This window comes from Notolabrus celidotus, chromosome 21 (assembly GCF_009762535.1).
Source record: "Notolabrus celidotus isolate fNotCel1 chromosome 21, fNotCel1.pri, whole genome shotgun sequence".
Classification (NCBI taxonomy): Eukaryota; Metazoa; Chordata; class Actinopteri; order Labriformes; family Labridae; genus Notolabrus; species Notolabrus celidotus.
In genome coordinates, this window is record NC_048292.1 from 4,963,350 (window position 1) to 5,035,438 (window position 72,089).

At 40.9% G+C, this 72,089-nt stretch overlaps 2 protein-coding genes across 2 annotated transcripts; both read right to left on the minus strand.

Annotated features, from left to right (window-relative positions):
* Positions 1-1,579: 1,579 nt before the first annotated feature.
* On the minus strand, positions 1,580-6,952 carry lum (lumican). Its single transcript, XM_034672989.1, has 4 exons — positions 6,919-6,952; positions 6,573-6,652; positions 4,700-5,578; positions 1,580-3,580 (listed from the first exon to the last, which is right to left on the minus strand). Exons 3-4 carry the CDS (start codon positions 5,571-5,573, stop codon positions 3,426-3,428), a joined length of 1,029 nt encoding a protein of 342 aa, XP_034528880.1. The 5' UTR covers positions 5,574-5,578; positions 6,573-6,652; positions 6,919-6,952; the 3' UTR covers positions 1,580-3,425.
* A 20,480-nt stretch (positions 6,953-27,432) lies between these two features.
* Positions 27,433-59,504, minus strand: dcn (decorin). The gene is made up of 8 exons (XM_034673950.1): positions 59,240-59,504; positions 49,371-49,594; positions 39,062-39,174; positions 36,587-36,800; positions 32,667-32,780; positions 32,231-32,324; positions 30,079-30,217; positions 27,433-28,524 (listed from the first exon to the last, which is right to left on the minus strand). The coding sequence occupies exons 2-8, from the start codon at positions 49,573-49,575 to the stop codon at positions 28,324-28,326; spliced, it is 1,080 nt and encodes a 359-aa protein (XP_034529841.1). The 5' UTR covers positions 49,576-49,594; positions 59,240-59,504; the 3' UTR covers positions 27,433-28,323.
* Between the last annotated feature and the right edge of the window lie 12,585 nt (positions 59,505-72,089).

Below are 72,089 nucleotides of genomic sequence, written 5' to 3' on the forward strand. Positions count from 1 at the left end.
TTGCAGCAGTTTGGTGTTCTGTTTTACAAATAAAGTCCTTCTGAATGCTTTAAATTGTGTTTATGCTTGAAATATATTTAAAGGGCTATTTAGGTAGTCAATAAAGAAACATAAAGTACTTGACACATAAACCTGGGTAACAATCAGTTTCTGGAGGTTTAAATTGCTGGGGTCCACCTGACTCCAAGGATAAAAGATGTTAGTGAATTTGAGGGTAACAGGAGGGATAAAAACTTCTCTGAAATACACATTAATGGTATTTTAAACAGGTGATAAAGTAAGGGATAATGTGTGGTTAGCAGATAGTTATGGGAAATAGGACGCCTTCAGGGTGGACGAGACCCACAGCAGTTAACGCTCCATGGTGATGGATGCTTATCTGCCTCTTGCAATCTTCTCTGAGCTCTGCGGTTCACACACTTTTAAAAATAAACAAGGCTAATGTCACAACTTATAACCCTGCTGCTATCATCACCACCGCTCATGGTTTAAGTTTCTTTGTAGAGATCGTTAACCTAAAATTTCTCTCACCTGCTCTGCTCTTTGCTAATATTGCTGACAGGATCCAATATGAAAATGACCGTACCCTTACAAATTTTCATGCTAACAAAACTAGTGCTTTAGCCACATTATTTTGATGCTAACATAAGCTAATGGTTTAACCTCACCTTACAGTCTATGGTGTCAACAAGCAGAAGCAAAATGTGCCTGAATTCTTTTCCCTCAGTTTGCCTCTGGTGTTGCTCATGTTAGGGAAAGTTAATAACCATTGTCAAGGGGTATTGGCCAATCAGAATCAAGCATCTTACACAGCTGGAAGATGAGTAAGAAAGCCGGGTAATAAGCAAGATTAATTGCAATTAACTACTGAAATTCTGTGATTATTCGTGACGAAAAAAGTTAGAATAACAAAATATTCTGATTCCAAGAGTGTATTATTTGTGTGGATACCAGTGGCGGTTCTGGGGAGGGGCCAACAGGGGCCAGTGCCCCTGTAAAACTGAACCTGGACCCCCCTGTGCCCCCCCCCCCTCCACACCAAACAAATATTATACATTAAATAAAAGCTTTGGTATCGCGCCAATGTTACAGGCGGAACACATGCATGTGGCACTTGGTTCCAGTCCCTTAGAGCGCTAAGGGACTCATGTTGAGTGTAAACAGCCAAACAGCTGCTGTCAGTCTGCATGTTGATCTAGCACACAGTAGTATATATGTCTAGTATATAGGGATGCACTGATGTTTTGCCAGTTTGTTCTCAGCCGGTCCTCGCCCTTCTCAGTCTCTTTTGTCAGGGTTGAATGTGTCCCTCTGACAACACCCTTGGCCCCAGCCTGGCTCCCCCAGTAAAACTGGTCTAGAACTGCCACTGGCTCATTGGTACAATGTGTCTTGTTTTTCCTTTTAAAGAATATCACAGAGTTGTTTTTTTTTTTACTTATACTCACTTATTTAATTGGACGGATTAAAGACCAGTAATGTTCTTCATAAGGATACTCTAAGAAGTTTTCTTCAATTACAGTGTGCCATGAAATTAACGATTAGTAAATCTATAAGATTGAACACACCAGCCAAATGCTTCCAGGTTTAATACCCATCTTTTTTAACATTTAATAAAGAATAAGCGTCACAAATTTAACTCCTTACAAAGAATGTCTTGTGATAGATGGTACATAAGACAGTGAGGTTAATCCTTCAGATGAATCAGCGTATTACTTTGTGTCATTACACCCCAGACATTAACTCCAGCAGGTTTAAAAAGCAATATCATACAAATATGTTGTAAATAGAGTTTATTCAACTGTGTTTGTTCTCCTCACAGTAAAACCAGAGCAGTTACTGAGTCAAAATGCCACAAAAGAAATCACCATGAAACCAAAAAAATGACCTAAACAAAAAAAAAGTGATATTCTATTAACACAACCTGACCTGCTGCCAAGTAGACTTCGTATCGCTAAAAACATGTGTCAAACATGGTAAACAACAACAACGTAACAATGAAAGCACCTTAACTGCAAAAGCTGTAGTTTATTATCAAAGAATGGTACCATTGGTTGCATGCAGGTAATGCAGATGTTGTATACAAATCGCGAAAGCGCATGACAGTGGACAGCTAGGAGTTACATAAAGACACAATTTGACTCATGAAAATGTGATCCTTTCAGCTGGAGGTTCCTGATACCAATGACTTTTAACCATGTGTGATTTATTTCACTCTTCAACATCAAGAATTTCGACTCCAACTCATGAAACTTGAACGATATGTACGAGACACATCAGGGATGTTGGGGATGAAATGCACACATGGATAATTAGCATTGCTATTTTCATTAATACCTCTTTGATTCAGTCAAGATGTAAAAAACACGACTCCTCTGTAACTGGTTTTTTTTTTGTACATTTGTGAAAAATGTCTTACATAATTTATTTCACACTGAACTCTGGGTATGCAAGTCAGTATATGCTGGTCCCTTGCACAGCAATGGATTAATAATTGTTCCCACATTATTCGCAAAACACTGGAACATACAAGACAGACAACAAAACAACACCACGAGTGGATTAAGACATTGAAGCGGTTGTTTTACTCCATTGTGGGTGCACTCAACGTCAGGATATACAAGTTTGGAATGTATTAGTGTGTGTTTTCAATCAACGTGTATGGATTAATTTGAATCCATATCACATTTAATTGGTAATTTTTAAAGCTCCTGTGAGGAACTTTCTGTTTGTGTTGACTTTGGCGCCCCCCTGTGGACTAAGTGATCTTGCTTATTTTGTCCTGTACATGTGTAAATTATGTTATCTCCTCCTGCTTTCAACTAACAGTCAACTATTTCACTCATTAAGAATATTTACTGCAGAAGAAGGGTTTTTATTTGATGCACTGTCAATCACCTCATCTGACACCTACCCCCTCACAGCGATTTCAGGCTTCAAAATAACAAAACAGAAATGATAAATTCCTTTTCTAACAATCTTGTTTGCTTTTCCAGGTCATAAAAAGCCATCACTGTTAATTTCAGTCCATTTCATGACCACTTAAAAACTCCTCACAGGAGTTTTGAGGTTTTTTCATCATTTTATATATTTTTTCTTAATGTTTCTTCAAGCAATTACATTTGTTGCTTCATAAATCACTCTGATTTCATGTTGTGCAAAGTACACCTGCAAAAATATCACCAGCTTGTTTTCTGGCGTCTCTAAAATTTCCTCAGCTCTATCTTTATTTTTAACATTTAAGCAATTAATGAAGGTGCCAATGTAGTACCCCAGATTATTATTTTTTTATGTGCGCGAAAATGTGAGTACCGTGAAAGGAGGGATACTACGACACTAAAGTCCAGAAGGCATTGCGATGAGCTGTGCCATGGTAGCAGACAAAGAGGGGGTTACTGAAAGGCTGCAGGATGGAGGGGAGTTTCTTATTCGAACATGACATCTGAGGCTTGGCGTAGGCAGTTGGATGTATCATGAGGCATGCTGCTTTGTGTGATGTTGTTGGCGTCCAGACGCAGATGCTTCAGATGGGAGTAGTTGATGGGTCCGACGAACTTGCAGAAACTTGCCAGGTCAAACTCTGCAAAGAATGAAAAACAGAGACAGAGTTATGGAAGTTTGAAGAGAAATAAACAGCACATTTTTTTTCCATTGTTTAAATAGAACTGAAGATCAAGGGCCTGTGTCCACTAACAGCATTTTTGCACTGGGAGGTAAAGTTACTGTTGATGGGTTACCAAAGTGCCTCACAGCACTTCCTCTCCCCTCAGTAGTGACCTTTGAGTCTCTTATGAATTGCTCTGTTTCCTTAAATCCATGAATACTACAAAGAAAATGGGTAAAGAATAATCTCTTGGCAATAGCAGCAGCTCCCGCCTCTCCTTGATTCTGATTGGTCAGTTAGTGAGATGTGACATTAATGAGAGCGGTGGTTGAACATTAAACAGCTGATGTCTTTTTGTGTAGAGGATGCTGAGTGCTCAAAATGCTGAATTGAATTTCAGTGATTGCGTTGCATATAAAAATTGGAAAACAATGCTATGAGTGGACACAGGCCCTAAACCAGACCATTTGACCACTAGAGTGCTACAGAGAAGGTTTTTTTTGGGGCACTCTTTTGCAAGTTATCTATCCTGCTAAGTGGTAGCGGATAGCGATGAGCCTGCAAAGGCACTAGGAAGGAGACTGCAAGCTAGTTAGCATTACCAAGACCTAATTTCAAATATATAGAAAGAAAGAAGTGCAAATATTCTTTCAGAAAGTAAACACATTCAATTGTTTTGTTACAACTAAGAAAGATACACATTTTGTTTTGGCATGATGTGCTAAATCCATGCTTATGTACCCGAACTAGACCCATATAGGACCCCCAATTGGACGCCTGCTTATTTTTTCATAGGCCCTCACAAGACTGAGCCCTGATTGGATGTTGAAGGGTCCTCATTGGCGCCATGTGTCTAGAACTGAACTCTAGACCCATCTCTAGCTCATGTTTGTGCCTACCTAGGTCCCAACACCAACCCATGTAAAGTCTAGTCTGAGTCTGTGTCCAGTTGAAGCCAGTTAAACTTGTGTAAGCCCAACTTGAATCTCTTGGTTTGGGTACATACATCCCTTAAAGAAACCTAAGATGTAGGACTGATCAGTGCTTTTACAGCAGTGTCATTAAGGACTAAAATGACTGCTAGTTGTAACTCACTGTTGATCTCGTTGGCCTGGAGGTAGAGTTGCTCCAGCTGCTCATTGATCTCAGGGATGGACTGCAGTTTGTTGAAAGACAGGTCCAGTTCCACCAGTGACGTCACATTGAACACCCCAGCAGGGAGTCCAGAGTCAACCAGCTTGTTGTTGGAGACCCTGAGGTACTTCAAAGCGGGCAGCTTGTTCAGGTACCCTGCTCCGACGCTGTCGATTTCGTTGTAATCAGCATAGAGGATTTCCAGTGAACTCGGGACTCCGGCTGGAAGCTTCTTCAGCTTGTTGTTGCTCACGTCCAGGGACAGCAGCTTCTTCGGCCCTTTGAAGGCCCCAGCAATGGCGTCGGATGTTAGCTGATTGTGCTGCAGGTTGATGGAGGTCAGATTCTCCTTGTCAGACAGGAGTCCTGAGGGGAACTTGGACATCTTGTTCTGCATGATCTTCAGCTCTTCAAGGGCCTTTGAGGGAGGTATGACTGGCTCCGTCAGCTCGTTCTTGCTGAAGAAGAGCTTCTCCAGGGCTGTGAGTTTGTCAATTGTGCCCTTTTCTATCTTATCATTGGTGATCTTGTTATTGTCTAGGATCAGCCAGCGAAGTGTGTCAGTTACATTGTCGAACACGCCCGCTTTGATCCCTTCTAGTTGGTTGTTGTGGAGGTACAAGTACTTGATCCCAGTTGGGACAAAAGGAACAGTCTTAAGCTTGCGGCTGTCGCAGTACATGGCACTGGGGAAGTTTATTGGGCAGTCACATTCTTGATCACAGTTGGGCCCAGAGGGTCCTAGCATGGATGCAGGCTGGTAGTCGTAGTCATCATACTGGCACAGCGCCACACTGACCAATGTGGCCAGGAGGGGTAGACGGAGAGGAAACATGGCTTCTGGAAACCCAAGAAATAAAGAAGGAGAAAAAGAAGGAAGGAATTAGAACAAGTTGAAAATGACAGATGAGTAGATTTGTTTAATTCAAACTGTTGTCAGTGTTGGGATTCAGATCTGACTAACCAAGCACCAAAGAGATTAAAAAATAAACTATATTACCAAACTAGAAGCTTCAAACTTCTTTGTACTGAAGCTTTTATAAAGTTCCCTCCCCCGCTACAGACACCAAGTCACCACACCCATCCCCTCAGACCGATACAGAGTGTTATATAATCGGTCAAGAGTTCACGTCAGCTGATTGGGAACCAGCTGGTTTCCTTGATTCAATTATCTCTGGCGTCCTGCCGTAACAGCTGCAGCCTGGACCAAAACTGTCTTTCTCTGAGCTCCACTTCATCTCCAAACTTGATAAAACTCCTGCAGCAGAGTTAACTATGATTCAACACAGATGTTCTCAAAGTGCACAATAAATGCACAAGAGACAATCTACAACATATACAAAACAAAATGACCCACAAAACACTTGAAAATGTCATTCTTGCTTTTTGTGCTCCTGAGTGAACACGTCTAAAAAGGATCTGAATGCAGATATGTAATTAGTTGGGATCATGACTGTGCAAAATCAACCCTGCACACAATGCAAAACCAGAGTGATTGATTCCAGAGCCATAAAAAAATGCAGACAGAAACTGGATCCAAGAGTAACAGATTGCCTTCCAAAGACCAAAGTCAAAGGAAGGAGTCTAAAACTGGTCTTAAAGACGCTACACATGTAAGATCTCAGCTAATAAAGCTGCTGGATATCCTAAACCAGTATGCAAACAATCAAACTTCCAACATTTTTTTGCTTCATGCATTGTTCTCCTTCTCTTCTATGTTGCAACACTAGCTGCTGCACAAAAGCCATGCAGAGACAGCTCATAATCCCATCCGGAAAACAGAAATAAAGAAGAATAACCAAACACAAATCCATGCCTCCATGTGCAAGCTTACCTGAGCTTCTCTCTCTTTGTGTGCGTGGGGTGGAAGGCCAGTAGGTAAGAACAGTGTGGTGTTCAAAAACTGGGAAGTCTCTGGAGAGAAACACAGAAGGAAAGAAGGAGAGAGGGGGAGGAGAGAGAAAAGGGTAGATGGAGAATCAGAGAGGGAAAAAAGGAGGAAGGAGGAGGGGAAGCTTCTTCAGCAGACCGGAGTCAGGTTGTCATAAAAACTTAAAGGTGTCATCATCGTAATGTTTGTGGGAGCATCCTCCAAAATATTGACTTAACTGACGGAGAGCAGGTGCAAAACATGCAGGAGAGTCAACCATGAAAAGAGTGATACTGTAAAATTAACCTACCTGAGTATCACCTCTACAGAGCAGCTGGATGCTGATAATAGTCCTCTTAAAACACCAATGCAAAGTGTGTGCAAGCAACAACTCAAGTACAAGTTAAGTAGGCTGTTGGTGGAAAATTTTTCAGGAGCTATGTGTGGAAAAATGTGAAAATGATCTCTGGCAGCGTTTTAACCCAGACGCCGGTTCTGAAGACGAATAAATGCACCTCTGGAGCCGCGAATAAAGCTTTGGAAAATCTGACAGAAAGGTTATGAGACGACCAGAAGAGACTTGCATAACAGTTGACGCAAACATTTCTTCTACTCTGTTTTTCAGCAGAGGAATGGCACTGCGACTATAGGTGAGCGCAGATCCAATTGAAGCCAGATGTCTGTTCTATAAATTATACTACATCTCATTCTTTTCCTCCTCTCCTCAGTAACCCTCTGTGTGCAAACTTGGCAGGTAAAACAGAGGCTAATGTACAAAATGAAGCAAAGATGGTGTTCCACTTATTGATAGGTGCAGCTGAGGTAGGGACTGGGGGGTGGTGGGTGTGGGGGTGGAGTGGGTGGTAGAGGGGCCAAATGTTTCTCCATTTGGTGGTGGACGTCCATCACAACAAGTCAGCGTGCCGGGAATTGACGTCTGGATTCAATCGGTCGCGGTGCGGTCTGTTCCTCCACTCACATACCGCTCTAAAAGGCGATCTCTGAGGTTTGTCTCATGCAAGGAAAACTTTCAGACGTGATCAGAGGATATTTTAAAAGCAAGTTTCTTATAATGACAATTAATGAAGCATAAAAACAGAGTTATGTGTTGCTTTTTTCACTTTAAAAGAGCTCCACTGACCCCCTGAAAAACACTCACAGTTGCATTCACAGAGTTTTTAGATACTGTCCATCTTTACAAATTTAATTCTGGCCCTTATTTGTATTTAATTTTTTTATTTAACCTTTATTTTACCAGGAATATTCCCATTATAACTAATAATATATACACAGTTGTGCTCAAAAGTTTACATACACTGGCAGAATTTGGGATTTTTTGGGCCATTTTTCAGAGAATATGAATGATAAGATAAAAAAACTTTTTTTCACTCATGGTAAGTGGTTGAATGAAGCTACATTTTTTATGAAACAACTGTGTTTACTCTTTTTATATCATAATGACAACAGAAACTACCCAAGAAACCATACATTCTGCCAGGGTATGTATACTTATGAGCACAACTGTATATGTTGTAAGATATGCTTATTTTTTACCTCTTTAATTTCATTTTTTTATTTTTATTGCTAATAACTTTTTAATAATTGATATTTTATAGGCTCTTGTTTGCTTTATAGTGTTTTGCACTGTCTGCTTTGCTGATGTGACACTTGAATTTCCCCGTTGTGGGACGAGTAAAGGACTATCTTATCTCATCTCATCTCATCATCTTATCTCATCTCATCTCATCATCGTATCTCATCTCATCATCTTATCTCATCTCATCATCTTATCTCATCTCATCTCATCTCAGCTCATCATCTTATCTCATCTCATCTCATCTCATCATCTTATCTTATCTCATCTCATCTCATCATCTTATCTTATCTCATCTCATCTCATCTTCTTATCTTATCTTATCTTATCTCATCTCATCTCATCATCTTATCTCATCTCATCTCATCATCTTATCTTATCTCATCATCTTATCTTATCTCATCTCATCTCATCTTCTTATCTTATCTTATCTTATCTAATCTCATCTCATCATCTTATCTCATCTCATCTCATCATCTTATCTCATCTCATCTCATCATCTTATCTTATCTCATCTCATCATCTTATCTTATCTCATCTTATCTCATCATCTTATCTTATCTTATCTCATCATCTCATCTTATCTCATCTCATCATATCTCATCTCATCTCATCATCTTATCTTATCTCATCTCATCTCATCATCTCATCTTATCTCATCTCATCTCATCTCATCATCATATCTCATCTCATCTCATCATCTTATCTTATCTTATCTCATCTCATCTCATCTCATCTCATCTCATCTCATCTCATCTTATTTCATCTCATCTCATCTTATTAAGATACAAAGTCTCTTACAATGGAGTCCTGGCCAAGACAGCAGCATAAAGAGTTTCACAAATAGAACAAGACAAAACTTTAAGTGACAAGTAAGTATTACATTCATTTATAAATTAGCAGTGTTAAGCTCTAAAACTTGTTCACAAGCTGACAAGCTTTTTTTTTTCAATATATTTTTATTGTTTGATCATTTTCAGAACAAAACAACAAAATTCAAAGCTCATTTTTAGTACAAAGCAGATTTTCAGACAAAGATATGTACTGTCACCCCTTCCCCAAAGCACAGAAAAAAACAACAAAAGACCCCCCAAATAAATAAAATAATAATAACAGACCTTTGACTCAAAAAAACATGACACATCATAAAAAGTAAGACAAAGAATCAAACAAACAAACAGACAAAAAGCAGAGAGAGAATAACAAAAACAAAAAAAACAACAACAACAACAACAACACAAGTTTTAGCACATAATAAGTCGTCCAGCTCCCATCGATGAAGAATGCATGAAAAGTGATGTTGGATGCATCATCTCTTAGTCCTGAAGTCCTGAAAACTGTCTGCAAATGGTGATGATTTTTAATTGCATTGCAAAAAACAGCAAGTAATTTCTTTGTCTTTACCTCTAAGGTTTATTTAAATGTGTGCACACGGCCAGAATGCATAAAATTGAAGGAAATGGGTCAAAAACTGGGTGGAAAATCTGAGGTTGTGTCTGAAGGAATGCTTCTTTCATGTAAATGCTGCAAAAATTGGTAAATAGGTTGATACCAGAAGACTGTTTGTCCCTTAAGTAAACACAGCATCTGAAAAAGCTCCACCGTGAGAAGACAAGTAGTAATTTAAAGCAGTCAGTCGTCTAATTGACTTTAATGGATCCCAGATTTTTTGTTGTGAAACAGGAAAAAAAAAGTTGTTTTCCTGTAACACTCACTGAAGCTTGATAACTCTTTGTCCCTTGTTTTTTTTTCTCTCCTTTCCTGCAGAACACAAATGTTCATGTTTTCCTCCTTGTCTCCTCTGACGTTCAGAGACAGATGACTTTAGTGTCAAAGAGGATTCCTCGAGGGCCGTGTGAGCAACTCATTATCAAGGCTGGGTCAGCAGTTCAGTACCTTTAAAGGTCACTCAACGTAATTAAACACTCCACAGAGAGATCAGTTTGAATACACTACCAGTCAAAAGTTTGGACACACCTTCTCATTCAATGTTTTTTATTTATTTGAACTATTTTCAACATTGTAGATTAATACTGAAGACATCAACACTATGAAATAATCTGGTTTTACTATAATCTGGATTACAACAGTTTTCTACCTCTACCTCTGAACAACACAACTGATGGTCTCAAACACATTAAGAAGGGAAGTCATTCTACAAATGAACTCTTGACAAGGCTCATGTTCATTAGAAACCATTCCAGGAGACCACTTCATGAAGCAGACTGAGAGAATACCAAGAGTGTGCAAAGCTGTCATGAAGGAAAAAGGGGGCTACTTTACAGAATCTAAAATATTAAACATATTCTGCTTTATTTAACACTTTATAGTGAATTAGATAATTCCATATATGTTCCTCCATAATTTGGATGTCTTCAGTATTAATCTACAGTGTTTCAAATAATTCAAATAAATACAAACCCTTGAATGAGAAGGTGTTTACAAACTTTTGACTGGTAGTGTGGATAACAAAAGGTAAATAATCTCAGCAAATGTTTAAATAAGGCTGTCAAACAAGATTATTTCTAAATCTTGATTAATCACAATTTTAATCGCAAGTTTAAAATTGTATATTTTTGTGTTTCAAAACATTAAGGGCATTTTCTTTCTTTTTTAAAAAGATTTTTATTGATTTTTCACATTTTAACAAAAGAAACAAATCAATAACAGTACTCTTTACAGTACAAAGATTATCAGAAACAATTGTTGGCCAAACATTCAGATTAAGACAGAAATAAATAGAAATATATATATATATATATAAATAAATATTCCACCATACAAGCTAGGGTATCTTCAAAAACAGATACGAGAATAATAAGTAATATTGATAATAGTTATTATATCAGTAACAGAATAATGATAGTAACTATGAATATATATATGACAGCAATAGCCACACTATTTAGAGCATTTCTTACCAGTGTTTGGATTTGGAAATCAAATGAATGCACTTTTCAGGAGTTCCAGTTTGGTTGCTTTCTCTGCTTTGTACACATCCTGTTTGCATGAAACTACTGTCCCCCAGAGAGGTAAGACATACCTGGTCCCAACTTACCAACCTGAGGACGTCCTCAGTGTTGACTGACCTGCAGTCAGTTTCTACCATTTTAGCAGTTCTTTAGTTAACTTCTTTGATTTTTAGAGTTACATTTTTGGGGCTTTCACACCTTTATTTAGATCAAGCGTGCAACCTCCGGTCTCAAACTATGAAGCCCATATGGAAGTGTTATAAACTGCAATTCATTGAGAATCCACTTAAGGCTGGCTGCAGAAACACTGGAAACAACATACACACCCATTCAATAAAGACGATCTTTGCAGCATTAATAAACATGTTTACAGCCAGGTTCAAAAAAAGGCTTCAGTCTACGTAGCTCATTTCACTATCTGCACACACTGTACAGGGGGTGAATTTTTTTCTAACGCAACGGTTCAGAAGATATTAAGATTACGAGTTTTTGCCCAAATAAGGACATGACTGACTTGACTCCCGGTCAGGGACACACAGCTGTTGGCTAGGAGGCTCAAACTCCGCCCCTTTAAGTCACACTCTGCCTGGTTGAGTTCTGCCGCCGTTGATTGGCTTCAAAACAGTGCTCAGGAACAAGTGGGTGAAGTCACTGATACTACGTCCATTATTTAATACAGCCTATGATTTAGATAGGTGAGGACAGTGGATAGAGCAGGAAACTGGGTGAGGGAGTGGGGGAATCACATGTGGGCGAGCGACTTAACCACTAGGCCAAGCCAGCGCCCAACTTCTTTGATTTAGTTTAATCAGTGGCGTTGTTGTTTTCCATCCTGGCAGCAGCAGGAAGCAAGAAGATGCTTCAGCTGCTTCCCTACAGGGTGCTTAAAGGGACCAAAAAAACACAGGGTTAAAAACTAAAAACAAAAAATGCAACCATGTCCCTTCATGGGTTAATTCACCAAAGGGAAACATGGGTGACTTCTACATCCTTGTTTGTTAAACTCTGGAGAAGCAAGCTCAACTCTAAAATCTCAGATCCCATGTGAGTTGTTGATACAATAATGAAAACATGGTCTCTATAATGAAGAATAACTCATGAATCATGTAGTTCTGTTTTTCATATCTCAGAGGCCATTAGCCCAGTCTGCAGTTTTCAGCTCATTCGGTTTAAATTTAGGAACCAAATTAGAGCTGAGTAATGAAACCACACTATAATAAATCCATCCCCAAAACTAGCCTGTGATGATTTGTTTTTTCCACTTTACTGTCTGGACCCAAAACCAGTCTCACAGCGACAAAGGAACAGTTATGAGTTCTGTTCATCGGCTGTTTTCATGGGTATCAATCATGTGACTTTTTCGTGTTGTGGTCGCCATCTTTTCACCAATAAAAAATCACACCAGAATTCCCAAACAATGACAGTCGCCATATTGGAAATGCTGACTCAAAGTGTCTTTTAGTAGCATGAGAAATGGGAAGGAAGGGTGGGTCCTTTGTCTCTCAGCAAACAGCTACCATGTGCCCACATGTCAGTCATGTACCAATATGACAAATCATGCAAAATGTGACTTTAATGTCTTCAAAATGGACGGATTATAAAAGATATCCACCCCACGTCATCATAACCTGATCTGTAAGTATGTTTAACTCTTGTTTTTGGGAGCCAACCTCAAGTGGACACTGGAGGAACTGCAGGTTTTAGCACTTAATAATAATAATAGTAATACATTTTATTTAAAAGCGCCTTTCTTAACACTCAAGGCTACTTGAGCACGATACAAACACGGTAAAATAAATAAAAACAACAAGCAAAGTAACACCAAGTTAAAAATGGAGCAGTGGAAATTTGATGGGTTTTGAGTTTTGATTTGAAGAGGGGTAGACAGTCAATATTTCTGATGTCTGGTGGGAGTGAGTTCCAGAGTTGGGGAGCAGAGCGACTGAAAGCCCCATGGTGCTGAGACGGGCAGTGGGCACAGAGAGGTGGAGGGAGGAGGAAGACCTGAGGGAGCGAGAGGGGGTGGCAATGTGGAGGAGATCGGACAGATACAGGGGGGCGAGGTTGTGTAGAATGGGAGGTAGAACCTTCAGTGATCAGGCCCCTCTCCTTTGGAATCATCAACCAGTCAGGGTCTGGGAGGCAGACACCCTCTCCACTTTTAAGAGTAGGCTTAAAACTTTCCTTTTTGATAAAGCTTATAGTTAGAGCTGGATCAGGCTTGGACCAGCTTTTGCTATGCTGCTATAGGCCTAGACTGCCGGGAGAACTGGTGCACTGACACACTGGGATCCTAGCTCACCCCCTTCCCCCCAACCCCTTCATCACTTACTTTAACTCTGCCTGTCCCATTGAAAGTTACCATAGACCTTTCTGGAGTCCCTGAGCTCCCTTGTCTTGTAGGTTCCTCTGAGCTGCCGTAGACGTCCTCCTGCTGCGGACGTGCTGGACTCCAGCGGCAACAGCTTGTACTTCTCGTCTCATCACTATCACCTCTCTCTCTTACTCCCCTCTATCCCTCTTTCAAGACCCAACTCGGTCTCAGCAGATGTCTGTCTAACATGAGTCTGGTTCTGCCTGAGGTTTCTGCCTGTTAAAAGGAAGTTTTTCCTCACCACTGTAACTAGCTAAATACTGCGATGTGCAATGCTCATGGTGGATTAAGGTGGGGTCAGACTGAGTCTTACCCTGTCTTGGTGTTTGGTCTCTGTTCATAATTTGACATAGAGTGGTCTAGACCTCCTATGTTTGTAAAAGCGTCTTAAGATAACGTTTGTTGTGATTTGGCGCTATACAAATAACCGGGAGCCAGTGAAGCTGCTGGAGGACGGGGGTGATGTGGTGAAAGGAGGGGGTTCTAGTGATGATGCAGGCAGCAGAGTTCTGAAGTAGTTGAAGCTTATGGAGGGATTTGTGAGGGACACTGCTTTTCCCTTGTCAACATCAGAGTTGGCTACTCGTCCTTCTCTTCATTTTATGTCCTTCCTGCAGATTTTCTGCCAAACCAGTCAGAGATAATTCTGCAGCAACTTCAGTCACAGGCTGAAGGAATGACCATATTGTGAAGTCAAAGAAGAGATCATTTGACATCTAAATAGCTGATCTTGCAAGTGGTTCAAATGTCTTAATGAGAATTGTAAGTTTGTGGACAATTCCATTGAAATCTTAATTTTGCAGGGCACTATAAATGTTCCTGAAAAGATGAGCTCAGGCTCTTTCTTTGCTCCATCTGAGCTCAACTTGAGACACAAAAACTGAGTCTGACAAAAACAAATGGATGAGGTTAGATTGAGACAATTAAGAGAGCTCCATGATTTCTCCACCTGAGCTCAAAAGGAGTCACAACACTTGAGAAATACCTGAGAATCATTTCAGGTTTTGACCAGATCTCCTTTAGAACTGAAAGGGAGACTAAGCTGAGACTTTTTGCAACTTTTTTTCTGAAGGCAAGAATGAGAAACAGGAGACATGAGCTATAATCTCATTTTGCTTTCAAACAGATCTCATTGTTGTCTAGGAGACATGAAAGAAACAAAATGGAAATATCTTAAAGGCATCAAATTTAAAGTTTGTGAAATATCATCTTCATGTTGTGTTTTTCTTTCTTTCCTTCCACATTAGGGATGATTTGATTGGCTGTATCATCCTGTGTTTTGGTTCATTGGTTGCAGGCTTGTCTTGTTGACGATCCCAGCCTGGCGTTGGAGGTTGATTACCTTGATCCCCTGCACATGTGTGACATACATCAGATCTGTGCCTGTGTCTCAGTATGTGATCACCTTAAAGAAAAGACCAGGCAGCCGAAATGTCATCGAATTAAAGCCAAAAGCATATTGAACCAGAGTGTGCAACACTTTCTGAACTTTGGTAAACACGTTTGGTAGCATGGGAAAAGAGAGCTTGGCGTAAACACTGCTCTGCTGCAGGATCACCTCGTAAAGTCCTTTTGGCAGACATACCAACAAAACCAGTCATGTGTTTGAGAACAGGATGCCCTGTAAATCCTCCTATAGCTGTAAAGTTGCTAAACGCTCCACAACATACACTAATGAACCCTCATTTATTAGTGCTTTAGTGCGCGTATGCAGATAGATCGTAGCTGTTTGTTATAAAGTTGTTTACGGCTGCAGGAGCACCAACATGGAGCCAAGACAGTAAAACTGTCCACCATAAAACCACAACAATGGACTCACTGATGCTGGAATGATCCACAGAGCTGACCGGTACCACGGCGCTCTCTGTGGACTTCACGCCTCTGATGTATTGTTGCTGGGACATTGATTCAAGTAAAGGTGAGGCACTAAACGGCACCAATAACAGGAACATGACCTGATACTTGCTGCCCATGAAAATGAAAGACTGGAAAACCTCTCAGATGTTGATTGAAACAGGTTTCCATTGGTCCAGACAGAGCTCTCATTTGTGCCCTTCTTCAGGAAAACTCCACAAAGTATTTATTTCTATGAGGTGGACGTGTTTTCACCTCCGTTACTGGAAGTCTTCTTGTGTGGACGTAGATTTCCAGACTGTTTGTAGAGAGGAGGCTGGAAATCAGACGTCTTGTCATTATGCTTAGTCACTGTGCTGCTTCTTGATGTCTGCCACATGCTCTCATGTCCTTTCCATCGGGCCAGATGGCAGACACTTGCTCTTAACACTGTTTTCCTAATACTGTGTTTGTACTCTTGTGTTACTTAACCCGCTTAGAGTGAAGCCAGGAGTTGAATTATGTGGGAACATTAATCCATGGATGGTAAACATGAAGTCTGGATTTCTTCATGATGCCCATTACAGGACATATAATGGAGAATGGATGGAAAACATACAGTGAATTAAACTTAATAAGACTCATGTTTTTGTCCAAAGAGCATAGTCATATGCAACAAAGTCAGTTTCAGTCGAGTGCTGGTGAAAGTTGAGAAACAGGGTTAGGGTTAGGCACCAAGACCATTAAACCATTATTATTATTATTATTATTATATCCTTTATTTAACCAGAAATTGCTCATTGAGATTAAAAATCTCTTTTCCAAGAGAGTCCTGGCCAAGATAGGCAGCAGCACAGTTACAGAGTTACATTTTACAATAGACATGAACACAAATATCAGACGCATACAACAGCTACACAACATATACCTCCAGAAAAACAGCCTGACTTACATTTAAACAAAACATCTACAGACAGATGCTTCAGCCTCCAAGTAGTTTAAGGACTGCTTAAAAACATTCAAAGATGTCATGTCAGACAGTTTTAGATCCTTTTGTAAGGCATTCTAGGTCGAGGAAGCAGAAAACCTGAAGGTCTTTTTCCCAAGTTCAGTCCTGACCCTTGGAACAGATAGTAATAAAAGCTCCTGAGATTGAAGATTATGACTTCCTACGTTTTTTTGTGCAATAATTAAGGTTAGCTTTAGGACAAAAGGAACCCTTAAAGACCTAGACCATTTTTGGGGGCGCCAGACTCTCCTGAATTTCTTTTGAATATGCTGACAAATGTGGTATCAATGGAAAGCTGAGAATGTCTGCTGTAACTGAGTTTTTAAAGCTTGTTGATAGGATTAGCAGTTCAAAAGTTATCAAACATTTAGGACCAATTACCCGGCTGTCTAGGTCTTTAAGGGCTACAGCTCTGGTTGCCTTGGTTGAATAAATTGACCATTTTTTATTTATATATTTTACCCAAAACCCATCCATCGACTCTTCTGTAACCCCACACTGACTTTATTTCTCTTCATACTTCATCACCTGACCTTGTTGTTTTCATCCTGCCATGCTTCCAATGCCCACTAGAGGCTTCCCCCTGACTGTAGGTGTAAATATAAAGCTGCAACCTCCAATGCTGAAATAAGAAGCTAATGCAGGAGTGCAAAAACTGCAGTTCCTCCAGTGACCACTTGGGGCTGGCTGCAAAAGCCAAGGAATCCCCATTAGATCTCTTGTTAAAATATCCATACATACTGATTAACCATGATAACTGTCTGGTATGTGGTATGAAGTTCATTCATATATTTGTATAAACTGCGCAGAGGATGACATTATACATTTTTTTTATTTTGAAGTTATGTTTTTGAGCATTTTTGCCTTTTTATTGGATAGGAAAGCTTGAGAGAGCCAGGAAATGTTGGAAGTAGAGAGAGGGGGAAGACATGCAGCAAATGAGAGTGGCCGGTAGTTGAGCCTGCAACCGCTGCGACGAGGGCTATAGCCTCTGAATATGGGGTGCACACTTACACCGCTAGCCCAACGGCGCCCCGTCAATTTTTTGTAATATATCCATGATAGGTAAGAGTTTGCATAATGGGGCGGCGTTGGACTAGTGGTTTAAGTGTGTGCCCCATGTACAGAGACTTTGGCAGTGGTCTGTCTTCTCCCTATCTCTGCTTCCCACATTTCCTGTCACTATTCAGCTGTCATATCCAATAAAGCCAAAAAGATCTCAAAAAATAACCTAAAACAGGATCGTTTCTATAATTAGCAGCACGGCTGAGTCAGCTGACAGGTAGGTGTGATGTTGCTGTTTGCAAAGAGGCTTAAAGCTGGCCTCAACTTCACCTTTAAACCCTTTGCTCTGTTGGTTTAAAGTTAGTTTGACTCATCATTTCCACGACGTTGAGCTTCAAATATGTCTCTCCAGAAACCATTAAGTGACGTAAAAGAGAATAAATCCATGTTTTGGACCTTTTATTTTAAATCAAGAACAGTCTGTTGAAGAAAGGTCTTCACCTCCATAAGCAAAACCACCATTCCATCTATGTGATTTAATACAGAAGCCTATAAATTCTCACATGTAATGACGTTATTTCGGCGGTGAATTGGTTATTGATCCTGAAACTGCGACTTAACATTTCATCCTGCAGCTCCTTGCAGAATCCTTCCCTCTCTCTCTCTCTGCTCTACTAACCTAAACAATACAGTTCATAAGAAGTCATACTTTTCCGTATTAGAGACACAATCCCTGCTGCGCCCTTCATCTGTGACTGGATTGTTTGTTTCTTTGAGGGATCGCTGCATCAAAGTGTGACCGCAGTGTTTTTATGACCAACAGAGAAGCTGTCTGAAGCTGGTTTCATTGTGGAGGTCTAAATTCTGCCTTGTCAGCATGCTTCCCTCCAACAAATGTGTTGTTGCTGGCTTTAGTTTCATAATTTGCATGCACTATTAAAGCAGATATGTTGGATTAGTGGCGATAATGCCAAGTGATGGACGACATCCTTCTCAAACAATACCACATTTGATTCCTGAACTGAAACAGACCCATCGTCATGTTTGAGTATGACCATTCTCTCTGCAGGAAAATGAACAAAGCTTTTCTGTTAAACTCTGAAATACATGTTTGTTGATCACCTGATGACAGCTGGAACTAGTCCTCCAACCCGCTCTACATCAACAGTAGTTTGTTTATGCTTTTTATAATGACACATGGGGGGTTTACTGGATTAGCTCTCATTCTGACTGCAAGCAAAATCCCCCCATACCTCCTTCTTTGTATGAGGAGAAAAACACTGGATGTGATTTTTGAGACAGTTACTGTGTGGTTTGTTATCTGCAGAAAGACTACATAGAAAGGGTTTAAGCTCCAATTCAAAGTAAGTTTGGTTAGAAATTAGTTCAAATATGATGTGTGTAATCTGTTAGCTTCTAACATTAGTAACAAACTACTTCCTGGTTAACAATAAAGTTTAGTAGTGGTTCACAACATGTCAGAATTGATGTAAATTCCTTGTGAATGGTAAAGCTAGCTCACTAATGAGAGTGTTAGTTAAGCTTGATTAATACTTGTGCATTGCTGTAGGATCACGAACATATCTTTAACAGCCTCAACAAAGCTGTAAATATAGCATGTGTATTTACCATAGACTGTATAAATAACGACGTAGTATCCGTGACGTCACCCATCTGTTTCTGAAGCGCTGTTTTGAGGCCGTTCGGCGGCGGCAGCCATATTGGAAATGTTGAACTTAACATAACTTCTGTCGAGTGAGTGTGACGTAAAGAGGCGGGCTTTGAGCCTCCTCGCCAACAGCTACAGTGTTCCTGCCTATCAATCAAGTCAGCTGTGCCTCTCATTGGAAGACTTGTAATCTTAAAATCTTCTGAATTACCATGTTATGAAAAAATTCACCCCCCGTACAGTGTGTGCCGATTGAGAAATGAGCTATCCAGACTACCTCCGGCCACGAGAATTGAAGCCAATGCTGAAGTGTTAAAAACTGCAGTTCATCAAGTGTCCACTTGAGGCTGGCCCCAGAAGTACCTGAAACCACATACACACCAATTAAAAAAAGACAATCTTTACAGCAGAAATAAACATGTTTACAGCCTGGTACAAAAAACGAGTGTAGTCTGGATAGCTCATTTCTTGATCGGCACACACTGTACGGGGGGTGAATTTTTTTCATAACACTGCAATTTCAAAGATATTAAGATTACAAGTTTTCCATTATGAGAGGTACAGCTGACTTGATTGACAGGCAGGAGCACTGTAGCTGTTGGCGAGGAGGCTCAAAGCCCGCCTCTTTACGTCACACTTCACAAGTTCAACATTTCCAATATGGCCGCCGCCGATTAACCTCAATACAGCGCTTCAGAAACAGATGGGTGACGTCACGGATACTACGTCCATTATTTATACAGTCTATGGTAAATACACATGCTATATTTGCAGCTCTGTTTAGGATGTTAAAGATATGTTCAAAGCCCAAACTGATAATACACAGTGTTTATGTTTTGAAACTCTATCTCATTTGGTCATCTGGTCCTGTTAAGAAGTGGTTTAAAGGTTCAAAGAGTTTGTGTTTTGAGTAAATGTTGTCGCTATTCTGATAAAGAAGGGGTCTTCATGTTAAAAATTGCAGCAGATGGATGTTTGGAGACAAATATGACTCCGCTCGAGAGCTCTGCCTTTAGTGCAGCACAGTATAAGCTCATAGGTAGATGATTTAGGTCCCTCTGTCTACACAGATCCAAACCTGTCCTGTATGTTCTGCATCAGGGGTCAGCTTTATTTTGAAACCTGGGGATGTAAAATGAGATTGATTGGTTCTTGGGGCGAGTGAATCTGGACATGAATCAGCCACAATCTATAAAACATGATAAATAAAACCTGGCATGTCTGGAATTAAAGCCCACACCATCTTTACAAGAGATCTCCTCCCTGTTGACACTACACACACACACACACACACACACACACACACACACACACACACACACACACACACACACACACACACACACACACACACGTCTACAGATGCACATGAGTGCAGAAAAAAAACTTTACAACTCAGGTAAACATGCACATGCTCTGTACACAGGCATACTCAGACAGACATCCAAGCAAGCATATTAGCAAACAGGGCTATTCTTGGACCTCTCAGCACATGCACACACACACAGACACACACAAACACACACACACACACACACACACACACACACACACACACACACACACACAGAGGCTTCTAATAAAATCTCAGACAGCACCCAGACACCACCTTCTGTTCCTACCATGTGGCCATGTGTTATAAGCACTGCGCTTAACACAGAGAGCCTCTCCCCCCCCGCCCCTGGCAGGCTGGTTGAGTCTCTCACCTTGTCCCTCATGTGCTCTCAACACATGTGCAGGACAGGAGGAGAGCAGAAGAAGGTCTGCTCATCAAAACAAACCTTTGTCCTCTTTGTTTGAATCACTTACCTGTAGCAGAAAAAAAACATCTTAGAGTTTCCTCTCAGCCTCAGAACTGTTGTTTACGATGTCTGTGTAATTACAGGGCTCCACATGTTGATAGGGTGATCTAGATGTAGAGTAATGATTGAGATAGCTCAACAGATGTACATAAACTCGAGTCTAGAGGCGACATTTTCTCCTGTTTTTGCAGATTAAAATAACCATCTTCATAAATGTGCAACACATCTGCTTTTTGGTCTTTTCCTTGGCCGTGGGTGAAGCAGCTCAGGTTCCTCCTGTTGCATAAGTCCCACACTAGACACTTCACCTATACACACTGACATGTGCATGGGAAAACACATTAAGCAATGAATGCACATGCAGATACACTTGTAAAGATAGCTGCACACATTGCCTTTTTCACAAGCTTTATTTATTCTCATTCCTTGCAGACAAACAGACCCTCAATGCACATGCAGCAACACACATAAATCCTGGCAGCAGGCCTAAAGCAATAAGTCTAAGTGCTTATGTTCTTTAGGACAGACGTATGTTCAGGAGATCAAGTTGCACCAGGCTCATGCATGTGTGTCTTCGGTGGGGAAGAGAAAATGCTGTTCTAATATGCACCACATGGGGGCAACAGATTGAAGAGCATTCATTGCTGCTGTGCTTGAATCGACTCAGGGCGTTGGGATGAGTGCCAGCTCTCAAACACTGATGCTTTTCAGTCTGTCCTCGTCCGAAAAAAAAAGAAGAAAAACCAACACCCGAATCATATCAGAGGTGGATGATTCTGAGCCAGTCATAACTCTCAGACGTGGTGTTTTTTTTTTAAAGCTGCTTTTTTGGGAAGAAGGTTTGTATTCTTTGTCATTTGACTTCACATAGTTAACTTTTCAAATAAGGAAAGATGTGTTTCTATAGAGTCCTAGATGTGGAACGTTCACAGTTTATTTCAACAGCTTAGCCAGTAACATAAATACAATCTCAATAATCCTTTTTTCAAACCCAATTTTTAACTATTTTGACTCACACTACCAGTCAAAAGTTTGGACACACCTTCTCATTCAAGGGTTTGTATTTATTCTAATTATTTGAAACACTGTAGATTAATACTGAAGATGTCCTCAGGTTGGTATGTTGGGACCAGGCATGTCTTACCTCTCTGGGGGACAGTAGTTTCATGCAAACAGGACGAAAGCAACTGTATGAAACAGAGAAAGCAACCAAACTGGAACTCCTTACAAGTGCATTAATGTTATTCCTAAATTACAACACTGGAAAGAAATACTCTAAATGTTTTGAAACACAAAAATATCCCATTTTTAAACTTGTGATTAATCACGATTTAGAAATAATCTTCTTTGACAGCCTTATTTAAAGGTTTGCTGAGATTATTATCAGTTTTTTTAATGTACACTACCAGTCAAAAGTTTGGACACACCTTCTCATTCAAAGGTTTGTATGTATTTGAATTATTTGAAACACTGTAGATTAATACCAAAGACATCAAAACTATGAAAGAACATATATGGAATTATTGAATTCTCAAAAAAGTGTTAAACAAATCAGAATATGTTTTATATTTTAGATTCTGTAAAGTAGCCCCCTTTTTCCTTCATGACAGCTTTGCACACTCTTGGTATTCTCTCAGTCTGCTTCATGAAGTGGTCTCCTGGAAGGGTTTCTAACTAACATGAGCCTTGTCAAGAGTTCATTTGTAGAATGACTTGCCTTCTTAATGTGTTTGAGACCATCAGTTGTGTTGTTCAGAGGTAGAGGTACACTACTGTAAGCTTTAATAGGAAAGACAGTTTGGAATTTGAGTTAAGATTAAAATATGTTTATTATCTATATGGTAACTATTTACATACAAGTTTATGTAAGTTATTATTTGTGTATGTATGTTGTTATAATTGCTTCTACAGTGTCATCTAGTTGGGACCAAACGTGTTGAATGTACTTCTGTGGTTCTAATTACATTTACCTGGAGCTCGGTCATCCTGGCCTCTCATTGGTTGGTTCTAAAACATGTGATAGAGTGACAAGGAGTTGTGTTGTTATGCCGATCGAGTGTGCTAAAAGTAAAGTGCTTCAAGAAAGTTATCCGTCTCCATCCTGCTGTTTCTTATTAATAGAGTGATCCAACTATCACCCATCGAAACCTCACGTTACACTACTGTTGTAATCCAGATTATGGCAAAACCAGATTATTTCATAGTTTTGATGTCTTCAGTATTAATCTACAATGTTGAAAATAATTAAATAAAAACCATTGAATGAGAAGGTGTGTCCAAACTTTTGGATGTATTTGATGTATTTTTACACTTCTGCAAAGTTTTTGAAACGTGCATGTGCTCAAAACCTTGTCTTGTATTTTACCCAGGGTTTCTGGCTGTAAATATAAAAGTAAAATAGATATAAAAATAAATAAATATACAAATAAATTAAGTTATTCTCTTGTTTTGTTTCATCAGGATGCATGTTGTTATTTTCCCCTGCAGTATGTGGAATAATTAAGTGAAAAATGTTGTTATTGATGCCTTAATAAAGCAAGCTTGACTCTTATTGGTGTTGAGTATTAGACTCTGATCAACCTGCGTCTGAGCAGCAGGAGTCTTAACCACTACATCTCTCAAAGGAGATCCATTTCTTCTCTTTAACCTAAATATTCCTTTTTCAGCGTCCTAAAAGTTTAAGAAATCATAAATCAGCAGCGGCTGAGAGGCCAGAAATGGTCCTTGTGCAAATATTTCTTTAAACCTCAGCCCACAAAACCCATCAATAAAGTGAGAGGCTGCAGGGGTAGCTGGGAGTAAATCCATCCACCATACATTGAACTGTAACCGTCCTCAAACCCTCTCCTGGATGTGTCCTCGTGACGGCTCGGCGGCTCTCATTGTCTCACAACAGAGAAAATGACCCTGAACAAATCAGCCGACCTCTGTGAAGTTTACATGCTCTCCTTGTGTCAGTTTTATTTTCTCAGGAAGCTCAGGTTCTATCCCACAAACCATAGTCACGGTGACCTGGAGGCACTAAACTGAATGTGTTGTCTGTCTATTTGTGTACATAGCGGCGTATACGTCCTGTAAATGTATACAGTACCGCCAGTTATGGAGCGTGCTCTGCCTCTTGGCCAATGCATGCTGGGAATAACTCTCTGCACAGAAAAAGGATAAACAAAACAGAATGGAAACTTCACTTTGGACACACACTGTTAATAATATAAATGATTCTCATAAGTAAGGTAGCTCTACAAGGATAAATGTTGTAAAATAAACTATAAAATGTATTTTTTCAGTGCAATTTGCAACATGTTATATAATGTTCATTGCAAGCCAAGTAGCCAGACTCATGTATTCTTGCAACACTGATAAAAGTTGCTCCATGAAGTCGTGACCTGAGCATTTGACCCTGTTGAATGGTGCCAACTTTGTCTTCTTTCTTCACATTGGTCTAAATCTAAAAAGAAATGAGCCTATATCTACTTTTCACAGGAGTTAAAGGTGACATATCACGCTTTTTTCATCAATATATATTGGTCTAAGAGGTCCCCAAAACATGTCTTTAAAGTTTATGCTCAAAAAAACACTTTGAAATCAGATTTTGGTCTGCCTGAAAAACCCTCTTCTTCAGTCCTCCTCAGAACACTCTGTTTTCTCTCTGACCACGCCCCCTCAGGAAGTGGATGTGCCTCGGCTGTCCAGCACGTTGATCTAATGTTTACATGTTGGCTGAATATACATGGCTGCTCAGAGATCACGTTACTTCAACCCTCTGAATCTGATCCAGAATCTGATCCTGACGGAGCGGTGCCTGTAGCAGGACCTTTCTGAAGGATTGGTCACAGATTTAGTGTTTCTTGTTGTTTTATTTATCAGCATGTCGACGTGTGTCTTGGTACACAGCTACAAACATGTAGCTATGTGGCTATGCTAACTAGCGCTAGCACTTATCCATGACAAATAAAAATCATCCACTAGTTCTCAAATTTGCAGACGTGGGGAGTAAAACCGACCTCTGCCAGAAAGGCAGCGGGACCTTTTCTGAAGGATTGGTCACAGATTCTGTGTTACTTGTTGTTTTATTTGTCAGTATGTCGACGTGTGTCTTGGTACACAGCTACAGCTACAGCTACGACATGTAGCTATGCTAACTAGCGCTAGCACTTATCCATGATAAATAAAAATCATCCACTAGATCTTCAAATCTGCAGACGTGGGGAGTAAAACCGACCTTTGTGTTTATTAAGACAGCCTACAACTAGCATGCCTCCCTCCTAAGCTCCTTGTTAGCACACATGTGTGCAGGTAATGAAAAACGGAGGAGGGGTTCAGTATTATTTTATACAGTCTATGGGCTGAACAAGCTCCGAGCTCTGACTCCGTGACAGACCGGATATTGTTGTTACGTAACAAAAACACGGAAGTCTGAAACGGCTCGTTTCACACACATTTACAGAAAGGTGGAGAAATCAGAACAGGGGCAGAATGGATTTTTTTCATTCTCGGGGGGTTTGTAGACAGAGCAAACTAGTACTTTGTTAAAATCAACAGGTAAAATATTTGATTATTGAGAGGGATGAAGTGTGTTTGAAGCTGGTTTGTTTACAAGGGTATTTGTATTTAAGGAAGCAGCTGTAAGCTGACAGTAACCTTCATAGAAAGCTTTCTGAACTTTACTCTTTATGTTGATGACGTTTGAGTATTTTCTAATAATCTTAAAAACTTCACCCCATACGCTGACGATGTTTGAGTTTAAGTTCCTTAAAACTGTCCCTCTTTACAATGATGTTTACATTTAGATATCTAAATGACTTCGATCAATATGCTGATGATGTTTGAGTATTTCTCAAAAACTTCTCTCTAAAAGGAGATGATTTTTTAGTACTAAGTATCTTACATCCATCACTTTTTATGTTAGTATGTTTTAAGAACTCACAGTATGTTATGTTTGTCATTCATGCTATGATGATCCTGGAGATAGATAATTGAATCTCTGTTTGCATGTCTCTTTTGCTCTCTATTTACCTCCATTTATCTCTTCTGACATTAGCAATGGACTTTAAATTTACACTTTCCCTCTCTTCTGTACTATTGTTGTTGTTGTGTAACCTTAATTTTGGTTTTTCTTTGTTGTGAATACAAATAATTAAAATTAGATCACAAAGAAACACAAAACTTGTTTGTTATTTCTTTTTCATATTTGAAAAACTGCAATCTTTATGCTGATGATGTGTAAGTATATCTTCATCATAAAGACTTTCCCCATATATTTTAACTTCCTTATACATTACTCTCCCTGCTGATGTTGTTTACTCTTGAATGTCTAAATACCTTTAATCGATATGTTCATAATGTTTGAGTATCTGTTGAATATCTAAAAAATGAAAACACATGCAAATGATGTTTCAGAATTTTTTCAAACAGACTTCAATCCATACGCTGATGATATCTGAGTAATTTTTAATCTCTTAAAACTCTAATCTTTTCACTGATTATGTTTGAAAATGTTTCAAATTTGATATAACATCGCTCTTCAGACTCAAGTTTTTGATCTTAAGTCTATACGGTCTAGATGCTGTTGAGTTCTTTAAATACGAAACACTTCATCTTTATGCTGATGATGTGATGAGTGTTCTTTAAGAATCTTAAAACCATCACTCTGTACCCCAATGATGTCGAATATTCTTTAAATACCACTTAACTATTACTCTATAAACTCATGATGTTTGAACATCACCCTGTATGCTGATGACTGAGAATTTTAAACACCTCATCATTATTTTTCTTACCTTATTGTCTTTTTAAATGTGCAATATAAATAAAGTGGATTGGATCTTATCAATAGCATGATAATATAAAGTGTTATTGCTTTTCCAACAGTCATTCTCCTTATATATATTTATTTGAATCTAACAAGATGGTCTTTTGTTAAATTCAAGATTTTATAAATGTACTGCTTTAATAAAAGGTGCCTAAAACTCACTAATTTGTGGTTGATGTGTATAAACATGTTAAATATGTCTCACCTGTTACTCAGTACCTTTTACCTGTGCCTCCTCTTGACCTTGTTCGCCAGGAAGTTGCTTCCCTCTTTAAACCTGTGCTGTAGTTATTACAGCGCCACCCGGTGACCAGGAGGACTCAGAGCAACAGTTCTGCTCATTTACATTCATTAAAAAACTGCTTCTTTTTCCATTAGTATTTTTATTTTGTTTAGGACACCTTAGCTGGAGCCCCTGCTCCGGAAAAAAAGAGGAACACCTTTGTTGCTGATATATTAAGTCTGAGCTATGGTAAGTGCTTGTGCCTTTAAGCAATGAGAGTTTTTTTTATACAGCATTTATATACAGCGTCTATACATACAACATTCACACCAACATGGTTGCAGTGGGCATGCCAGTCCACATGCACCCTCCAATTTTTCTTGACTCTTTAAAAAAAAAGGAAAAATAAAAGGCAGAGAAACAGAGAGAGAGAAATACGTACAGGCATTAACAAGAGGTTCCAGAAAGCACCAGGTTCAAGTCCAAGCAAAAAAAAAAAAAAGAGCATGCATATAAATCTTTGGGAATGGCTTATGTTTAAAACATATATGGTTTATTCTACATTTTTTTAGAAGCTATTTTCACCTTGTGTCCTTTATTGAACAACACACACTGGGAGAGGAACAAGGGATGAAACGTGATGAAGACAAACACCCAGAACTTAATGACACTAAAGAAGTAAGCACGAGAAATGACACTGTGATAGAAGTCACTGTTGCTTTTATCTCTACTTGGATTGAGTACAATACAAATAGAAACTCAGAGTTCTCTCAGGGAGTGCAGCGTGGCAAAAGTTACACTCTGAATGCTAATCCTAGTACACAGGTAATATCTAGTACATTCTAGTATACCAGCTGTTAAAGGTATTTTAAAACACAAGTTCACCCCCTGGCTGCCTGCTCTACAGGCCAGCTCTCTTCAGATTCATACAATGGAAAGTTCAAACTTGAATTTGGAACATTTTAAAATTGATTTCATTTTTAAGGGGGGGGTCTGGGGAATCTCCTCTGAATTTCAGTTATGTATTTCCAGTATGTATGTGTGCAGTGTGAACGCTTGCTTCACTGCGTCTATGGCTGATGTGCTGTGTGTGTGTGTGTGTGTGTGAGAGAGCATCACCGGAGTATGCTGGTGTTTGCTAATACTGTTGCACTAACCTTAAAGCTAAATATTGAATATGATATGTGGCGTTCCCGGGTCCATGTCCACGAATGAAATGTGGATTCATGACGTCGTCGTTTGTGGGGAGGCAGTGTTGGTGTTGGTGGTGGGGCTGGGGGGGGGGGCGACGGGGTCAGTGTTTTGGGGGCTGCGGTCAAACACGCACACTTACAAAACTTTCACACACTCATTTACAATCACACACTTCCTCGCTGATGCGCGCAGGACGCTCCTCTTCCTCTTCTTCTTCGTCTTCTTCTTCTACTTCTTCCTGTAGTTGCCGAGCTGGATGGCGGAGCGGTCAAAGACGCAGCGGAAGGTGACCGGCTGGATTTCCCAGTAAGGAACGGGGTTGCTGAAGAGGCTGATGCCGGAGTACATTGCCTTCTTGCTGTTGAGGCCAGGAGGACAGAAGTCGCCTGTTCCCACAGCGTTGATCTTGTTGGCGTGGAGGTAGACCACCTAGAGAGGGGATTTGAATAATGACATCCTTTGGTCACTGAGTGGGACGTGCATGGCAATGAAATACAGCAGATAGAGGAGATAATAATAAGTCACAGGATGAATAATGACAGCGTAAGAGAGCCAGAAACTTTGTTTTGTCTTCAGGATGTTTAACTAGAAGCAGTGGGTCAAAGCACTTCCTGCATGATCGTAGTCCAGAATAAGAGGTTTGCTGCTCAGGGAGAAGAACAGCTTCACGGCTGTGTCAAAACTCAGTAGCTGAAAACAATGATAGAGCTACAGCTAAGCAGTTTGTTTAGATCGAGGTAGTCTTTGAATTCAGCAGAGAGGAGAAGGAACAAAAGAAAAAGAGAGCAAAACTCACTGAGAGAGATTACATGATGCTAATTACAGACTCTGAAGCATTAAAATATACATGGAGGTGAAGGCTTTGTTCATTGTATTTGTAAGAATATACGACAGAAAACACAAGCGCTAAAAATACAGAATAAAAAACACAATGCAGAAACACTTAGCAGCCCATTAAATCCCTCTGAGTAAAATTAAAAACATAAACTCTCCTCTCAGTAAAATGAAACCACCTTTTACTGCTTTAAAGTGACACAACTTCACTTTCTCTCCTCAAAAACATCTTCAATTTAGACGTGTTGATTGTTGAATCGAAAGGAAAATCACAAAGAACGAGATAAATGATCCCTTTATCACCAGTGACGGTTCTGGGGAGGGACCAACAGGGTCCAGTGCCCCTGTAAAACTGAACCTGGACCCCCCCTGGCTCAATACTATTCTCATCTTCCTTTAAGAATAAAAAACACAATGCAGAAACACTTAGCAGCCCATTAAGTCCCTCTGAGTAAAATGGAAAACATAAACTCTCCTCTCAGTGAAATGAAACCACCTTTTACTGCTTTACTGTGACACAACTTCACTTTCTCTCCTCAAAAACATCTTAAATTTAGACGTGTTAACTGAATCCAATAACCCCACATTGGAGTTTGATCCTATTGTCTGTAGTGTGTTTAGTGCCGCTGCAGTCCTCCAGTCTGCGCTGGGAGAAACCTCAAGTTAGCACAAACTGTGCTGGCAGCGGCTTCCCGTCACTAATAAAGAAAGAGCAAAAAAGATGTCTGGCAGGTGTTCAAGCTGTGGTTCATTAGGAGAGAATATAATCCAAGTGAATTACAGGAAATTACCTCAAAGACGGTTTTACTGGGATGGGATTGATGCAACAGTCTGTTAACACTCCCACTTACTCCTAAAGTCTGAGCGCCTCTCTACCAACACTTTACCCAATAAACAAGCTAAATGGATCCATGTGACTTTGTTATGCTGCCCACCTGTAATCAGGCAGAGCGAACCCAAACATACCAAACGCAGAAACACAGGAAAGTAAACCAGTGAGTGAACGCACAACCATCACGCTCAATAAGAGCTCAACTGCTGGAACATGGCTGCAGAAACACTCCTCCTTTGATCACGTCGTGTGTTCAAACCTGCTGTAATAACTCTGAGGTCATGCATAGCGGTGATGTTAATAAGAACAGTGTGTACCTGGATGTACTTGTGTTCAGACAGGCCAGGAGGAACGCTGGTCAGAGCGTTGTTGTCCAGGTGGAGCTCTCGCAGGTGAGGGACGTTAGTCAGCGTGGCGTTTTCTACAGAGCTGATCTCGTTGTAGCTCAGACCCAGCCTGCAGGAGAGAACAGTACATGGTGAGAGAGTGCTTTGCTTTTCTGCACATGCCAAACTGATGCATCCTGATTTCTGTCATGCAAAGTTAGTTTTTTAGGTATAAGACAAAATGAGGCTACTGAAAGGAATCTAAAGCTGTCAATACTTTGTCAGTAAAAAGAAAATGTGCTGTCTGACATACTCTACTGATTCAAAGCTCTCTTTACCCAAGTTTGGTATGGCATCATTTTTTGGAGCAAATCACATATTTTAATAACCCCAAAAAACACTTTCAGGTCTCATGTTTTGCTCACAGTGGATATTACGGCCACATATCCAAGAGAAGCCAATGCAACGGGCTTAAAATGCAAGGAGGTAAGAAAACCTGTGGATTCTAAAGTGAGGCAACATGATGTCTTTCAACTGAGAGATTAATGCACATTAATGCAAAATCCATGAAACACTTTATGCTAGACTTCTGGCTGCTCATTGGGTTAGGTGGTGGAATCATGCCAGAGCAGAGTCAGGTGTGTGTGTGTGTGTGTGTGTGTGTGTGTGTGTGTGTGTGACTGGCCCTGATTGAGATCAGGTGGGAGGAGCTTATATCTACACCTGAGTTTCAAAGCTCTGTGCTGACTCATTGTCTCACCTTCAGAGATACTGAGCAGTTCCCTGTTTGTATGTGCATATATGATCAAAGTGTGTTTGTAGAAACTGAAATATATGAAAGCCCTAAAAGGACATCAATAAATACATTAAATATATTTGAGTTTCTCTGTTTTCTCAAAATCACAAGACGAGAAAACAGAGAAAATAAGATGTATTTAATCATGTTCTTTTAGGGCTTCCGTACTAAAAATAAAAGAACACATTTATACACATGGTAAGAAGTAACTTCAGGTGATATGAAAGGCCTGTTATCAGTTTCTTTAATTATTTTGTTTTTTGTTCAGAAATTTTGCCTTAGTAAAGAATAAAAAGACATTTTGTTACCAGACATTATCTTACAGGTTGAGGATCAAAAATAGAAAAAAAATGAGCTTCATTCTCTGGATGCAATGAGATAAATGATCCCATTATCACGAGAAAATTGTATTTTTTTAAATGTATTTTTCATTTAAAAGGACCATGCATATTAATTAACACTTCTGTAAATATGCTAGAATTAGCCAAAAGGCTAGTTTACATCCTTAGTCCCTTGTCAGATGTTAAAAAGACTCCCTAAAAAGATCAAGATTGAACAAAAAAATTAAATAAAGTCAAATTAAAATAAAATAAACAAAAAAATTAAAGAAAAAATAGCTCCATTATCTCAAGAAAACTGAGAAAATAAAATGTATTTATCTATTTAATGTCCTTTGAGAGCTTCAGTGGAAATTATAAAGCTCCTTAGATCGTCATTGTGTTTCCTAAAGGAGCGTCTCCCTGAGTTAACTTTCTGGTGCTTTAGTTCTCTTGCCTTAACTTTGTCTTGTTAGTTTTTTCTTAATACTATTCTCACCTCTTTCCTTCTCTTCCTTTCAATCACTATGAGACATCACTGATTATTCCTTTGGGGTAACTTTTAGATCCCCCTCCCAGTCTGCATTTGTGTCCCACTTCCCTGCAGCCTCATTTTAAAGCTTCAGTTAGCGATGTTTGTCTGATACAACTTACAAGATAATGCTGGAAAACTTTGGATTTAATCATACGTATTGATATTTGGTATGACTGACATACTTGAGTTGAAATAATTTGACTATTATTCCTTGGCAAATAAAAATAACTGAACTTTTAAGCATGAGGGAGCATGCTAAATTCAACACTTGGACTGTATCAGTTGCAGACACCAGAGCTCTGGGTTAATGAAACGATCCATGTGTGCAGCATTCAGATAAACATGGTTATGTGATGTAGAACAAGTAAACACCAGAGCAATTAAAGGAAATTATACATCTGCACTGTAATTCCCATTTCAGCCACAGAGGGTGCTGTTTAGTTACAGTCTCGCTTCCTGCAGTGATCATTTTTAAAAGTATCATGTTCTCATTACTTAGCCAGGTTCTTCAGGCCTTGGAGGTTGCCACCCGTCACTTTGCTGATCTTGTTTCCATCCAGGTGGAGCTCAGAGAGAGAGCTGGGCAGACCTTAAAAAAACCCACAAAACATCATAATCGACCTAAATGTCTGAAATTAGGAATCTGCTTTTACTAAGAAATGGACAGTTGGCAATTTGCAACATGAAATTTCAGCTCGATTACATCCAAAAGAATCCTTTATTACACGTCTCATTTTTTGCCAGACGTGTTCCCACCCTGAAATTGGCCGGAATCACTATGCAGGGCTGCGTCTGTGTTCTTTGAGACTCTAATCCGAGCATGCATCCTTTAGATAGAAAACTACTGTTTTTGGTCTGACTGGATGAAACTTGGATTAGTCTTAATCCCCTTATTCAAGACTCGTTAGTGAAAGCAGGTTTTAAAGTTTACCTTTAGGGATCTCTGTGATGCTCGTATCTGCAATACGAATGTAAGAGACTCTCTTCAGGTCAGCGAAAGCTCCGCCTTCAACGCCCGCGCTCTTCAGAGGGTTGGACCCGAGCTCTGAGAAATGAAATGAATAAACAAGTGAGTGCGCAGGAGGAGCGGGAGAACAGCAGTAATGAATCTTGGGTTAATTCCTGTCCTGGTGTTTTACTGGAACATCGAGCTGACTCATCAGTAAACAAAGTCTTGGGCAAGAGAACAGCTTATGTTTGCAATGCAGCCTTTGTCCACGCCAGATTCCCTGATTTGTCACGGATTAGAACTGTAACTCTGATATATTTTAAGTGATTGAATCCACACTTTGAGCTTCGTGTTGAGCAACGACAGACGACATGTTTTGGGTTTAACAAGTCTGAGATGAGTTCTCAAAGTTGCAAGGGTAGCAAGACGAGGGGGAAAGGAGGAGAAAGGACAAATAATCTGTGATTCTTCTGTGGGAAACTGAACGAAACATATGCTGTGTAATCATGCATTCACAGGCCGCCGCCGCAGCCCGTAGCAAACTGATCACTTCCAGACGGCGGCCTGTGTATGAATCGTGTCTCAGTGAAATTCCATGAAGGAAATTTTCCCCTCTGGTGTCTTTTTCTTTCTAAACAAAATCAATGAAGTTCAGCATTCCCACACGATTAACTACCGACTAAGTAACAATAAATAAAACGACCTGGACAGATCCACTGTTTGCAAACACACAACCTGCCTCAGGTCTCACTGTAAACACTTTCACCACTGGGTTGGATGCATCGGTTGCCTCTCACATTGGCAGACATGAAGGAAATACAGTTGAGGTCAAAATTATTAGCCCCCCTTGTAAAATCAGATAAAACCCTTGATTTCTCCATGAAAATGACCATTAAAAACAAGTGTTTATAGTTTATGTGTTTCCAAAATAACAAAGACAAATATTCACTATGTTTGATTTGGATATTTTATTGATGCAATGAATTGAAACAAGAAAAGGTAAAAATGGTATGTCCAAAATTATTAGCCCCCCTGGCCATTAGTAGTCAATAGTGCGCCCGTTCTGAGCCACGCCTGACAACAACCTCTTCAAATAGTTCTTTACAAGGTTGGCACATGTCTCTGGAGGGATTTTGGCCCATTTTTCCAATGCAAATTGTTCCAGCTGGTCCAAAATACATGGTTTCTGAGCATGGACATTCACTTTGAGCACCCGCCACAGATTCTTCACAGGATTTAGATCTGGGCTCTGTACGGGCCACTCCAGGAACTTGGTTTTGGTGTCCTTTTAAAGGTGACATATCATGCTTTTTTCATCAATATATATTGATCTAAGAGGTCCCCCACAACGTCTTTAAAGTTTATGTTCAAAAAAACACTTTGAAATCAGATTTTGGCATGCCTGAAAAGCCCTCTTCTTCAGTCCTCCTCAGAACACTCTGTTTTCCCTCTGACCACGCCCCCTCAGGAAGTGGATGTGCCTCGGCTGTCCAGCACGTTGATCTAATGTTTACATGTTGGCTGAATATACACGGCTGCTCAGAGATCACGTTACTTCAACCCTCTGAATCTGATCCAGAATCTGATCCTGACGGAGAGGCGCCTGCAGCAGGACCTTTCTGAAGGATTGGTCACAGATTTAGTGTTTCTTGTTGTTTTATTTATCAGTATGTCGACGTGTGTCTTGGTACACAGCTACGAACATGTAGCTATGTGGCTATGCTAACTAGCACTAGCACTTATCCATGACAAATAAAAATCATCCACTAGATCTTCAAATCTGCAGACGTGGGGAGTAAAACCGACCTTTGTGTTTATTAAGACAGCCTACAACTAGCATGCCTCCCTCCTAAGCTCCTTGTTAGCACACGTGTGTGCAGGGAATGAAAAACGGAGGAGGGGTTGAGTTGTATTTTATACAGTCTATGGGCTGAACAAGCTCCGAGCTCTGACTCCGTGACAGACCGGATATTGTTGTGACGTAACAAAAACACGGAAGTCTGAAACGGCTCGTTTCAGCACACATTTACAGAAAGGTGGAGAAATCAGAACAGGAGCAGAATGGATTTTTTTCATTCTCGGGGGGTTTGTAGACATGCCAGGGAAACATATTTCAGGTAGAGAACCATTAAAAAGTCGATTTTGCATGATATGTCACCTTTAAGAACTGTTTGACCAATTTTGACGTAAGCTTTGGATCATTGTCTTGCTGGAAGACCCAGCGCCGACCAAAGCCTAGACTAAGAGCAGAGTTCTTCACATTATCCCTTAAAATGTCAACATAACTTTCTTTTTTCACCAGAACAAGGCTCCCTGTGCCTGAGGCTGCAAAACAGCCCCACAGTAAGATGCTCCCTCCACCATGTTTAATTCTGAGGACTGTGTTCTAAGGGTTGAAGGACTCTCCCTTTCTTGGCCAAACATGAACAACATCCATATGCCCAAAAAGTTCCATCAGACCAAAGGATGGACTTCCAAAACTCATCTTTACCTTCTAAATGTTTACGGGCGAACCTGTGCCGCTCTTTGAGTAAAGGGGTTCTTCTGGGACGATGGTCCTGAAGCCCACTACGATGAAGATCCCTCACAACTGTGCTCCTTCAAACATCAACTCCAATGGAGGTCAGGTCAGCAACAATCACCTTGGCAGATGTCCGGGGCTTCTTGCTGACATCTTCGACTACTTACCTCTCCTAAGTTCTTGAAATCTTGTGGTTTTCTATCACGCCTAGGTTTGTTTCCAAGAGTTTGTCTCCTTGTACTTTGCAATGATGCAACGTACAGCTACTCCAGACACTGTAAAACGCCTGGACATGACCGTATAGCCTTCCCCCTTATTATGAGCCTCCATTATCTTCTTTCTGAGCTCAAGACTGATTTCCATTGTCTTTGGCATGGTGAGTAAGAGTAGTCTCTCTCAATAACGTGTTCAAGTGCCCTGTTTGGAGTCCCTGAAGTAAATCTCAATGCTGTTTGGATGCTCAGGTGTTGTTAGGAAACAAACTGTTATGGTCCTGATTTGTTGTGTGATTTGCCCTAACCCTCTCTCTCTCTGCCTGCAGGTTGCATGGGTAGGGGCGGGGCCGGTCTCCTCAGCAGTGAGGCTCATCAGGCACACCTGTCCCTGATCTGCTCATCAGCACTGGCTTCTTAAGCCACCACCAAACACTCCTCTAGTGCCAGATTATTCCTCTAGCTGCATGCTCCATGTCCCGTTGTAGCCGTGCTCCTGAGGAGATTCAAGCCACGCTTTTCTGTTTACTTATCTCGAGTTGTTTCCAGAGGATTGATTCCTAGTTTTTGTTTGTGAGTTTTTGATAGAACCTTTTTCCCCTTTTGGGTGATTTTGTGTTACTCCTAGTTTTGTACTTTTTCTCAGTTGTTTTTACCCGCAAGGTGCTTTTTGTTGAACCTTGGTTTTTGCTTAATAAATACTGTTTCCCTGTACTCTGCATTTGGGTCCTAGTCCTTTGCTCAAGCCGTAACACAAACTGACTGCTCAGGTGTGTTTTAAAAGTAAAAATTCACAGGGGGGCTAATAATTTTAACCACCCCATTTTTCACTATATTTGATATAAAGTTATCCTAAAAATGTATTTTACATTCCAAAATGTACCAAAGCTACTAAAGAACACTGGTGAATGATTGCTTATATCAAGTTTTATCAATGATTCAAACATTGGGCAAAATTTAAGGAAAATGTTTCAGAATTCCTGGGGGGCTAATAATTTTGACCTCATGTGCACATAAATCAATCTTAGGACTGTTACTCTAAGAAAATAAAAGTACAGTTTTTAAATGTGGTGTTTAAATGATTTCACCATTGCTGCTGAATCAGAACCTTTCTCCACATCTAAACATAAAGCGCCACTCAGCGTCAAGCTGTTAAACTCTCCTCTTACCCATGACGATCATGTGGGACATGCCCTGGAAGGACGCCTTCTTGATCTTGGTGATCTCGTTCTCGTGGATGCGGAGCTCCTGCAGGCTCTTGGGCATGTTGGCGGGCACGTCTTTAAGCATGTTCTTGGACAGGTAGAGGCGCTGCAGCTTGGTCAGGGGGCTGAGGGCCTTGGCATGGATGATGGTGATTTTGTTGTTCACCAAGATGAGAGCCTGGAGGATGAGACGCAAGTGTTTAGACTTCACTTTTAATTCACACATCAGAGCTGTTATCACATTTCATGATTGTTAATGAGGTCAAAATCTGAACCGACATGACGTCACCCGCTTGTTTGTTGGTCTGGCGACTTCCCTTTCAAAGCCGCCATGTTGGTTTCTGGAGCCAACATTGAAACAGTCCTGATGATGTTAGACTTTAAAGCCTCTGGTAACCCAAATCAACAAACTTTCTAACTATAATACTTATAGTCACATGAACATCCACCGATGAAGATGACAGCTTGTTGTCATTCGTCTGTTTCCCAACTGCAGTGGATTTGGGGAAACATTGGGGTGCAGTTTAGCTGAGCCGCAGCCGAGTGGCTAAAGCATTCCTGCATATGCTCTGCTCATTTCCCTAGGACTGGTTCACTAACTGTAAGAGCCAGAATGTGTAACTTTAACTTGTTTGAAAATATATTGTTATATTCATGTTTTGTGCAGAAGGGGTTAATGTGATTGGATAGCTCCCTTGGTAGTTAATGATTGACTCACTTGTCACATGCAGTGTGTGAGTGAGACAGAGAGCTGTGCCAGGTGTGAGAGCATACCGTTTTTCTACCATTTGACTTTGACATTGTTATACCATCTTTAATTGTCATTTGTGTTGGAAATCAAGTTGACGTGTCCGCAGCTTTTTCGTGGCTTTGGTATCCGGAGGAAACGCCACTACACTAACTTTCCCCAAACAGCTAAAAGCGTGGTCTTGGACCCCTGGTACCGCCGTGCTCTGCCTTCCTGCACGTCTGCCTCCTCTGCTCTGGGCATCACATGTTCCTAATGCCCCAAACGTGGAGACTAAGTAGTGATAAAAGTGATAAACTATATATGTATTGTAAGTCAGCACTCAGAGACCATTTCAAATAAATAATATTCAGATTCTGGAGTTTTTTGTCTTAAGATTTGGGGTCAAACGGCTCAAACATGCAGGCTGTGAACCCACTTGACATGTCAATCCAGATGCTAGCTGCTAAGCCCACACAGTCCTGAGAAATGTTGTAATTAGAGTAGAGTATTTATTCTTAACAGTTTTATTTGTTCATTTATTTATTGATTGATTTATTATCTAGTTCAAAATTTTGTCACTTTTATTCTATTTTCTTTATTTGTGTATTTATTTTAAGTGTAGCATCTTATTTTCTTTTAATGGTTTAATATTTTTGTGTTTTATTATCTTAGAAATGGATTTTATTTTGGTGAGTTTAATTTCCTGTGTTGAGTTTTAACATATATTTCCTCCAGTGTTTCCTCATCAAGATATGTATATATATAAGTAGCACAAAAACACTGTTGACCAAAGGCTGTAAATATTTTCATTGTTCAGTAAAGTTGGCATTTAAACACGGGGCCTCTATGGACCCTGACTCTGTGTTGGAACTGAACTTTCTGGCTTCACATTTTCAGCCCTGGGTTTAATGTTTTCTTTAAAGTTGAGCAAAACAGTTTCTTTTTTGTTCAAGTCACATCACTGTTTTGATTTTTCTATTATTATGGAATCTGAACCTCATCTGACACACCTTCTCTTTTTTTCTTCCACCCACACCCACATGGCATCCACGCCACAAAAACCCCACCTGACATAAATAATCTGTACTTTCCAGATGAGAATCTACAAAAACAAGACATTTTAGGTTGGGCAGATGTTGGCTGCGGAGCCAAGTTTAAGGCCACACTGGTGCATTTTTAGAGGAATCTCACTCCTGCTGTTCCACCCTTATGGAAGCAGACGGACGGCAATGTGAGGTATGTGGATCGCTCCCTGGAGAGGTCAGATACCTTACAGTGGAAACCGCTCCGGCTGTCAGACTAAGGTATTTATTGCAAGTGAAAAAAGGGTAGTTTGCAGGCGTGAGGGTGTTCAGGCCTTGAGGTGAATAGTTTCCATGCACCTGGTGAGTGCAGATTGATTGTTAAGGTTGAAGGAAGAGGCGATTATAGGTGAATATATGGTGCAGGATGTTGTTTATGTTTGAGGTGAGGAGAGGTTCATGTTTTAAAATGTCCTTTTTGGCATCTGTTGCATGTCTGTGGAGTTTTCCTCGACTATATCTGTTAATAATGAAGTTCTTAGTGATTCGTTCCTCAGCAACCGCTTAAAGTTTGGTGCACATTTGTGTCTGAAAGCTCATGTTGCAGGAGAGTTGGAATTACAGTTACATAACACACATTGCATAACATTAATAATAACACACAGATGGAGGGAAAATGACTCTTACATGAAGTCCCTTCAGGTTCTTGAAGTCGTTCTCCTTGATCTCAGTGATCTTGTTGTTCTGCAGGTCCAGCAGAGTGGTGTCGTCTGGGATGTCCCCAGGAACTGCCTTCAGACCTTTTGTGAAGGAGACAGGGTTTAATCAGGAGGGTTGGAGGCAGGCGCATGCAGGGAATCCATCAGGATGACAGGTCATGGGAACTTGAGTTTGAGGTGAGGTGGTGAGGAGAGGTTAACCACACTCCAACCTCAACAGGAAATGGATACAGAATGGAAACCTATTCATCTTCGTGAGGTTTTTTTTTCTGTGACACATTCCATCAAAAGTTCTGCAAACAGAGGATCCAAAGACCCGAGGAGCTGTCAGAGAGCCTGGAAATATTTACTCATATGACTCAGCTGTGTTAAATACTTGATTCAGATTGGTCACAACTCAAGAGCAACTGTGATTGATGGCAGGAACAACCTGATCACACACGTCATATCAAATCAATCCACATCCATCACATTCTGCCTCTGCCTGTTGACACTGTGGTAAAACCAACAGAATGGAACAGATCCAAGAGAATACAATGGAATTTTTGGATTTGAACAAAGCCAAATAGAACACTGATTAATTGGAGCACTGGTGGCCTAGCGGTCTAAGCGTCCCACGTATAGAGGCTATAGTCCTCATCGCAGAAGTCGCCGGTTCGACTCCCGGCTGGTCGACCATTTAATGCATGTCTTCCCCCACTCTCTACTCCCCACATTTCCTGTCTCTCTTCAACTGTCCTATCAATAAAGGCGAAAAAAGCTCAAAAATATACCTTAAAGAAAAAAAAGAACACTGATAAATCCTAGACAGCAAAAGAGACACCAAGAACTACCTGATTACAGGTCATATCAAATCAATCCACAGACTTACCACTGTTGACACTGTGGTAAGACCAGAAATAAACTTTATTATTAGTATTATTATTAGAACAGTGTGGAAAGGAACAAATCAAAGCAGAATAGAATGGGATGCTTCTGATTGATCAAAGCTGAATAGCAGAATAGAATTCTCAACAACACCAGGAACAGCCTGATCACACGCAAATTAGTTCAATCCACAGAAAGTAGTCTGTCACATTCCCCCTCAGCCTGTTGACACTGTGGTGATAAACACTACTGTGGTCTCAGGCTGAAATTGAGAGTGGGGGAATAATAACAGTTAGTGGGCACAGATGTGAGAGCAGCCTGAGGAGCTACTGCTGACAGCATCTCTAAGCTGCTGAGCTCTACAAAGGTACTGAAACCAGAAGAGGTAGAGATAACAGCAACAATGTTCAAAGTTGAGACATCTGTCTCATTTATGTTTTAAAGGAACGTCCAAGTTCTGAGAAGGAGAGCTGAATGAGGACAAAAATGACAACATCAATATTCCTGCAGAAGTCCTGCTCACCTCGTCTAAGAAAGAAGAAAAATACTATATTAATCCCCAGGGGGGAATTCAATTTTTCCACTCGTGTTATATATATTTTTTGTCATGCTACACACACAGTTTGGTGTATATACATGCAATTTTATGCACAAACATGCAGTGGACATGCACTTAGGGAGAGATGTCAGAGTGAGGATGCTGCCATCAACCAGCGCACCCCAAGCAGTTGGGGGTTTGGTGCCTTGCTCAAGGCAAGTGAACCAGCACCTCTCCAGCCACCAGTTCACTTGCCAGACTTCGTCCATGCTGGGACTCGGAACCGACGACCCTCCAGTTGCCAAGTCAAGACCTTATTGACTGAGCTACTGCCGCCCCAACCTTAATGTTACCTTCAATGGAAATGTTACTTTAATGTGAGTTTCCTGATTTTCAAATCAATAAAATCATCTTTAAATTGATATTTTGAGTCAACTTGTTAATGTCTTGGTAGCTGCTGGTTAATGTATGGTAAACAGATGCAACTAGCCCCCTTCATAAATACCCCTTCTCTTCATTCTAAGGCATAACCACCTGTTCACCATACATTATCTTATTTATTTGTTACTGAAATCCCAAGTTTTTCCATCTAAGGTGATTGTTTTGGTGTTTTCACTTCAGGATATTTCTGTATTTCTGTTTTTGTCCATGGTTTGTTTCATCAGCTTCAAGAAGTCCACTGGATAAAGTTGGCCACATGTTCCTGTGTATCGATGAATGTTCAGGAACTCAATCACTAAACTTCAATGAAATTTGTGGGTTTCTTTGGTTTTGTAGCTAAAGCTCAGAGCCTGTAAAAGTCACCAAAACAAACCTAACTCGGCACATCAACTGAGTTTTTTGGTGTCAAACCTTTTGGTGAAATAAAAGAAAGGAGGGAATTCAAGCTTTCCAGAACAGACTGAGGATCAAACCTGGTTGAGGAGAAGAAGGAACAGATTATACAGCGGCTTCCCTCACAGTAACAAAGTCTCAATGATAGGGTGCAGAGCGATTTTCATGGTGGCATTCCAAAGGGACCGAATAACTCTCTCTGATGTGCGACCAAGCACACGTGGTGGAAATGGACCTTAAAACAAATTTCCTTTGGAGACTGTGAGCGGCTGCATACCTGGACACTGAGCTAACGCTGAGTCCTTGTGCTCGGACTTTATCGCACCACCACGTCAGCTGGAGGGACTGAAAATGTCTCCTGTAGCCAAAGACCAGCTGGAAGCGACCGCTTGGATGATCACAATCTGACGTTTACATCCAGAGGGAGAGGTGTGGAGTAAACTGTTTAAGACAGAAGCATCCGCTCGGGGTCCTGCGTGTACGTTTAGTCCTGAGCGTTAGTGACGACTTCTGTTCAGCTCACCCAAACATTACTTCGAGCTCTGTTTGCTTTCCTGTCAGCTTTTTCCAACTCGGCAGTGGATGACCCACAAACCATCACAGCTGTTTGTGGTCGCCTCCATCATTACAGCACCGCGCTGGATGTCTCCATACTAACACACACATTCTTTGGTAATTGTTTGACACCAAGAGTCAGACTCTCTGGACCTTTGATGTCTGAGTGGGGAGCGGGCTTTTTCAACCTGGTGGAACCCTGACTTTAGGGAAGCTGCCATTTTTAAAGGTGTGCAAAGAGTACATAAAACCCCAGAGACATTAAAGGAAAAAGTGCATAATGGGTGCCTTTCTATATCGATATATAAGGCTTATTCATTTAATTTTATGGAGTTATGCAAATTAAACTTCCTCTGATTTCCCTGCAGCAAGAAGATAATCAACATATCAATAAATATAACCCCATGTTGCTAAAGAAATTGATATTTTGGGCATTTTATGGTGATTTGTTTAGTTTTTACAGTGAAGATTTGCAGCTGGTTTGCTGAAATCTAAAACAGCACCGATCATTTCTCCAGTTTTGACTCAGGAAACTGATAAAACTGAGTGAAAAACTTGCATAAAACCATTTTTCTGACACATTAGGTGAAATATATCTGCAAATTTCACCACAGCACGACAACTCCCCCAGAAAACAACCCATCATACGAAGCCAACATCTCACTTTCTAGCTAGTAGCCACTTGGCACGTAATGAAAAGACCTTTAAAATATCAGGAGTGTGATTACTTTGAGTCGGACTTATTATCAGCATTTACAAACATTGATTACAGTGTTTATATAAAACCTCTCCAGATGAACGGCGAGGGCCTGATTGCATCATGGCAACATTTTGTGTTGGTTCGTGTTTTCAGGGGTCATTCAGGAGTTGTTGTTGGTTGCACGCGAACCAGGCACAAATCAATCACTGTTTAGAGGAGGAAACATGTGAGTGAGAAAAGCTGCTGAGTTTGACGTGAGGTAGATTTTAAACACAGGCTGTTGTGTAACTGAAGGAGTGAGTTAGGGCCTATGTCCACTGATGGCGTATACTAATGAAGGTCAGTGCACGAAAACATCCTCAACATCAGATGTTTATGGTCTTTGTGTTTTTTGAAATAGTTAAACTTTAGGAACACTGCTGCACTTGTCAACGTCACTTTTCCCTCAACGACCAATCAAAATCAAGGAGGGCGGGACTTTAAGTGTTTAACTTTGTTGAAAACAATGGCAAGGGACAGCATTAAGGAGAAACTTACTGCTTTTTTTTATTTTAGGGTGCTATTTTTTGGTCTATAGTTGCGGCTAATGATAGGACAGAATTTATATTCATTGTTTTTTTTGCAAAACTGCATTAAAAAAAGCAAACAGCATACAATGCATACAGAGTATTTTAACCCTCCTGTTATGTTCGTTTCTTAGGGACAGCAATAATGTTCCTGGGTCAATTTGACCCGGGGCACGTTTAATGATCCAAAAGTGTCCGAACCCCCAAAAAATCCCAATAAACAAATCTCATTATTAACTCCATTACTAACCATTTAAATCAATATTTAGTGCAATGGTGTTCTTTAATTCTCACAGATCATGGTTCAATGAGGATAACTCTTAAATTCTTGTGAAAACTATTTTAAATGTACATTTGAAAGACCTAAATATAAATACAATAGTTTCACATGACATAGATTTTGTTTTGAATTTTGAATTATTATTTTTTATGAAGTGATGATAAATTAACATGAGACCTCTTCTGTCACATGCTGCCCAGGTTTTAATGCTGTCTTAAGCTGGTTTGGAAGGCATATATTGCCTAAAATGTGAAATGAACCATTTTGATTTTATATGTCGATTTCACCTATTAATCCAAGCAAAGATGTTTCATAACGAAAAAAAAAAAAAAAAAAATTTTTTGTAGATTCTTAAACTTTAAAAAGGGACAATTTGACCCACAACATAAAGGCCGCTACTCACAGGAGCAGAGGTGCCGCTGGACAACTTTTGCAACCCAGCAGAAGTGAGTTGCTGGTTAGAAGTGCTCTAAAATCAAGCCTTAAGGCTGATTTATACTTCTGCGTCTCCCCTACGCAGCAGGGGCTGACGCGGACTTGAGCCCCACGTATTTGTGCGTCGGTGTGTCCGTGTCGCGCAGCAATTCTCCGCCGAAACACTAGAGGGCAGTGCGGTCTCTCTGATAGCCGGTCGCCTGCTTCCTGCCCCGCTACGATCTCTGTTTACTTTTCCACAGCGATTCAGAGCGTGTTCTGTTAATCTACAGCTGATACATGTTGCTGTTTATCATACAGACATGATTACATGAAGAATAGAGAGAAGGAGATGAATGTGCGGCCGATGTCCGAGATCCCGGAAGTGTTGTAAATGCGGGAAATACAAAGCCGCCGAGCGGACCAATCACAGAGCTTGAGGTCCGCGTCGGCTCTAAGGGGAGTTACATTTTGGAGGAGGTGCACGTCAGCTACGTGTGCAGGCCTCGGCGTAGGTACGAGAGCTACGCGGACCCCTGGCGTAGGGTACGCCGTTGATTCAACGCAGAAGTATAAATCAGCCTTTAGTGCTGCTAGTGCAAATACTGCTGTTAGTGGACACAGGCCCTTACCCATCCTTCATCTTGGTATATGTTATTCTAATCTATTTGTATGTCAGGTTAAACTTTTGCTCCTTAAAGTCACTCTGTGAGCAGAAAGAGGAGTTGTAAAAACCTACAAATCTTAGTCGTGCTTTTGGACGGTTAGCAGACTATCCTTTCTTGCGCAGATGTGTGTGTAAAAGTTTGAACCCGTGTGTCCTAATATGTGAGTGTGTGTTTGTACGTATTCCAGCAGGTCTGGAGAACAGATGGAGGCTGGAGGCCAACACTTCTGCTTCAGCCACGGAGCTGCTCCCCCTTTGGTGAAGCCCCGGCTGGAGGGACTGAGTGATGTAATGGAACCATCCTTTCCCCTGAACATCACTCTCTCCAGCAGGCCTTCACTCTCACCGTCGAGCCACCTGCCTATCTGGGTCTGTAAACCTCTTTTCCATTTCACCGTCACAGCCCTGGCCCTCCTTTTAACTTACAAAACCAAAAATTGGTTTGACCCCGTTATGTCTGCCCGCTCCACTTTTTATTTCATTCCCCTTCATGTGTCTCCGTGAAGTTTGTTCTTTCCAAACAACGGCCGAGCCAAGAAGCTATCAAACCAAAGTGCGCAGTGAAGCACTTTTATGTAATAAACAAGAATAAATGAGGTCGGGGGATTTTCTGCAGTGAATTGAGCGAGATGACTCAAGCTGTTGTGTATGCTATACATCAGATTAGACAAACAGAGTGGATACGCTCCAAACAACAAGGATGACAACTGAGTAAACTGTTGTGACTGTGCTGAATTAAAAAACCAACGCAGTGATTGTTTTCAGTCTTGTTTCTTTACACTGAGAGACGAGCTCTGGAGCATGTCGGATTGTTTAAACTGGAACATGTTCAGGACTTTCTTATAGGCAGGGTAACAATTTAACCAGATTGTAATTGTTACAGGAAGTGAGACAGGACTCACAACATCTGTAAGCCTTTAAGATATCAGCAGTGCTGTCATGTTCTCAAGAGGATTTCACAACACGCTGCACTCTGTGACTGACCCTGTGGGTTTGGGTGGACGATGGAGACAGCTGAGCTTGTAAAGTTGGTGACTGTGTCTGCTTTAAAAACCAGTCCTGTCATTCAGACAATAAAAGGAGATTAAACCGGCTGCAGACAGACACCCGGCTGACCTCAGCTCCTGATCCTTTATAGTGAGCTCGGTTTTAAGACGATGAAGGAAGAAGATGGATGAGAACAGGAAGCTTGGTCCATCTAGCTTGAATCTCTTAATTTAAATCATGCATATTTGAATAAAATGATGAATAGATGACTGATTATTTTTTTTTACAGCTTTCCAAAGATGTATTCGCTGCCTCTCTTGGTTTTCTGTCTTTGTGAAATTGACTCTTCATGCTTGTTGTGTCTGACTCGTCCAAAACACAAAGTTTGGGCCCTCATAAGTGGGACATACATCTTTATTCCATTCCTCAGGCAAAGTAATAAATCAAGAAAACAACCAGCTGAGCTCCAGCTCTCATTATTCTGATGAAAAATACTAAAAAAAAACACAAGCCAGACAGGACGACGTTGTTCTTTTATCCTGTTCATAAATATTAATAAAGGGAAGTGAGTTTAAAACATTCAAAGCCACAACGTCTTAGTTGATTTGTTACCTTTTACTAAATTTAAATGCATCACCATGATTTGGACTTAAAGGGATATTTCAGTTTTTTTGAAATGGGGTCGTATGAGTTACATTACACTATTGCTCCTGCTAGCCACAATGAGTGCCAGTGAGCTCTTCCCCTTTAAGGAGAAAATTCCAGGATGACCGGCAGGTAAGCTAGGCTACAATTCTCTGCAGACGGGGACACCTATTTTGCGTGATTTCACTGAAGTTAAGAAAATATGGTCAAGGCACTCATCACGGTGCAAATGCATGCACCAGTAGAAAAAATTGGAGCTATTCAGTTTGCCATCAGAAACCCCCTTTTGTTTTGGCACTATTTTAGGATGCACCTCGCAGACCGGTGTTCTTGCGCTGCTTGAGCATGGATACACGCTGCGTCCGAAAGCTTTACCTTTAAGCTTTACCTTTAAGCTTCTCCATTGAGAAACTTACTTTTTTTAAAGCATTGTATGTATTTGTTGTCTAAAATGAAAGGCACTGTCAGGAGTTTTCATGTAATGTTGATTCTGGCGCCCCCCTCTGGATGAAATTAGAAGTGTTTTAAATTTCAATGAAAAGAAAACAGAAGTGATGGTGTTTGGTCCCAGTGGCCCATGTGAACCTCCTGTTGACCTGGACCCTTTGGCAGATTATTTGAGGCCAACAGTCTCAAACTTGGGTTTTAAGATGGACAGTGATTTTAAATTGGATCGTCAAATTAGCTCTGTAGTGAAGTCCAGCTTTTTTCAGCTTAGGCAGCCGGCAAAGGTGAAGCCTTTTCTTGCACAGCAGCACTTTGAGACAGTAATCCATGCTTTTATTACTTCTCGGCTGGATTACTGTAACGCACTTTATATTGGAGTTAGTCAGTCCTCCCTTGCACGTCTCCAGTTGGTGCAAAATGCAGCCGCTCGCCTCTTAACTGGAGTACGTAAGAGGGAGCACATTACTCCGATCCTGGCCTCCCTCCACTGGCTACCTGTGCACTTCAGAGTCCATTTTAAGATTATTTTATTTGTATTTAAATCTTCAAATGGTCTGGCCCTGCCTTACCTCTCTGAGCTCCTTCACCCCTACGCTCCTGCTCGGTGCCTCAGGTCGGCTGATCAGCTGCTCCTGGAGGTACCGAGGGCAAAACGGAAGCTCAGAGGGGAGAGAGCTTTCTCTGTTGCTGCTCCAAAATTATGGAATGAGCTTCCCCTCCACATTAGACTCCTCACTGTCCATTTTTAAAACTCATCTTAAAACCCATTTTTATTCCTTGGCTTTCAACCCTGCATGAGACTCTGCTCCTGTTTTAGTGTTTTATGGCTTGTTTTTATTTATTGTTTTATTATCCTGTGTTTTAATTGTTTTTATGCCTGCATTGTTTGTCTATTTATGTACAGCACTTTGTTCCGGCTGTGGTCGTTTTAAAGGTGACATATCACACTTTTTTCATCAATATATATTGGTCTAAGAGGTCCCCAAAACATGTCTTTAAAGTTTATGTTCAAAAAAACACTTTGAAATCAGATTTTGGCATGCCTGAAAAGCCCTCTTCTTCAGTCCTCCTCAGAACACTCTGTTTTCTCTCTGACCACGCCCCCTCAGGAAGTGGATGTGGCCTCAGCTCTCCAGCACGTTGATCTAATGTTTACATGTTGGCTGAATATACACGGCTGCTAGCAGACCACGCTACTTCAACCCTCTGAATCTGATCCTGACGGAGAGGTGCCTGTAGCAGGACCTTTCTGAAGGATTGGTCACAGATTTAGTGTTTCTTGTTGTTTTATTTATCAGTATGTAGACGTGTGTCTTGGTACAAAGCTATGAACATGTAGCTATGTGGCTATGCTAACTAGCGCTAGCACTTATCCATGAAAAATAAAAATCATCCACTAGATCTTCAAATCTGCAGACGTGGGGAGTAAAACCGACCTCTGCCAGAAAGGCAGCAGGACCTTTTCTGAAGGATTGGTCACAGATTTAGTGTTTCTTGTTGTTTTATTTGTCAGTATGTCGACGTGTGTCTTGGTACACAGCTACAGCTACGACATGTAGCTATGTAGCTATGCTAACTAGCGCTAGCACTTATCCATGGTAAATAAAAATCATCCACTAGATCTTCAAATCTGCAGACGTGGGGAGTAAAACCGACCTTTGTGTTTATTAAGACAGCCTACAACTAGCATGCCTCCCTCCTAAGCTCCTTGTTAGCACACATTTGTGCAGGTAATGAAAAACAGAGGAGGGATTCAGTATTATTTTATACAGTCTATGGGCTGAACAAGCTCTGAGCTCTGACTCCGTGACGGACCGGATATTGTTGTTACGTAACAAAAACACGGAAGTCTGAAACGGCTCGTTTCACACACATTTACAGAAAGGTGGAGAAATCAGAACAGGGGCAGAATGGATTTTTTTCATTCTCGGGGGGTTTTTAGACAGGGACACATATTTCAGGTAGAGAACCATTAAAAAGTCGATTTTGCATGATATGTCACCTTTAAAGTGCTTTATAAATAAAGTTGAGTTGAGTGTTTTTTCAGAGATAAAGACTTCATGAATACAGACCTTGTTTTTAATCCTACATTTATTTGTCTGGACACTTATCAGGATGCAGAGTTTTATGGTCATTGTAGAAGACATTTTAACTTAAGTTGAGAATTTTTACCTGCTGAATTTTGGTTTATGGGTGGGGCCAGCAATTATATAAGGCAGGAGCCTTTTTTTTTGTATGGGTTAGTTGGAGCGTCATGATGAATGTTTTTTGACCGTGACCTAATTTAAGCCTGTTTTGAGTTGTTTTTTGTGAAAGAACATGGAAATCTAAAAGGACTGTTGGAAGTTTCGACTCATGGAATAAACTGAGAATGAACTGCAGACCTGTGAGTGGACTGATTCTTCTTTATGAATGATGGTGGGCTAAAGAGCAGCTCCAACTAGCCAAGGGACATTTCTAAAGTGAATCAAGAAATCTGCCACTGCAGTGTTAGATTTGGAACTACCTTGAATTATTAACTGTTATGTAACAATGACTAAACTCTGGTTTATTACCGTTAGCTTGATAACAGCAGAAATTCAGTGTAGGGAAAGGAGCCCTGATAATCTGATTTCACTCTGTAGGCCATAAAGAGGCATCAGAATAAGAGGGAGGCTGTTTCAACATCAGGTAAAAACTTCTCACTGTGCCTTTAAGAAAAAGTCCCATTAACTTTGAGAAAGTGAACAGGATGTGTCCACAATCCTGATCTTCCACTGGGACGTGTGTTTACTCACCGAGGTCAGAGCACTGGATCACACGCAGGTGGCACTGGCATCTGAAGGGACACTTGGGTCCCTCAGGCATGGGAGGGAGGGCTAACTCTGTAGTCTCGTCGCCCGATCCCGCCTCGTCCATCATGAAGTCTAGGAAGCCGGACTGGCGGAAGGGCAGAGCCCAGCAGGCGGTGACCAGGAGCAGAGAGAGACAGGCTGACCTCATGGTGCCGCTAGCAGGGAGCCTGGAGAGGACACAGATCAAAGGCTTTCAGAACAAGTCTGTGATTACTTTCAAACTGCTGTCCTCTGTTTTTCAGCTCGTATATAATCAGAGTCAGAGAGAGAGCATGCAGAGAGAGAGAACTAGAACAGGAGACACTGATGGATGCCCGGAGAGGTAGAGGTCAAAGGTGAGAGGCTGAAGACTGGGGTTAAAGGGTTAAACACTTGGGTGGGACGTTTTCATGAGGTTTGTCAATTAAGCTTTTTAAACTGACAGTTTGAGGCAGAAGGTGAACATCAACATCACTTTCTGAGAAGGGACAAACCCTGAGGGGGAAGTAGTTTAAAAACAGAGATCAAACAAAACACTGGTTTCTAAAAGTAGTCGGGCTCAGGTATGAAGGTTTGAGTTTATGCAGATGATGTACTGATTTAACAAGCGGTTTAAAAGACTGTAAGAAACACCACAGACGCCCACACAGATGAACTCCAGACCCTTAAGGATTTGAAACTGGTATGTGAGTCTATAAACAATATTAGAGCCCATATTGATAGAATATAGATTACATGTTACAGCATATAGCTCACCTTGAAATATCTAGCTTATACCACTCAGGGTTATCATAACGCCCCTATTTTATCAATCTAATGTTAAGTTCTCATCTAGCTTTGATACCTTTAACTATATATATTCATCACTTTTAAATGAAGTGACTTTAAGTACTCTTAACCTGTTTAACATTTCCTTATTTCTAACATTTATCTATCCCTTTAATTTTACTGTTTCAAAAGTTGAAGCTACCCATCAAGTTTCAACAAATTAGCAGTCATTTTCTAGCGAGCTAACATATTACAGACATGTTTTTAAACATTTTTCTGTCCCTGTCAGCTGACTATAACAAAAAATTTCTCAGCTGAAAATTTTAGAGAAATTTTGTAAATATTTTTTTTTTCTTAAACTACCTATTTTAACTTTTTGTTTGATTCTTACAGCTAACCATCATTTTTAGCTATCTTACATATTGCAGCAATTATTTCAACATTTTTTGCTGCTCGAAGCAAACTATATCAAAATGTATATTTACAACATTTTTCAAACATTTAAGCTAACTAATTTAACATTTTGTTTCAGTAAGCAAAACATCGGGTCTCAACAATTAACCATATAATTTAGCTAATTAACATTGCAGCAATATTTTAACCCTTTTATTTTGCTGTAAGCTAACATTTGCTGTTGCTGTAAGCTAACAAGATCAAAATTAATATTTACAACATTTTTCAAACATTTACGCTAACTAATTTAACATTTTGTTTCAGTAAGCTAACCATCGGGTCTCAACAATTAGCCATATAATTTAGCTAAATAACATTGCAGCAATATTTTAACCCTTTTATTTTGCTGTAAGCTAACATTTGCTGTTGCTGTAAGCTAACAAGATCAAAATGTATATTTACAACATTTTTCAAACATTTAAACTAACTAATTTAACATTTTGTTTCAGTCAGCTAACCATCGGGTCTCAAGAACTAACCATTGTATTTAGCTATCTAACATATTGCAGCAATGTTTTAACTATTTTCTGTTAGCCTAAGCTAACAGTCTGAAAAGTGAATCAATGTATTCCAGCAGTTACAAATGTATGCATCCCAAATTAGTCCAGAGTTTTAAGCTAACTGTTTAACATTTGGATATTGTTTTTTAGCTATCTAACATTTTAGCTTGTTTATAATTGGCTTACCATTTCAACACTTTCTAGATTAGCCTTCATGTATCTTTCAAACATTGCTTTAATTGCAGATGTTGTTGTTGTTATATTAAAATTATCACTATTTCCCTTTTTTTAAGCTTTTAGCTAACTGTTTTAACAGCTCATCTTTTAGCTTTCAAAATGTAACCATCACTTGTATCAAACTATTTAAATTTCTGTATTCAAACTAACCAATAATTTATTTCCAAATGTTTCTATGAGGCTTTCTCTCTTAGCCATTTTTGCACCGTTAGCTTAGCATTTGAGCAGCATTGTCTCTCTCGCCTTGCTAGTGGTTTTCGTTAGCTGAAACCAGATGAATATATTTGGTTATTTTTATTAAAATAGCTTCTTAAGTTTATTAAATAACTCTAATGCTGTTGGCTCATTAAACGGCACCATGCTACAACAAACACCACCTGCGGGTGCTCATGCAACATCTGCATTTACTTTTACACAAACACACATGAGAGAGGACGTCATGGCTGCCACTGTATACAACTGCAGGCTACGACTGTTTTCTGTTTAACAGTAATGAATCACAGAGGTCTGTTTGTTTGCCTCTTAAGGACGTCTCTGTATGTTTGATGCATGCTGAGGATGCTTGTGCAGAAGCTTTAACTGTAGGGAGAGAGGAGATGAGAATCCTGCCTCATGCTGTTGTCTATTTCTTAACACTCACACACTTTCTCATGAATTGAAACAGTATGGTGATCCACAAAAACTCTCTGACCCTTTACACAGTGACACACACGCACACGCACACACACACACACGCGCGCGCACAGACAGTCTGGAGGAACCAGCAATCTGCGTGTCATGTTTTTAGCCAGAAAAATTGCTCTCTCCCTCGTGGTGCCACAATAATTGAAGGGCAGATTTGAGCCACAGCTGCTAACAAATGATTGGGGAGAAGTTGGTCTACAGCGGACCTTGACCTGAACGTTATGACCGGGATCGTGAAACTGACCCAAAACCATCCTCTGGTTAGACTCCGTGCTGGTTTCTAAGATACTCTGTGCTTCTTTTTAGATGTAAACACACACACTTTGGAGTTTTCAGGGGAATTACAGCAGGTGGGTTGAATCTTCAACCAATGAAACGTGATGTTTTTGAGTGTTTTGTATCTGTGAGAACGACAGCATGTGCTGATGCAGTGTAATCCAGGTTACGTCAGGTCACAGGGATCACGGCTCAGAGGGACTCTCATCGCAAGGCAGTAATTACAGTGCCTGTCCACAAAACAGCCGCCACTTTGACACACTGTACAGCTCTGGTCCAGTGGTTACAGTGCTCGCATACAGTAAGACTGAGCTTGAAATCCCTGCTGGATGGGATTACTCTGCTCTTAAACATTTTCCTTTCTTCTCTTGTTCTAAAAAACCTGAGCCTCAAAAGAAGTGATCTCATGAGCCTGGGTGTCACATAATGTTCAATGTCTACACGCAGTTTTCCGTGCTACGCTGTTTCAACTGGAAACATGGAGTACATACTGTACAGGCGTGTTCACATTGTTCCAGTCTTCTCCACCGAATGAGTAATCTTGGCCGTGTCAGACTCTCTTATCTGAGCTCCGCTGAAAGCTCCCTCCAACAAAAACCTTGTCTGCAGACTTGGCTGCAGAGTAATGTCGTCATTTTTGGATTTAGGGATGCAAAGAACTCCTCGGTCAAGACATGCATGTAGATATCTTTTAATGGTTTTGTGCTTCTCTTGTTGTGTGATGCACATCTTGCCAACAGTTGGAATGATCTCAAAGTACGTTCATCACTTCTCACAGACTTTCTGGTGCGTGAACCTTTCACATCTGGCTCTTCCTGCAGACTGGGACATTCAGAGTTATCTACAGAACAACAGAGTTCTCCCCGCTGATAACTGAACCTTATCTCCCCGCGCTGACCCGTGGCCACAAGCACATTAACAGATATACATCCACATGTGCACTGGTGCAGGGTTTCAGTCTGCCCTCCATGTGCCCCGCCATCAATCCGTCAACCTTTTGCCTGTAAATGTTTCGGCAGCTTTTTAATGCGAGCCAGACGGGCACGGAGTAAAAGACGAGAGAGTGATCTAAAGCTAAGCTCTGTCTGAATTTAATGGCTTCAGTTTTAGTGCAAGTCAAGAATTACTGCACTTTGTGAGTCATAATGAGGCCCATGAGCTGAGGATGAAGATGAGATGAAAACAAGATCCTGGAAAAGGGGATAGAAGATATTCTGAGGGATTATCGTTTGGGACGTTAGCTGACAATCTGTGGCAGAACGAGCTACGATAAGTAGTATTAGTTTAATGACATTAGGGGCTTTTGGATTTGGAGAAGCGGGTTGTAGGAATGTGTTTTTATGCTCCAACATTTATAGTAGTAAAGTAATGGCGATGTTGTTTTGAAGATCAGTCTGAGAACACAAAGGTCGTGCTGCAGTCAGATCAGACTTGTGCTCTGAAGAAATCTGTCTTCAGAAGTTAATAAACAAACTTCTTGACGCTCTAAAGACGATGCATGAGAGAGCCTGCTGAGCCCCAGGCCTTACTTCTTCCACTATCAGTCTGCTCAGATGTGTCCACAAGCCCTGCAGGATGCAAGGAAGACACCCCCTCCTCCCTGCACCACAACCACCACCACCAAGGATCCACCGCACACACAGCCCTGACTCCTCAAACAACACTTGTGTGTGCGCATGCTGAACCCAGAGGGCTGTCAACAGAGCGAGCTGGAACATGCCCTGACCATGCAACTTCTACATCAGCATTTTTTTTATCTCCTCTGGGAAGATCCAGACTGACTGAAGTGAGAACGCAGAGGGGGAAAACCCTCTTCAGAGAGTAATCCAGGCGATCACACCTCACTTAGTAAAACTTTGCTGTTACAAAAGGTTTAGTGCTCTGCAGCTTTTGAAGACATGATCTCACTTCATATGAACTCGCAGCTCGACATGATTGTCCAAATTGGCTATATTTAAAATCGTAACAAACATCTGCTTTATTTCAAATGAAAAACCATTATCTCAGAGGTTCCTTTCAGCGTGAATCACTTCAGCGTTGCCTCATCCAGGAACGTGGCCAACATCTCATTGTGTCGTGGCCGTGCGCCAGTTTACACGATGAAAAATTGGGACAGGCTTTATCTGCAAGAAGTGGACTGACTAATGTGGCACAGATTAGTACCCAAACAAGTGTCCTGTTCGAGTTTTGAGAACGATTGTCTCAGTTAAATAAACTTCCAATGAAAACAGAATGTGATGAACACGGACACTGCAGAAGATAAACGTCACAGCGTGTCCTGCCGTCTGGACCAAATTCTGGTGTTACAAAATGAAGCCAGTGACGCTTGGTGGTTACGTTGCACCCCATGTTTGCAGGCTGGAGTCCTTGAAGCAGATGACCTGGGTTCAAGTCCTTTATCTCACGTACTCCCCTGTTTTCAATCCCTTGTTTCCTCTACCCACTGTCCTCTTTACACAGAGGCATAAAAGCATGGAAATAAAAACTTTACAGAAAGCAATGAAGCTAAAATTGAAACTGCAGTTCCTCGAGTGTCCACTTGAGGCTGGCTCCTAACGCTAAGCTAAAGTTTGCAGGCTGGAGTCCTTGAAGCAGATGACCTGGGTTCAAATCCGAGCTGTGGTCCTTTACCTCACGTAATTCCCTACTTTCTATCCCTTGTTTCCTCTACCCACTGTCCTCTTTGAACAGAGGCAGAAAAGCATGAAAATAAAGAATGAAATGATCTAAAATTGCAACTGCAGTTCCTCAAGTGTCCACTTGAGGCTGGCTCCTAAAGCTGAGACATCCCCATTAACACCAGTGTTAAAATGCCAACATGCTGTCTGGACCAAACTCTGGTGTTACAAAATGAAGCCAAGGGGCTCCAGTGACACTCAGTGGTTACGTTGCACCCCATTTTTGCAGGCTGGAGTCCTTGAAGCAGATGACCTGCGTTCAAGTCCTTTACCTCATGTAATTCCCTACTTTCCATCCCTTGTTTCCTTTATCCACTGTCCTCTTTACACAGAGGCATAAAAGAAAGAAATTAAGCTTAAATTGAAACTGCAGTTCCTCAAGTGTCCACTTGAGGCTGCGTCCTAAAGCTAAGGCATCCCCATTAACACCCATGTTAAAATGCCAACATGCTGTCTGGACCAAACTCTGTTGTTACAAAATGAAGCCGAGGGGGCTCCAGTGATGCTCGGAGGTTATGTTGCACCCCATGTTTGCAGGCTGGAGTCCTTGAAGCAGATGACCTGGGTTCAAATCCGAGCTGTGGTCCTTTACCTCACGTAATTCCCTACTTTCTATCCCTTGTTTCCTCTACCCACTGTCCTCTTTACACAGAGGCATAAAAGAAAGAAATGAAGCTTAAATTGAAACTGCAGTTCCTTGAGTGTCCACTTGAGGCTGGCTCCTAAAGCTAAGGCATCTGCATTAACACCTGTGTTAAAATGCCAACATGCTAAAAGCCTGGTACCAAAAACAGTCTGTTATTGAAAGCACATTTCTCTTTTTGTGCACACTCTACAGGTTTGGAGTCTTTTTCTGAAGATATTAAAGCTACATGTTTTGCATAATTGGGGGCGTGGCTAACTTGACTGACAGGTGGGCTCATTGTAGCTGTTAGCGAAGAGGCTAAAGGCCCTTCCCAACTCCACCTTTCTGCTAGGTTGAGTCAGCATTACTAATATGGCAACCTCCATCATTGGGCTTCAAAACGCCTCTCTAAAAACCAATGTGTGACCTCACCGAGACTACATCCATGTTTTATGCAGACTACAGTCTGGACCAGGCATTAACTTTTGAAGAGGCTGCATCCACGCTGAGAGGAATGATGACTCACAGGCCTCAGAGAGAGTTTCAAAGGGCTGCGTATGGTTAGCAGATGCCTGTTGCAGCAGAAGATATACAGAGCCATGGTAGGTACAGAGAGATGGATCAGTCAGAAAGAAGGACTCAAGCAGCTGTGAGACAGTTTAGCCTGTATTTCCATTTATCCATCCAAAGAAGGATAAATGGAACTCCAACCATCTCCATCTTCTCCTCTCAAGCATCTGAAACCTGCGATCCATCACGACGGAGAGGTTGACATTTCCCGTGACAGCGCCGGCATCCTTGTCAATCCTCCTGTGTCCCTCTTTTGTCTCATCTCGTCCCATCTCTCCTCCCTCCCACCACTCTCCCCTAAGTCTGGCCCCAGCATTACTAATGATTCCCAGACAGGAAGCAGCAGAGCTCGCATGAGGGAGTAAAAGTAATGTTCCCTTCTTTTGCTTTGTCACTTTTCTTTTCTCTGTCGGTGCCTTTCATTGAAACTTTCTAGGCTCAGAAAATCAATGAGATTGTCTCCGAGCGATTACCATATCAAGCAAGCTCATCAGCTGAGAGTTAAATCCAACCACGTAGCAGACACCAGCTACCATCCTGCCATTCAGCGTGTCTGCTGCCTCTCCCCCCAAAACCTGCATCTGCCTCTGCAGAGCGTCTGCCTGCAGTGAATCACTGGAAGGTATTCACAAGGCCACAGGACGTTTGAAACACGTGTGGCCCTTTTAACCCATCAGAAAATGAATCTGAGCTCCTCCTCTGAATGCTCAGACATGCATTAGCAGGACTGATAATGGAGCTAACACACAAAAAGACAGGGACTTTCAGAGTCCTGTCTCTGGATTTGATGTAGGGAGTTGGTGGTCATCTGCAAATATGTGATACATCAGGGGATTTCATGAGTGGGAACATGTGTATCTGAAAGTCTGCAGCCAAAAGCCAAAGTGTTCTTGTTGCATCACTTTCAACTGATCAGTGCTGTCAGACAAAGAGTCGTCCACACTCCCAAGTGTGTGTGTGCATATGGAAGAGCACCCAAGAGCCTTTATGAACCAGGATGATCAGATTAATTTCAGCAGCAGAAAACAGGTCAGAGGCATCGCTCACACTCAGAGATCATCCGAGGTGATGGCTGTAGTCGGGTTGTAGCATGAGAAAAGCCAGCAAGTGGTTAAACCACATTTCAGCTGTTCCATGAGAGGAGCTGTCGTCCTGCCATCAACCTCAGTCCCATTATCAACAGTCTGCTCTGCACAGACGTGGACAAACTGCCCAAGCTTCTCTCCCTTTCTTCTCTTTCCATCTCCTCCTCCCTTTTCTGTGCAACCTTCCTTCCTTCCTTCCTTTAGAGTCTGTCTTCCCATAGCTTATGGTATTTTTCTTTCTCTGCCTGACCCTCCTAAAAGTTTGGCCGGTTAGAGACTGACATGTGGAACTTTCTGGTATTCCAAGCAGAAGAAAAGAAAAAAAAGGCCCTCATGGCTGATGTCCATTTAATTCCATTGTTCTTGAGCTCTATTCGACCCAGACAGTTGAAGTCCAGATGGAAAAAATGCGGCCCCTGAGTGCAAATCTGGGCCCTCCAAACATTCATGCACTCAAATGTGAAACATCTGCTCAGCTCGACTCAGGAATATGAACTCATATGGAACTTTTATTGCTCTGAACATATTTCAGTACACAGTTTAAGCCCCCCACCTCAGTCTTTGTGCCTCTTTTCTTCTGTTCATTTGTCACTTTACTTCTTTCACTTGCAGCTGAGCCTGATTAGCTGTTTCCCCTGCTGGCTAAAAGGATGTAATGAGTTAACTAAAGTTGCGTGGTGGCTTGCCGGGGAGCTTCAGACCTCTCTTTGATAGAGGAAGCTGTACCATTACAGGATTAATGGCACTGTGCGTTGCCAGGTACAGCTTTTTTTTTTCATCCCCCCTCTTCAAAGCCTCTCACTTTAAGTTGCCCCTGGCAATTTGGGTGCCGTTCTGCTCCCGTGAAAACACAAGCAGCGAGCAAACGCCACGGTGGGCAGAGGCAGAGGAGGCTCGCTTTTGAGAAGAAACAGGGCCATGAAGCAGGCAGATAAGAGATTGGGGTTGAAATGGTCTGGTAGCTGTCTGCTGAAATGGAAAGTGTAAGAAGCAGAGGACAGGTTTTTTCCAAATGAAAGTCCTGACGGGGAATAATGACTCAACACAGAGAAATCCTGCTTGTTGTTTTGACCCCTTTCCCCCCTTCATTTGCTTGTAGACCGCCCAAACGCCAGAGGGAAAGAAAACAAGAACAAATGAGAGAGAAAGGAAGTTTAACAGAGAGAACAAGAACACATCAATCATGACCCTTTCTGCTGAAATAAGCAAATACTGACAAATACAAGAAACAACTGAGGGGGACAATCTGCATCTCTTTCCCTCCCAGTCGGTCCTCTTCTCTTTTATGTAAGCATGAACTTCACCAAAGCTAAACAAACACACTGAAATCTGGCTCCAGGACAGAACTTTCAAATGGGTTACATCCAAACAGCCACCAAACAGTGTTTCAGAGATTTGGCAAACCAGCACAGAAAGGAGGAAGAATAAAGGAAAAGAAAGCTGAAGAAGTGCAGAAAACTTCACTCATGGTGGATACTTTGGACATTATTAAAAGATGGCCCAGAAGAATAAGGTTCTTTTGGCAGAGGAGTGAGGTACCAGCATCAACTTCAGTACCACACCCCCTTCCCTTCCCCGGCTGCTGCTCTCTCTCTTTTCCCTGGAAATGATTAAAGTCTCTCATCACAAAGCCAAGAGAGCTGTGGGAACAAGACCTGGCAACGTGTCGGCAATATTCACAACACAAAAATGTACAAAGAGAAGTAATTAAAACATGCATAGATACAGAAAAAACACATGCTTTTAAAGTTTCTGTCAAAGAAAGAAAGAAGGGAGCAGTCATCTCTTATGTGTGAAATAACATCATCTGCAAATAACCTGACTTTTCAGGGATGAATCAAACATTTTGCTTTTCTGGAATTCAGTAAAAATGAAGCTGCTCTTTTTAAATCAGTCCCCATACACAGTCCCATCATTATCCTTCATTTTTACCCTCAGAGTTAAAGGATTGACCTACCTGTTCTTTGTAGAAGCGAGGCGAAGAGGGTACGAGTGGGCAAAGATGAGCTTGACTCCCAAAAATCCAGCCGAGTGGGGGGGATGAGACTGTGAAGTGGCTGCGAGGGCCTATGTGGTAATTGGACTCTGAGCGCGTGTAGCCAAGATCAAGCAGGTGTGCTCTGTCACAACAAGGGGAGGAGAAAAGGAGAGAGAGAGAGAGGAGAGAAGAGAGAGGGGAGAGAGATAGAAGGAGGGAGGGGTCCGACCGCCGAGCTCCTCTCAGGACCGAAACAATTGGTGGAGAACTTTCCCCGCTCACGCTGCGTGCACCAAAAAACAGCTGGAAATGGAGAAGGAGGAAGTAAAAAAAAAAAACACAGAGAGAGAGAGAGAGAGAGAGAGGGGGGGGGAGAGGGAGCAGGAAAATGGAGACAGAGAAATGAGAGAAATGAAGAAAAAGAGAAGGAGAAGAAGAAGAAGAAGAAGCAAGGAGCAGTGATTTGTCTGGCAGCCTCCTTCTCTGTGACATCTGGTAATGATAGGCCCGGAGTCGAGCTCATACGAAAACGCTGCACACAAACTCCCTTTCTCCCTCTTTCACACTCTCTCTGTCATTCATCCTCATTCAGCCTCCATACTGACTGCCCCATGGCAAAAACAAAAGCACCACACACACACACAAACACACACAAACTCACACACACTTTTGTCAAATCTATTCAGATTTTGCACCTCCCCCCAGTAAAACCTCCCTCTCTTTTTCACCCCCAATTCTTGATTAGGTTTGTTTGGGTTCCCTTAATGGACTTTGGGGTCTATTGGCCAAAAACAGAGAGTGGTGGGGGAGGGGGGTGCACAACTTTTGGGGGACTATGTGGGAGGTATAAGGGTCCCAGTTTCAATTCTTATAGTCTTTTCTCAACCCTGTCGCCACCAAATAACACTGATATTGGATGATTTTGGACTCACATTTGTTGCAGATGTCACAGAAGTTTTTGCGTCTGATAACACATGTGTTGGGTTAGCAACAATAATGTGACCAAGGCTCTGTATTGGCAGGATGTCCTTGGGTGAAGCTGTGCTTTCAATTAAATGCTAATATAAGTATGCTCATATATTCACAGTGACAATCAATCAATCAATCTTTATTTGTATAGCGCCAAATCACAACATACATTATCTCAAGACGCTTTTACAAACATAGGAGGTCTAGACCACACTATGTCAAATTATGAACAGAGACCCAACACCAAGACAGGGTAAGACTCAGTCTGACCCCACCTTAATCCATCATGAGCATTGCACATCGCAGTATTTAGCTAGTTACAGTGGTGAGGAAAAACTTCCTTTTAACAGGCAGAAACCTCAGGCAGAACCAGACTCATGTTAGACAGCCATCATGCCTCGACCGAGTTGGGTCTTGAAAGAGGGATAGAGGGGAGTAAATGACAACAATAAAGTTGTGTTTTGGGGGGTTGAATTTGTAGCCTTCCCTGCCATTGCTTAGCATGCTAACATTTGCAGTTTCAGAACCAAATATAAGATACAACTTAAGTTACTTGAGGTTTCATTAAGGCTAGGGTTGGTAGTCTCAGAAACCAGCATGAATTTGAATGTAGCTTTTCCTCATGACTCCATCTAACCCCTCCCCTCCTTCCTCAGAGCTCCTCTAAAACGATGCCCCCCCCTGCTCACATGCACGAGCGCCGCTGATTCTCAACCATATGATCGGGACTGATTCAAAACCGGTCCTCACCAAAACATTATTATAGTGAAAGTTAAAAACACAAACAAACATGGCTGCTGTTAGTACTCACAACTGTCATTCTAGCATTATCCAGTTGTACTGGTGACACGATATCAGGAGAAAAGTTATAACACATATATAATACTGTAACAGCTCTACTGTTTGTTAAACCTGTTCAGTGTAGATGTTCTTAATTCCTACAGTGTTGACGGTCAGTGAAGGCATCAGGAGAGGTGTAGAGTGTGTGAGTGGGAGAGAGGAGAGACAAGAGGAGAAGTTCTTCATTCATTCAAACATTGATTGTTGTTTTGTTGGTTGGCGTGATCACGGCCGACAGTGACCGGTTATTAAAACTCAACGTGTTCACGAATCGGCTCGTCATCACTACAGCGTCCGGACGGACGCTACAATAAATATATATTTTCTGTAGGACTTACTGAACGTCATTCATTATTCTGCTTGTTGGTGAGAGCTTTTTAGACTCTGATCCGGACTACAGTCCTGAGCAAAGCACCTCATCAGGTCAGAGGGGACAGGCCCGAGGACGAGCGAGAGGGGCAGTAAATAGAGTCAGGGGAAGTAGAGGCAGGAGACGGGGACTCGGAGGAGTGCACGCCGGGGAAATGTACGCGCAGGAGGAGGGCAGAACGGCTGGACGGGATTTGATTGGTTTAAAATTTGGGGAGCCAAAAAACGGTGATTGGTTGGTGTTTTCCCAGGTTTACTCCGGCTGTAGATAGCAGCTTTTTTTCACTCTTTTTTAAGAACACATTATGTATTGATTGCCATCAGGACATAAAGATCATTTTAACCAGTATGACAAAAAGTGTATCTAAATCTGATTACCAACCCCAGCTTTAAGGCATTAGTTTGAAGCAATTCATCAATCAAAAAAAAGTGAAAGACAAATTAATCCAGATTTGAAGGGATTGTAAGATATTCCCGAGCTGCATGGTATTTTGGACCTTCTGTATGTCTAGTGCATACTGCAGTTTTTGACAATAAAGAAGACTCTGAACTTTGAACTTTTTTAAAACATTGTGCAGGGGACGTAGGAACCCCTAAAGAGGCTTAAGAAGATACCTCCCCTCTGGGAATAACAAGAGTTACAACAAGCAGCAGAACAGATTGGTTAAAAAAGAACAATTTAATAGTATTTTGAGACTTTTTTAAATAAGTGAGCTTTACAAATGCATTTAGAATGATGATAACGTAGATGGCGATTATAGAGATGTAGGCAGACTGTCCCAAAGATATATTCTTGTTAATTGTTTATGTTTCAAATCTTTCACCTTTTAAGGTCCTTCCAGAAGAGAAGGTATTCCTGAGCTGCATGGTATTCACATTCTACTGTCAGCCATCTTTATTTTGAGACATTTCTGGTATGCTTGCAATGTTTTGCCAGTGGATTTCAGTGCATGGGCTGACTTGACTCCTGCTCATTTTTGTAAAAAACAGCTTTTGATCAACTGTCCACTGAATTGACGCTTTGTGCAAAAGGGTTAAAACCGCTAAATGCAAACTTCATGGTGATATCAGACAACGTCAGTGAATCACAGAAGTAGTTGGGATTAATCCACTTGGAAATATAAATGGTTCTACCAAATTTAGCACCAATTCATTCAGTAGATTTTGAGATATTTGCTCATTTATTGAAGACTATGGCGACTGGAAGCGGAAGTCATGGGAACACCAAAGTAAGACCTTTACTTCCTGTATTGTAGAGTTACCATTAAACATCAGAATCAAACATTATGGATGCAATTCAGAGATAAACAGGGATGCTTTTAAAAAATGTGATATCTATGCTAGAGTGTGGATGCCATATGGAGATACAGTGCTTCTTGGTTTAGCCTCAACCTCAGGCCCCTTTCTCCTCAAATATTTCCCATCCTGCAAGCTGCAAGGACACAATGGCCTCAACCACTTCCATATCATATTTCCATCACTGAGGAGCCGCGTTGTTTTGAATCTGTGCTCTGAGTGTTCAGGATTGGACCTGCCAAAGCTGGATCCAATCAGACCAAAGGTAAGGTCTGGATCTGTTTCGTAACCTTGAGTGAACCAGACCTGATGTCATCGCCTTGACTGGATGGTGTTGGGGTGTTTGGAGAGACTGTGTCATGCTGGTTTAGGAAGGTCACAAGTTGAGCTTCTGCATTTGTTTCTATTAGTAACATGTGTTGCGTCGTTTAGGAAGTCTCACACTCTTTTTACTTCCTGTTCGTAATACATCCTGCATCATAGGAGGAGATTCTGACCTTTAAAGGGATTTAATGATGCATGGAGGAAGCTTTTGGTGACATTTATTCTTGTGAAATTACAGACTCAGTTCTGCTTTGATACCTCTGATCAATTGGGGGATTTCCACACAGTCAGCAGTCATTAGGTTTAGTCATGGACTCAGTCATGAACAGCTGTTACTGGAGGTGGATTCCTAAATTGAGAAGGTCATACTGCAGGGGTCAGGACAAATCTGCATTTCAGAGCATCTTTTTTTATTGTTGCTGTTTTGAGCTCTTGATTTTGGAGGCTTTCTACCTCTCTTTGCTTCTGTCTTCCTGTGTTCTCTCATTCTTTCTCCTCAGGATCAGGTAGCATCAGGTTTCATCTTGTCTGCCTCGTCCTCTCTCAGCTTGACGGCCTTTCCTGGAAGAAGGCAAAGGGCAGACCACACACACACACACACACACACATTGTGGCCTGAGTGTCAAAACAGTCCCTCATGTTCAGACAAACACTTAACTTGTTCAGGCCATTTTACAAAATAATGACCTTAGCTAGCATGCTAGCAGGCGCTTTGTTGTCAAAGTAATCCCTGCAAGCTCAAAGTGAGTCCACAGATGGGACGGAAAGAGGTCAGAGGCCAGGAGGATTACAGCATGATGTGGATACAGCCAGGTGTCCAAGACAAATGGTGAGATCATACCTGGCAGGTTTTTACAATAACGGGAACAATCACAGGCAGATGATGATGATGATGGAAAGCAGGCTTCTCTTAATAGAGGGAGCAGGCGGCGACACGTGGCTGTTGTGGGGGACTTGGAGGTGATGTGGGGATCTAACCTGTGACCTCCTGATCACTGAGGCCGGCCTTAAAAGTCTTAGCAGCTTAAACTGACTTCAGACTTTGGCAGACTGGAGTAGAATATCTGAACAGTGAATCAGAAGAGCATAATCTGACTAACAGATTTATTGAAGATACTCTACTGCTTTGTTCTCAGATGATAATACCTAAATAACACTTGAATTAATTTTTTTTCAGGGGTATTTTTTCAAGGTACTTTTACCTTGAAATAAGCAAAAAAATCTGCCAGTAGAACAAGTGAAAATTTGCTTGGTAAGATTTTTTTAAATAAGCTGTAATATTTAGAAAACTGTGATCTTCAAATGAGCAGAGAAGACTTATTTTAAGCAATATTTTACCAGTATTTTAAAGCTTAGTGTCTTAGAATAAGACAGGAATGCTAACAATTAGTATTTTTTTTACTCAAAAAAAGATTTTTGCACAAATACATTTCATGTCAACTTCTTCATTTGAGATATGTTCACCTTAATTTGAGTTGTATTATAGCGGCACTTCTCTAGGTTTAAGACCATCTTGTACTTGAAATAAGATTACAAAGTTTAATTTGAGCATTTTGAGATATAATGTCTTCTAATAGTGAGCTGGATACACTGCAATAACTCAAAATCTTACCAAATGAAATTGTCTCATTTTTAGTCTAAATGTCTTATCCCACTTGATTTAAGATAAATTTACTTAACAAGTAACATCTGAGCAAGATAGAGGGACTTGTTTTAAGACATCTTAAATATCTTGTTAAGTCAAACCATCTTGAAATGATCTTGTTTTGAGTTTTAATTTAGAAGAAACAAGGTTTATTTTACATTTCAGACATTTTTCAAGCTGAGATCTTATTAGTAGAAGACGGATAATCTTGATTTAAGACAATCCCTTTACTTGATTTAAGTAAATGCATTTTATTGGAGAATCCATCAGAAAACAGCTCCATTGATAAAAGAAAGAAAGAAAGAAAGAAAGAAAGAAAGAAAAGTTGTTGTTTTTAAGGGTGGGTTTCAGTTTTCAGACACTGTTTCTTCTAAATCAGATAAAAATATACATCCTCAAACTACATGCACACAATGAAACACCTCCTTTAGAGCATAGCTGGCTTATCCTAAAAAACAACATGACTGAATATTAGTATATCCAGCTCACTATGAGAAGACATTATATCTCAAAATGCTCAAATTAAACTTTGTAATCTTATTTCAAGTACAAGATGGACTTAAACCTAGAGAAGTGCCGCTATAATACAACTCAAATTAAGGTGAATATATCTCAAATGAAGAAGCTGACATGAAATTTGTTAGTGCAAAATCTTTTTTTGAGTGACAAAAATACTAATTGTTAGCACTCCTGACTTATTCTGTGACACTAAGCTTTGAAGTACTGGTGAAATATTGATTAAAATACGTTTTCCCTGCTAATTTTAAGATCACAGTTTTCTAAATATTATGTCTTATTTTAAGAAATATTACCAAGCAAATTTTCACTATTCAGTCATGTTGTTTTTTAGGATAAGCCAGCTATGCTCTAAAGTAGGTGTTTCATTGTGTGCATGTAGTTTGAGGATGAATATTTTTTATCTGATTTAGAAGAAACAGTGTCTGAAAACTGAAACCCACCCTTAAAAACAACAACTTCTCTTTCTTTCTTTTATCAATGGAGCTGTTTTCTTATAGACTCTCCAATAAAATGCATTTACTTAAATCAAGTAAAGGGTTTGTCTTAAATCAAGATTATCCGTCTTCTATAAATAAGATCTCAGCTTGAAAAATTTCTAAAATGTTAAATAAACCTTGTTTCTTCTAAATTACAACTCAAAACAAGATCATTTCAAGATTGTTTGACTTAAAAAGATATTTAAGATGTCTTAAAACAAGTCCCTCTATCTCACTCAAATGTTACTTGTTAAGTAAATGTATCTTAAATCAAGTGGGAGAAGACATTGTGACTAAAAATGAGACAATTTCACTTGGTAAGATTTTGAGTTTTTGCAGTGAAGAAGAAGAGACACAGGAGCTGTGACTCTCAGTGATTGGATCAAGAAGCAATAAACAAGCTTAGGGGTGTGAAGAAGAGAGAGATGAAGCGGTTTTTGTCCAGAGGAGCGTGCTGAAAGATGAGCAGGTATTACCTATGCTTAGAGGTCAGAGGTCAAAGTGTCAATATCAAGTCGTGACCTCTGTCTTTCTTTGTTTTCCTGCAAACCAGGACTTATTCTCTGGAAGTAAAAGGCAATGCAGGCATCCTAAATGTGATGGTTATGAATCTCTGGGTGGAGAAATACACTCGTTTTTTTTAAGCTTACCTTTGACACAGTTTGTAGGTCGATTTTAATGAAGTTAATGATCAGTATTTAAGGTACATCTTCATCATACTGCAGACATAATCCCTCATAAGTCCCCGTTTCGACAAGAGACGTATAGATCTGCTTGCCTGTGCAGACACGCTTGGTGCAAGGATGAACCTCACGACTCCGAGCCTCATCACTCAACATGCAAACATGCACAGATACACAATCCTCTGAGCAGAGCTGGAAGCTATATCTACGCTCTGCTTCACCCCTGTATATAGAACATATGCATCACTATCAAGTCTCTGGACCTCTGCCATCCATTCATACTCATTTGTTCCTTTTCTCTCTTAAATCTCTTTCCAGTTCCAACAGGATCGTTCAAAAACCACCGACTGCCATTTTCATCCAAACAGCTTTACTGGTCTGATATGATTGTGAAGACAGAAAACCATTAAACAGTTCATTACTGTAAGTTTTTGCAGTGACGCCCTTTAGGAAATGATGAATGAGAGTTTTAATGACGAAGCACTTTTATAGCTGTGAGAAAAAGCCATCTCAGTTTATGTCTTAAGGTCCTGGCAGGTTTGATGGATGGAGTTTGATGAAGGGTGGGGTGTGGATAAGAAATGTCGCCTCTGGGGATGTCTGGATGAACTCGTTTAAATGCCTGCAGAACTTCCTTTCACTTTAAAATGTCTTCTCCTTTAATGAAAAAATGGCGGCAGACAAAGATATTTGATCTTCGCATTCGACAAACCTTTAGAAATCCTGTCAAGTTAGATGAAGACGCTCTGAGTTTGACATGTGGTTGAATCACTCTTACAGCAGGATGGAGAGGGATAACTTTCGTCCTCAGGTCCCAACAACAGTAAAGAAGTCCTCAGAGGCAGGGACTTCAGCTGTGTCCGAAAAATCACACACAACTCTTGACATGCTGCACTAATACCTCTCTGTGTTTCTCTCTCTGAGCAACACAGAGAGACTAATGCACGCTTTTATAACCAGCAGGCTGGACTACTGCAATGCTCTCCTTTCTGGTCTTCCAAAGAACACAATACACAAACTGCAGTTAATACAAAATGCAGCAGCTAGAGTTTTAACGAGGACCAGAAGGAGAGCACACATTACACCTATTTTAAAATCTTTACATTGGCTGCCTGTTGCTTTTCGTATTACAATGTTACAATGTTACAATGTCATTTAGCAGACGCTTTTATCCAAAGCGACGTACATACGAGAACAAGAACAACACAAGCAAAGATCTAGACAAGAGGAAACAAGATCAGTAAGAGTAACAAAGTGCTTCAAGTCCATTTGGGTGCAGGTACTGCCAAGCAGTGTAAAGGCAATGCACAAAAGTAATTAAGGAACATCTACAATGAAGCAACCAAACCATTTAAGACCTTCCATTATCATCATCAACAATTAACATCACCACAATAATGACCAAAGTACCAAGTGCTGGGTCACTCAAGAGCTGAACACAGACTCCCAGAGTAGAGCAGGACAGTGTGAGTCAACTGTAGCTGGAAGACATGATCTGCCACTGGGGACAACAGTGGAGAACAGTCTAGCTAAGTGCATAGTGCTTCCTAAAGAGCTGGGTCTTTAGCTGTCTTTTGAAAGTAGAGAGGGACTCTGCAGATCGAATGGAGTTGGCCAATTCATTCCACCATTTAGGGGCAACAGAAGAGAAGAGTCCAGCTAGTGATTTTGAGGCCTTGTGTGCTGAAAACACTAGGCGCTTTTCAGAGGCTGAGCGTAGCGGGCGAGAAGGGCAGTAGACCTGTATGAGGGGTTCCAGGTAAACTGGAGCGGTTTTGGTTCCTGCTTTGTAAGTCATGATTAGAGTTTTGTATCTGATGCGAGCTGCAACTGGAAGCCAGTGTAGCGAAATGAGCAGGGGAGTGACATGAGCTGTCTTAGGCTGGTTGAAGACCAGACGTGCTGCTGCGTTCTGGATCATTTGCAGAGGTTTGACTGTGCATGCAGGGAGGCCTGCCAGTAGAGAGTTGCAGTAGTCAATGCGTGACATTACAAGAGCTTGAACCAGGAGCTGTGTTGCGTGTTCTGTCAGGTAGGGTCTGATCCTCTTGATGTTATAGAGGGAAAAACGGCAGGACCGAGCAATCGAGGCAACATGAACCTTGAAGGTATTGATTTTAAAATTATTTTACTAGTTTTTAAGGCGCTGCATGGCCTTGACACCAGACTACATCTCAGAGATGCTTTTAGTATATAAACCAGGCAGGTCTCTCAGATCCTCCGGCTCCTCTCTTTTAGCTGTTCCTAAGAGCAGAACTAAAACATTTGGTGACGCTGCTTTCAGCCACTACGCTCCCAAACTATGGAACAGCCTGCCGGAGGATCTGAGAGGCGCTGATAGAGATATTGAGACTTTTAAACGTAAAGTAAAAACATATTTATTCAGTCTGGCTTTTATGCAGAGTTTAACAATTTTATTACTTACCTTTTACTGTAATATTGATTTAAATGTTGCTTTATTATTTTAATACTTTTAAATGTTATCTTAATCTATTTTTATGTATTTATTCATTCATGTATTTAATTTGTTTTATTGATATTTTTAGCCTTAGTTTTATTTTTCAACTCTTATCCTTACCTTTTAAATCTATTTATTTTAACTATTTTTATTCTTAATTTTGATGCTTTAACTTATTTTAATTACACATATTTTATTTTGGTGTGCATTAGTCTCTATTTTATTTTATGTTGTTCTTATTTTTAATTTGTATTCTTATTATTTGTATTATTATCATTATTATTATCTCCCCTTAACATGTCTTGCCATTGTTTCATTTCTGCTTCTTTCTTGTTTTCAATCACTGTAAAGCACTTTGGGTTGCATTTTATTCGTATAATAGGTGCTCTATAAATAAAGCTTGATTGATTGATTGATTGACTAAAGCTTGGTTTTGCCATTTTGCAGAGCCGTCAGAATTCAGAGCCTTAAACCCTTCGTAGTGGGTTCATTCCATCTTACAGTGTAATTGAAAACTTGTGTTCACTATCCAAGCATTGTGTACCATACAATAATGTGATACCACCATGCAATGGAAATGACAGACGAGAGGAGTGTAACTTTTCTGATGTTGATTCTGATTCTTCTTCTAACACCACACCATGTAATTTGACAATGATTTATTGATGTAACTTGAATAGTGATTCTGAATTTGACGTTGAACTGGCATGGGAAAGCTCATTAAGGGATCCGCTGTAGCTCTATGTATAGAAAGAAAGAGGGAGAAAAAGGGAGGAAGGTGGGTGTGGAATCTGAGAATGAAAGAGGGAGGAGAGGAATAGGTTTGAACTTATAAGAGAGCCGGAAGAGGCGTGGTTGGGGTGTGGTCCTGCTCTTGAAACTTTTCTATAGCATCACTTTGTAAAACTCAGAGAAGTGAATATTTGGTGGTATTTCCAACAAAGTCTGGAAGCTGTTTTAAAAAGGATTTTTAACCTTAGCTTTCCTGATGATGATAACAGGTAGATTTATATTGGTTATCATTGAAATTCATGCTGTTTTAAAGGATTCCCAGCCAGCATTTAGCCGTATGTTTTGTGCAACAGCAACATCATTATTGGTGAAACAAGACTGACTAATAGTGTCTTTTTAGCTCTCTATACAGTCAACTCCAAACCATAGATATACCATCTTTACCATCTTTGAAAATTACCTGTTGTTGTGTATGTGGTTTCCAGTGTTTCTGCAGCCAGCCTCAAGCGGATGCTCAATGAACTGCAGTTTTTAACATTTCCACATTGGTCTTAATTCTCCAGGTTGCTGCTTGGTATTAAACCACTGCAGTTGGATGTAGGTAACACTTGGTCAGTGGATGAATATGTGTGATTTTCTTCTTCTTAAAGTTAATTGAAGCAAACACGTAATTTTGAAAGGCCTTGAATCAATCCACCTCCAGCGTCCGGTACTTCTGGAGTCAGCCTCAAGTGGATCCTCGATGAACTGCAAGTTTTTAGCACTTCCGCATTGGACTCATATTTTTAGACCGGAGGTTTCTGCTTGTTCCAAACACAGTTTAGGTCCGACTCGCTCATTTCTCTATTGGCACACACTGTACAGGGGTGAATTTTTTTATATAACCCCTCATTTTTGAAGAGATTCAACTTAGAAGTTTTGCCCAAATAAGGGCATGGCTGACTTGATTGATGGACGGGCAGCCTGTAGCTGTTAGCAAAAAGTCTAAATGCCCTCTTCTTTACCTCAAACTAGCTTGACAGAAGTTAGGTGGAGTTCAGCATTTCCAATATGGCACCTGCAGATGATTGGCTTCAAAACAGGGCTGTAGAAACATATGGGTTACGTCACGGATACTACGGCCATACATTATACAATCTATGGGTACATCAAGAGGATCAGACCCTACCTGACAGAACACGCAACACAGCTCCTGGTTCAAGCTCTTGTAATGTCACGCATTGACTACTGCAACTCTCTACTGGCAGGCCTCCCTGCATGCACAGTCAAACCTCTGCAAATGATCCAGAACGCAGCAGCACGTCTGGTCTTCAACCAGCCTAAGACAGCTCATGTCACTCCCCTGCTCATTTCACTACACTGGCTTCCAGTTGCAGCTCGCATCAGATACAAAACTCTAATCATGACTTACAAAGCAGTAACCAAAACTGCTCCAGTTTACCTGGAACCCCTCATCCAGGTCTACAGCCCTTCTCGCCTGCTACGCTCAGCCTCTGAAAAGCGCCTAGTGCTTCCAGCACACAAGGCCTCAAAATCACTAGCTGGACTCTTCTCTTCTGTTGCCCCTAAATGATGGAATGAATTGGCCAACTCCATTCAATCTGCAGAGTCCCTCTCTACTTTCAAAAGACAGCTAAAGACCCAGCTCTTTAGGAAGCACTATGCACTTAGCTAGACTGTTCTCCACTGTTGTCCCCAGTGGCAGATCATGTCTTCCAGCTACAGTTGACTCACACTGTCCTGCTCTACTCTGGGAATCTGTGTTCAGCTCTTGAGTGACCCAGCACTTGGTACTTTGGTCATTATTGTGGTGATGTTAATTGTTGATGATGATAATGGAAGGTCTTAAATGGTTTGGTTGCTTCATTGTAGATGTTCCTTAATTACTTTTGTGCATTGCCTTTACACTGCTTGGCAGTACCTGCACCCAAATGGACTTGAAGCACTTTGTTCCTCTTACTGATCTTGTTTCCTCTTGTCTAGATCTTTGCTTGTGTTGTTCTTGTTCTCGTATGTACAGTACATCACTTTGGATAAAAGCGTCTGCTAAATGACATTGTAACATTGTAACATTGTAACCTTGGACAGGTCCATCACAGGGCACACAGATAGACAACCAGACACACTCACTCCAAATCTGTATTTCAGCAGAGTGAAGCCTCACACCCTCGCTCAAAGGTACTCAGATAGGAGCGGCTGGGTTAGGGAAAGCTACTGTAGTCATAAATATACTCCTTATAATATCAGCTTGTGGATATAAACCAGTGGAAACCCCATTAAAACATTCACCCCAGTAGCTTTTAAGCTAACATAATATTAGGCAGCTGTGTAACCCTCAAAGTCACCAGCTCTGGGAAAAAAATCTGTGTCATGTTCCTCAAACACCGCGAGTGACCCGGCGTGTAGTTTGTGGTCAGCAAGGCATCTCACTCCACTTCACCATAACGAGCTACAGTGAAGTTTGGTTTAGAGAGTCAGCGCTCTGCAACCTTTGATGTGGTCTGATTTACCAGTAAAG

Bases quoted from the DNA above. Each gene is read 5' to 3' on its own strand.
- lum (XM_034672989.1), bottom strand. From the start codon at position 5,573: ATGTTTCCTCTCCGTCTACCCCTCCTGGCCACATTGGTCAGTGTGGCG. The intron at 3,581-4,699 runs GTGAGTTACAAC...CATTCTTTGCAG, and splicing joins CCAGGCCAACGAGATCAACA to AGTTTGACCTGGCAAGTTTC.
- dcn (XM_034673950.1), bottom strand. From the start codon at position 49,575: ATGAGGTCAGCCTGTCTCTCTCTGCTCCTGGTCACCGCCTGCTGGGCT. The intron at 36,801-39,061 runs GTAAGAGTCATT...CTCATCCTCCAG, and splicing joins AGAACCTGAAGGGACTTCAT to GCTCTCATCTTGGTGAACAA. The intron at 32,781-36,586 runs GTAAGAGGAGAG...TTCATTTCTCAG, and splicing joins GTCCCACATGATCGTCATGG to AGCTCGGGTCCAACCCTCTG.